The following is a 72,089-nucleotide window of genomic DNA, read 5'->3' as shown; positions in this document are numbered from 1 at the left end:
ACATGACAGCAGGAGGGAGAGTACTCCGTGGCTTTTTTTTTTATAAGGGCAGTAATCTCATTCCTGAGGGCTCTGCTCTCATCATCTATCTAATCACCCGCTAGAAGCCACACCTCCAGATACCATCACATTGGGGATTAGGTTTCAACATGAATTTTTTTGGAGGACACAAAAATATATAGTTAGTAATAGATAATATTCATAAATATACAAATCTAGCCTTAGTTGCCTGCCTGGAATTCATCATAATTGCTGAAAGGAGACCCATGAATGAGAACCCTACTACTAGACCTTCTGCAAGGGAACATTCCCTTTCTTACTACCATATTTCTCTAGGACTCAATGCGGTCTTGGTCTCATAAAGACCAAAGGAGACAGAGATGGAAATCGGTTTATTAAATATTATCTTTTATTTTATAAAATATATATACAGAAAAGTGCATAAAATAGAAGTGCAAAGTTAATGAATCATTAAAAAGCAAAAGCTGGGTTACAAACACTATGGTCAAAAAATAGAATACTACCAATTTTCCAGAATCCCTTCTAGATCGTAACCTCCTCTTTCCCCTAGAGATCGTCATTATCCTGACTTTCATGATAATTGATTCCTTTCTTTTTTCTTTAGTTTTATCACCTCTGTATGCATCTTTAATCAATGTGGGCTAGTTTAGCCTCTTTTTGAACCTTATATAAGTGTAATTACACACTATGAAGTCTTGCTTAAATGGAGCTTGCTATGTGTCTTAATTTCCCTAACATTAAATTTGTAATATTCATCCCTATTGTGTGTGTAGATGAACTTTATTCATAATTAGTATAATATAGTAATAATTTATTCATAATTAATATAATATTCCATTGCATTATATTCCATTTGTGCTGGGCAGTGGTATGCTGATTTGGATAAGCTTAATAAACTACATTCCAGAATTTGCTTCCTTGTGGGGTTATGAGTTAGAGTTGGCTGAAAGGAGAATGTGCATGATACTTTGAAGACAAAAATAAAGCAACCATTATTCTCTGAAATTTTGCTTAGTGATGATGATATGGTGACAGTAGAAGTGCCCAGAAGATTCCAGTTTGTCCACACTCTTCTCTTTGTCTTTCTCTTCTTGACCATTGGCCCTGTTCACAAACAGATCTCCCCATACCGTCTTGGTTATGGACCCATACAGGTGATAGCTACGTAGAGGCAGCAGCTGACTAGAGACATTTCCTGGACTTTCCCTTTCTACTTCAGCTTAGCTTTAAGATTGCTTAGTTAGCAACTCCTTCTCTGATCCTCCATCTCCCCCTTCTGGGCCATTATTTCCCTAGCTTCTCCCACAATCATATAAGGTTGAATTCCTATGATAAATCTCTTTTCCAGTTAGAGTTCCCTGACTGATACACCATTCAACAATTGATGGCTTTTGGGTTGTTTCTAGTTTGGGGCTATTAAGAACAATGTTTGTATCCTTATATTTGTATCCTGAATAATTTTATCGAGGTTGGGTGGATCCAGGACTTCTGGAGTCTTACACTCATACAACTTGGGGGACACATTTTAAAACACACACACACACGCACAAATTAGATACCAGGACTTGAAGGGAATTCATGCCTTGAAGTTTAAGTTTAATGAGCTTCATGGTTGAAGTGTTTAATTCTAAGATATGTAAATATTCACCATTATTAGTTAATGCCAAACAGTATTCCAAAGTGGTCACACCAGTTTGTACTCCTGTGAACAATATATGAGTTTCCATTTTTCCACAGTCTTGTTAATGCTTGGTACTGTCAGAATTTTAATTTTCACTAACCTGATGGATAGTTTTAGTATCTCATTGTGGTAGTTCACTGATTACAGATGAGACTGAGCCACTTTTTGTATTGTTTTAACTTGAGTTCTCCAGAAAACAGAGCTTGAGGTAAAGGCTTATGAGCTATTGCTTTCATAGAGGGCATAATCCATGGGAGCAGTATTGAGGGGCCAGGGAGTGAGGCAGAGGAGAAATTGCAACAGCAAGGATACATTTTAAACTAGCCATTTCTCTTATCAAATACAAGTGATTGGTCAAGCTCATGGACTAGCTTCTGAGAGGTTGTATAAAGGATTGTTTCTCATGACTATGTGTGGTTAATAGGTAGAAGGGAGGAAAGACAGGAGGAAGGGAGAGCTCATCCATTGGCTGCTATCTTCTAGTCAAACAAAGATTGATTGCATGAGACAGTGGATCTCATACATGTCTGGACTCTACGTATATGGGTGTTAAGTGGTCCTAACTATCAACCTAGAAGTCTTTAGAGAAAGAGGTGAGAGGTGGTGGGCATGGTTTGAAGTTAGATGCTATTGGCTTGTATCTGCATGAAGTTGGTCCCCTCATAGCTGGTAACCTTGGCACTGGGTGGGACTGGAACAAGTGTCTAGAGGGCATGGAGATAGGTTTAAGGCCAAGAAAGTCTGACATCATGTTTATGAGGCACACATGTTTATTGAGCACTTTGGATTTCTTCTTTCATGAAGTATCTGTTTACTGTTTCTGTTTTTGTTTGGCCTATTTTTCTGTTGAATTGTCTGTCTTGTTTATTTATAGAAATTCAAATACAAGATTTGAGATAGGTGCTTTGCAAATAACTTTTCCTAATCTCTGGATTGTCTTTAACTTTTTATTGTTTTTCATAAAGAGAAGATCTGAATTTTAATGTTTGATCAAATATATCAGTATTTTCTGTCAGGCTAGTATTTTTGGCATCTTATTTGAGAAATCCATCCCAAACTTTGAGGATACAAAGATACTCACTTATATTACTGTTTAAAAGTTGTTGAGTTTTAGTATTCACACTTAGGATTGATTTTTGTGCTCCCCCTGAGATATGGATCCCCATATAATTATACCATGTTATCAGCATCTTCTATTTGAAAAAGAAGATTGTTGACTAATGCTATGGAATACCATCTCTGTCATAAATCAAATCCCCATATATATGTAAAACTGTTTTTTGGTTCTACTTTGGGCAATTTGTTTATTTGAGAGTCAATAATATATTAATTACTGTATTTAAAAATAACTTCATATCTGGTAGAGTCTATCTTCTCGTCTTACACATCTTCCATAGTATTTTTGCAATTTTATCTGTGAATATCCATGTAAATATTAGAATCAGATTGTTAGTTTCTACAAGAAATGTGTTAGGATTTTGACTGTTTGGTTTGACTTTATTAGCTAATCTGGGAGAATTGACAAATTTATGCTATTAAGTCATCTAATGTATAAATATTGAATATCCCTCCATTTATTTAGGTCTTTTTAAATCTTTTTCAATATACTTTATTATTTTCATCTTTCCTAAAGGGCAATGGAAATTCTTGGAATCTTTTGTTACACACATTCCTAGGTATCTTATATATGTGATACTATTTTATTTATTTATTTATTTATTTATTTTTTAAAGATTTTATTTATTTATTTGACAGAGAGAGATCACAAGTAGGCAGAGAGGCAGGCAGAGAGAGAGGAAGAAGCAGGCTCCCCACTGAGCAGAGAGCCCGATGCAGGGCTCGATCCCAGGACCCTGAGATCATGACCTGAGCCGAAGGCAGCGGCCTAACCCGCTGAGCCACCCAGGTGCCCTGTGATACTATTTTAAATGGTATTTTAAATTTTAATTCATATTCTGTTTCTGATATGTGGAAATCACATTGATTTTTTTATATTGGTCCTATATCCTGGCAACTTGTTAAAGTTTCTAATTAGTGCTAAAAATGTATTGCATAGTTTTTTGGGTTTACATGGTTATATCATCTGCAAATAGTGCTTTCCCACCAGCACCCCCAAGGCCTTACCACCCCCTTATTATGCTACATGGGACCCCCAGACCAATGCTGGAAAGAAAAAATGTGGAATTTTATCAGATGTTTTTTCTGTATCTATTAAGATGGTCCTACCATTTTTTGCCTTTAATCTATTAATGTGGTAAATTACATTAATTGATTTTCTTTTTTTTCATTAATTGATTTTCTAATATTAAAGCAACCTTACGTTTCTTAGATGAACATAACTTAGTGATGATGTGTTATTCTTTTTGTATATGGCTGTATTCAGTTTGATTTTATTTTATTTTGGAATTTTTGAATCTAGTTTTATGACTGAGGTTGTCTTTTAATTTTCCGTTCTTGTACACTCTTTGACAGGTTTGGTATCAATGTTATATTATTCTCTTAAAATGGGTTAGAGTGGTTTTTTTCCTTTTCCTATTCTCTGGAGTTTAGAATTATATTAATTATTTTTTTTCCTTGAATGTTTGGCATATCTCAATAGTGAAGCCATTTAGATTTGTTTTATTTGCAGTAAAGTTTTTTGATTTAGTCATTTCATCAATACAGGTCAGTATGATATTTTATATCATTAACATTGGATAGGAAATAGGCATAGGCCAACCAGAGTAGACACCTGATTGATCAAATGGATGCCAGCCAAAAATAAATGATAGGGCTCATTTATGAATATCAGCCCTAATTATCAGACTGTTCAGAATATCTGTTTTTTTTGGGTACATTTTGGTAAATTATGTTTTTCTAGGTATCTGTATGTTTTGTTTAAATTTTCAAGTTGATTGGCCTAATGTTATCCATAGTTACTTTTCTTATTATGTCAATGATAGGACCAGGCAGATATGGAACATATTTCAGGAAGTATATGTTATCTTGGTAGTGCTGAAAAATAAAATACTATATAGCGAAAAGCCATGGCTTAAAGAACATGAAAATTTTTTGTACCATGTGTGAAATTGGAATATTCCCTAAAATAGCTCTGCTTTGTTTTTTTCATGTCTGTATTACATAAACGTCATTTTCTAAAATGTATGTGGTAAGTTTATGCCTGTTGTAAAAATAGAACTTTTGATTTCTAAACTACAATAGTCTTAGTGTTCTCAAAGTGTGGCCTGGACTCCCTTAGAGCTCCCTGAAGTTATTCCAGGGGATGTGGAAGGTCAAACAATTTTTAGCATTGTTTATCCTTTTCACTCCCATTCTTTCATGAATGTATAGTGAAGTTTTATCAGTGCTCTGTGATAACAGGGCACTGTGATAACCACAACAGACTGAATGCAGAAAAAAGAGAATTCAGCTGTCTGTTATTTATGTATTTATGTATCTGTTTATTTGAGATTTTATTTATTTATTTGACAGAGTGACAGAGAGTGCAAGCAAGCACAAGCAGGGAGCAGGAGAGGGAGAAGCAGGCTCCCCACTAAGCAGAGGATGGGCTCCATCCCAGGACATTGGGACGACCATGACCTGAGCCAAAGACACATGCTCAGCCAACTAAGCCGCCCAGGCACCCCTCAGCTGTCTTTTAATTAAGCAAGATATTAATGAGATTTGCAAAAACAGATAACTAAATTTTTGTCACTAAATTTTTTGAGAAATATGGCTATTTTTCTATAAAATATTTGTGTTATGCAATGGGTTTTTTTTTTACCATTTTATAAACATATATTTTTATCCCCAGGGGTACAGGTCTGCGAATCGCCAGGTTTACACACTTCACAGCACTCACCATAGCACATACCCTCCCCAATGTCCATAACCCCAACCCCCCTCTCCCAACCCCCCTCCCCCCATCAACCCTCAGTTTGTTTTGTGAGATTAAGAGTCACTTATGGTTTGTCTCCCTCCCAATCCCATCTTGTTACATTTATTCTTCTCCTACCCCCTTAACCCCCCATATTGCATCTCCTCTCCCTCATATCAGGGAGATCATATGATAGTTGTCTTTCTCCGATTGACTTATTTCGCTAAGCATGATACCCTCTAATTCCATCCACGTCGTCGCAAATGGCAAGATTTCATTTCTTTTGATGGCTGCATAGTATTCCATTGTGTATATATACCACATCTTCTTTATCCATTCGTCTGTTGATGGACATCTAGGTTCTTTCCATAGTTTGGCTATTGTAGACATTGCTGCTATAAACATTCGGGTGCACGTGCCCCTTCGGATCACTACGTTTGTATCTTTAGGGTAAATACCCAGCAGTGCAATTGCTGGGTCATAGGGTAGTTCTATTTTCAACATTTTGAGGAACCTCCATGCTGTTTTCCAGAGTGGTTGCACCAGCTTGCATTGCCACCAACAGTGTAGGAGGGTTCCCCTTTCTCCGCATCCTCGCCAGCATCTGTCATTTCCTGACTTGTTAATTTTAGCCATTCTGACTGGTGTGAGGTGATATCTCATGGTGGTTTTGATTTGTATTTCCCTGATGCCGAGTGATATGGAGCACTTTTTCATGTGTCTGTTGGCCATCTGGATGTCTTCTTTGCAAAAATGTCTGTTCATGTCCTCTGCCCATTTCTTGATTGGATTATTTGTTCTTTGGGTGTTGAGTTTGCTAAGTTCTTTATAGATTTTGGACACTAGCCCTTTATCTGATATGTCATTTGCAAATATCTTCTCCCATTCTGTCAGTTGTCTTTTGGTTTTGTTCACTGTTTCCTTTGCTGTGCAAAAGCTTTTGATCTTGATAAAATCCCAATAGTTCATTTTTGCCCTTGCTTCCCTTGCCTTTGGTGATGTTCCTAGGAAGATGTTGCTGTGGCTGAGGTCGAAGAGGTTGCTGCCTGTGTTCTCCTCAAGGATTTTGATGGATTCCTTTCTCACATTGAGATCCTTCATCCATTTTGAGTCTATTTTCGTGTGTGGTGTAAGGAAATGATTCAATTTCATTTTTCTGCATGTGGCTGTCCAATTTTCCCAACACCATTTATTGAAGAGGCTGTCTTTTTTCCATTGGACATTCTTTCCTGCTTTGTCGAAGATGAGTTGACCATAGAGTTGAGGGTCCATTTCTGGGCTCTCTATTCTGTTCCATTGATCTATGTGTCTGTTTTTGTGCCAGTACCATGCTGTCTTGATGATGACAGCTTTGTAATAGAGCTTGAAGTCCGGAATTGTGATGCCACCGACTTTGGCTTTCTTTTTCAATGTTGCTTTGGCTATTCGAGGTCTTTTCTGGTTCCATATAAATTTTAGGATTATTTGTTCCATTTCTTTGAAAAAAATGGATGGTACTTTGATAGGAATTGCATTAAATGTGTAGATTGCTTTAGGTAGCATAGACATTTTCACAATATTTATTCTTCCAATCCAGGAGCATGGAACATTTTTCCATTTCTTTGTGTCTTCCTCAATTTCTTTCATGAGTACTTTATAGTTTTCTGTGTATAGATTCTTAGTCTCTTTGGCTAGGTTTATTCCTAGGTATCTTATAGTTTTGGGTGCAATTGTAAATGGGATGGACTCCTTAATTTCTCTTTCTTCTGTCTTGTTGTTGGTGTAGAGAAATGCAACTGATTTCTGTGCATTGATTTTATATCCTGACACTTTACTGAATTCCGGTACAAGTTCTAGCAGTTTTGGAGTGGAGTCTTTTGGGTTTTCCACATATAGTATCATATCATCTGCGAAGAGTGATAGTTTGACTTCTTCTTTGCCGATTTGGATGCCTTTAATTTCCTTTTGTTGTCTGATTGCTGAGGCTAGGACTTCTACTACTATGTTGAATAGCAGTGGTGATAACGGACATCCCTGCCATGTTCCTGACCTTAGCGGAAAAGCTTTCAGTTTTTCTCCATTGAGAATGATATTTGCGGTGGGTTTTTCATAGATGGCTTTGATAATATTGAGGTATGTGCCGTCTATCCCTATACTTTGAAGAGTTTTGATCAGGAAGGGATGCTGTACTTTGTCAAATGCTTTTTCAGCATCTATGGAGAGTATCATATGGTTCTTGTTCTTTCTTTTATTAATGTGTTGTATCACATTGATTGATTTGCGGATGTTGAACCAACCTTGTAGCCCTGGAATAAATCCCACTTGGTCGTGGTGAATAATCCTTTTAATGTACTGTTGAATCCTATTGGCTAGTATTTTGGCGAGAATTTTTGCATCTGTGTTCATCAAGGATATTGGTCTGTAGTTCTCTTTTTTGATGGGATCTTTGTCTGGTTTTGGGATCAAGGTGATGCTGGCCTCATAAAATGAGTTTGGAAGTTTTCCTTCTATTTCTATTTTTTGGAACAGTTTCAGGAGAATAGGAATTAGTTCTTCTTTAAATGTTTGGTAGAATTCCCCCGGGAAGCCATCTGGCCCTGGGCTTTTGTTTGTTTGGAGATTTTTGATGACTGTTTCAATCTCCTTACTGGTTATGGGTCTGTTCAGGCTTTCCATTTCTTCCTGGTTCAGTTGTGGTAGTTTATATGTCTCTAGGAATGCATCCATTTCTTCCAGATTGTCAAATTTGTTGGCATAGAGTTGCTCATAGTATGTTCTTATAACTGTCTGTATTTCTTTGGTGTTCGTTGTGATCTCTCCTCTTTCATTCATGATTTTATTTATTTGGGTCCTTTCTCTTTTCTTTTTGATAAGTCTGGCCAGGGGTTTATCAATCTTCTTAATTCTTTCAAAGAACCAGCTCCTAGTTTCGTTGATTTGTTCTACTGTTTTTTTGGTTTCTATTTCATTGATTTCTGCTCTGATCTTTATGATTTCTCTTCTCCTGCTGGGTTTAGGGTTTCTTTCTTGTTCTTTCTCCAGCTCCTTTAGGTGTAGGGTTAGGTTGTGTACCTGAGACCTTTCTTGTTTCTTGAGAAAGGCTTGTACTGCTATATATTTTCCTCTCAGGACTGCCTTTGTTGTGTCCCACAGATTCTGAACCATTGTGTTTTCATTATCATTTGTTTCCATCAATTTTTTCAATTCTTCTTTAATTTCCTGGTTGACCCATTCATTCTTTAGAAGGATGCTGTTTAGTCTCCATGTATTTGGGTTCTTTCCAAATTTCCTCTTGTGATTGAGTTCTAGCTTCAGAGCATTGTGGTCTGAAAATATGCAGGGAATGATCCCAATCTTTTGATACCGTTTGAGACTTGATTTAGGACCAAGAATGTGATCTATTCTGGAGAATGTTCCATGTGCACTAGAGAAGAATGTGTATTCTGTTGCTTTGGGATGAAATGTTCTGAATATATCTGTGATGTCCATCTGGTCCAGTGTGTCATTTAAGGCGTTTATTTCCTTGTTGATCTTTTGCTTGGATGAGCTGTCCATTTCAGTGAGGAGAGTGTTAAAATCCCCTACTATTATTGTATTATTGTCGATGTGTTTCTTTGATTTTGTTATTAATTGGTTTATATAGTTGGCTGCTCCCACGTTAGGGGCATATATATTTAAAATTGTTAGATCTTCTTGTTGGACAGTTCCTTTGAGTATGATATAGTGTCCTTCCTCATCTCTTATTATAGTCTTTGGCTTAAAATCTAATTGATCTGATATAAGGATTGCCACTCCTGCTTTCTTCTGATGTCCATTAGCATGGTAAATTCTTTTCCACCCCCTCACTTTAAACCTGGAGGTGTCTTCGGGTTTAAGATGAGTTTCTTGTAGGCAACATATAGATGGGTTTTGTTTTTTTATCCATTCTGATACCCTGTGTCTTTTGATTGGGGCATTTAGCCCATTAACATTCAGGGTGAGTATTGAGAGATATGAATTTAGTGCCATTGTATTGCCTGTAAGGTGACTGTTTTTGTATATTGTCTCTGTTTCTTTCTGATCTACTACTTTTAGGGTCTCTCTTTGCTTAGAGGACCCCTTTCAATATTTCCCATAGAGCTGGTTTGGTATTTGCAAATTCTTTCAGTTTTTGTTTGTCCTGGAAGCTTTTAATCTCTCCTTCTATTTTCAATGATAGCCTAGCTGGATATAGTATTCTTGGCTGCATGTTTTTCTCATTTAGTACTCTGAATATATCATGCCAGCTCTTTCTGGCCTGCCAGGTCTCTGTGGATAAGTCTGCTGCCAATCTAATATTTTTACCATTGTACGTTACAGACTTCTTTTCCATGGCTGCTTTCAGGATCTTCTCTTTGTCACTAAGACTTGTAAATTTTACTATTAGGTGACAGGGTGTGGACCTATTCTTATTGATTTTGAGGGGGGTTCTCTGAACCTCCTGGATTTTGATGCTTGTTCCCTTTGCCATATTGGGGAAATTCTCTCCAATAATTCTCTCCAATATACCTTCTGCTCCCCTCTCCATTTCCTCTTCTTCTGGAATCCCAATTATTCTAATGTTGTTTCGTCTTATGGTGTCACTTCTCTTTCGAATTCTCCCCTCGTGGTCCAGTAGCTGTTTGTCCCTCTTTTGCTCAGCTTCTTTATTCTCTGTCATTTGGTCTTCTATATTGCTAATTCTTTCTTCTGCCTCATTTATCCTAGCAGTGAGAGCCTCCATTTTTGATTGCACCTCATTAATAGCTTTTTTGATTTCAACTTGGTTCGATTTTAGTTCTTTTATTTCTCCAGAAAGGGCTTTTTTATCTCCCGAGAGGGTTGCTTTAATATCTTCCATGCCTTTTTCAAGCCTGGCTGGAACCTTGAGAATCATCATTCTGAACTCTATATCTGACATATTACCATGTCTGTATTGATTAGGTCCCCAGCCTTTGGTACTGCTTCTTGTTCTTTTTTTTGTTGTGAATTTTTCCGCCTTGTCATTTTGTCCAGATAAGAGTATATGAAGGAGCAAGTAAAATACTAAAAGGGTGGCAACAACCCCGGGAAAATATGCTTTAGCCAAATCAGAAGAGATCCCAAATCGTGAGGGGGGAGAAAGGGGATAAAAAGGGGTTCAGAAGAAAAAAAAAAAGAAACTATTAAAAAAAGAAAGCCGATAAAAAATATAAAAAGGAAAAAAATATATATATATTAGATAAACTATTTAAAAAACGTTAAAAAAAGAAAACGGTAAAAGTTAAAAAAATTTAGCAGAAGAAGAGAAAAAAAATTGAAAAAGAAAAAAAAATTAACTGCAAGGCTAAAGAATCATGGGGAGAAAGCCATGAGTTCCATGCTTTGCTTTCTACTCTGGAATTCCACCGCCCTCCTTGGTATTGAAACTGCACTCCTTGGTAGGTGAACTTGGTCCTGGCTGGGTTTCTCGTTGATCTTCTGGGGGAGGGGCCTGTTGTAGTGATTCTCAAGCGTCTTTGCCCCAGGTGGAGTTGCACCGCCCTTACCCGGGGCCGGGCTGAGTAATCCGCTCGGGTTTGCTGGGTTGCTTTCGGTAGCTTTTGTTCCCTGAGCGCTTTCAGTAGAGTTCCGGAGGACGGGAGTGAAGATGGCGGCCTCCTGGTCTCCGGCCCGGAGGATCCAAGAGCTCGGGGCCCCACTCCTCAGTGAGCCCTCAGAGAACAGCGCCCAAATACTCCCACCACCCTGGCCTCCGGCCACGCTCCGAGCTGACCGAGCCTGCGACCGGTTCAAGGTAACCCCGAGTTTAGAGCTCACTCCTCGGCTCTGTCTCTGTAGCAGGCTTCCCTGTTCTAATACTGGTAAGCTCTGCGACACTCAGACACCCCCGATCCTTCTGTGACCCTGTGGGACCTGAGGCCGCGCTGACCCCGCCTGGGCTTCACCCCAGTTAAGCCTCTGGAGTGATGTCCCTCAGCGGAACAGACTTTTAAAAGTCCTGATTTTGTGCTCCGTTGCTCCGCCGCTCGCCGGGAGCCGGCCCCTCCCCCCGCGGTCTATCTTCCTGTCGCTTTGGATTCACTTCTCCGGCAGTCCTACCTTGCAGAAAGTGGTTGATTTTCTGTTTCTGGAATTGCTGTTCTTCTTCTCTTCAATCTCCCGTTGGATTGTAGGTGTTTGCAATCTTTAGATAAGCTATTTAGCTGATCTCCCGCTACCTGAAGTAGTCTCAGCCTGCTACTTCTCCGCCATCTTGACTCCTCCCCTTTTTTACCATTTTAAATCAATACATATTTTAAACATTTCTTAGTTTTAATTTTAATATGATAAATATAACTTTATCATCGAAAGCTTTTGGGGTCTTGAGTAAATTTTAGGAGTGGAAAGGGATTCTGAGACCAAAATGTTTGAGAACTAATGGGTTATAGGATAAGACAAGGCCCTGCCACATCTGGTTCTGTCACCCTCCAGCAGTATATCTTCCACTAGAACCTGTACAGAAATACCTGCAGGAATTCTGAGCATTTGCTTTTGCTGGTTCATTCAACCAGAATACCCCTCCTCCTGGTATTCCTGTAGACTCCTACCCATCTTTTCAAAAATTTCATTCTGAGTAATCTTTCATGAGCTGAACCCCTTGGCCCCCCCACCTTCCCCTCTTTCCTTGTTTCACTTGTACTTTGTCCATGTCTCTGCTGAGTACCACACCATACTGCAATTTTAGACACTTTTCTTATTATATGAGTTGGTTTTAAGTGAATTTGGAATAGCAAGACCTTTTTATTTAGACCTTTTGTTAATCTGCATGAGCTGCAGTTTGGAATAGAGTGATTGGCAATGATACTCATTATTCTTTTATCACCACATGACACTCATTTCCTAGAGCTTTGGATTCCCACTGTGTTTGTGTTTACCTTGTTGCAAGAATCTTGCATGGGTTATCTTAGCTGTTTGTGAGGTCAGGAAAGAACTATTCTTCTACTGGGGGAGCAGAGTAGGTAAGGTAGTAGGTGTTCAATAATTCTTAAATGAATGGGTAGAAGGACGAATATGTGAGTGAAAGAAGGAATGAATAAATAATGAGAGATTTAAACTTTTTTATGGAAACATCAGCTTTGGACATCATTTTTTTTTTTTTAAGATTTTATGTATTTATTTGACAGACAGAGATCACAAGTAGGCAGAGAAGCAAGCAGTGAGGGAGAAGCAGGCTCTCTGCTGAGCAGAGAGCCCGATGTGGGGCTTGATCCCAGGACCCTGAGATCATGACCCGAGCCAAAGGAAGAGGCTTAACCCACTGAGCCACCCAGGAGCCCCTGGACATCAATTTTTAAAATCCTGTTGCATACTTCAGATATACAGCAACTCAACAGGTAGTCACTGGGCAGTCAGAGGGAATTCCTAAGGTTTTCAACACAAAATATAGATTTTTTTCAAAAGGCTTGAGAGAATTTAGGAGCTCAAATTCCTGACTGGGGTCAGAATTTTTTTTACAAGTTTTTTTTAATTTATTTTTGTTTGCTTGTTTATTTATTTATTTAGTAGAATGGGTCATTTTTGAAAGTGGAATCTTTTTAAAAAAATATTTGAAAACATTTACATTGTGTTTTAGTCATACTCTGACATAATGTTGATTTAGGAAATTTTCCTTCAAGAAGCCCAGGGAGATTTTATGGATCTCATTGAATGAATGTTAGCCTCACAGATCCCAGTGCAGCAAAGATGGTCAGAATGTCCCTGAAACAATACTATTATCATTTTCTGAAAGGTCATTACACATGTGGATTGCTGAAATTTTAGAGGACAAAGATATATCTAACTTAGCCAACACCCCACCACCATTTAACCATTTCAAAATGGTCCCTTTTTAGTGGTAGTGGCTAAATTTCCCTGGTTTCCCTTCTATTCTGTCTGCTTGGAAGGCTTGGTTTATTCTGAAACTTATTAAATAAGTTCTCAATTCAAAATTGGGCACTGCCTTACTAAATTAAAGCTGGAACCCCCTGTGGTTACATAAACAAAAGATATGGGTAAGTGATAATTTTTCTTGATACGGAGACATCCCAATGATCTGCCTTGGTGGTTATTGCCAAGGAAGAAGGAGAGAGAAGGAAACCTGTTGGAAATTGCAGAGTGGGTTAAGATCCCCAGCAGCAGTATGTATATATATATATATATATATATATATATATATATATATATATATGGTTTCAGAATGAATTGCAGAATTCCAAACACAGACCTCCCTCTCTCCCAAAGTCCAGTTAACCACATAATCCTTTTTGAAAGTCTCCTTGACATATAAATTGAATGACATATTTGAATTCCACATAATTCTTTTTCTAAAACCTAATTAAAATCAATTCCCTGGCATTTTGCTGCTGTTAGAAAAGATGATGCTGTTAGATGTTTCAGTCATTAGCAATATGTTCACTGGATTAACAACAAATTTCTGAATAATATTGTAATGATTAGTGAATCTATGATAATCTAAGCAATTATTAAGGAACAATGCCTGCCCTGACTTGGTATCTTGATTATTTGTTGATGACATCTGAAAATGGAGATGTCAGGAGGCAATATTGTATTATTTAACTCTGTTAATTTATTTTATTTATGTAAATTTCATGCTTCTCAGTATTTCACAAACTTGAATACTGGTTAATTGTCTAACCAGGGAAGACAGAAAATTGGGTAAAAAAGTAAATGACAATCCAAACACACTAAAGACTTTCTTTAAAACCTCAGTTTTTAAGATTAGAAAGACTCTTGTAATTTTAATGAGACTTATTTTAATTTCTAAAATGAGAGCAGTTGTTAAATATAGCTAAAAGTTTGGCTGGATTTTGGGGTTATGATTGTTTATAATGAAAGGAACCTTCAAAAAAAAAGAATGAAAGGAACCTACAGGCTGATAAGTGTAAATTATGCTATCAAAAAAGAAAACAAGTATCTGTGGGACTCATACTTTTCACTCTAGAATATTGAAAATGTCTTAATGTTCAAACCTACTTTCTCTTTACATATGAGGATGTATTCTTTAGAATTTATTTCAAGTTATTTCTTTCATGTACTTGCTGTTCACCTGATTGTTGTATAGATTTTGCTTAATGATGGGGAAATGAATCTGTAAAATTCAATTATAAGAGAGTATACTTTAAAACCATGGATGGAGGGGCCCCTGGGTGGCTCAGTGGGTTAAGCCGCTGCCTTCGGCTCAGGTCATGATCCCAGGTCCTGGGTTCGAGCCCCACATCGGGCTTTATGCTCAGCAGGGAGCCTGCTTCCTCCTCTCTCTCTCTGCCTGCTTCTCTGCCTACTTGTGATTTCTCTCTGTCAAATAAATAAATAAAATCTTAAAAAAAAAATAAAACCATGGATGGAAATAGAAGTAACTTTGTTTATGTCTTCATCCACCATCTATATATCACTAAGCTGCGCGTGGTATAGCAAAGACTTGTATGATGTGAATTTAATAATTTAATAGATTCTGAAAGCTGAATCTTGGTCCCACAATGAGGCAACACTCAACCATCTGCTAGTTTACAAAGGTTTATGACACACTTGCATTAGCAAAATTGTCGCCCCATTATTTTGCAGAAACACCCACAGATACTTAGTGTTTTAAACAGACCTTCAGCAGAAAGCAACATGACTGTAAGTGTTCTGCCATGGGCTAGCTTCACTGAGAGCCCTGCCTCTGTGCGGGGGGGTCCGGAGTTGGGGACGTGGGATGGGGAATGCTGAGCATGGTTCTGGGCCCCTAATCTGTGGCAGGACCGTTCAAATTATAGTGTGGAGCCAGAAGTCCCAGTGTCAGTGTGTGGAGGGGCATCTGTTTCAGTCCTGGCTGGCTGATGCAGACAGGGCTGCAACAAAGTAATTAGTGTAGTGAAACAGGAAGAGGTTCCTGATAGAGGAGAAGATGAGAGAGGAGGCTGTCATCACTGCTATTCTGGGTGGTCCAGGCAGACCAGCCCAGGACCATGGTTTGTGTGTAGCTGGGGTTTTTAGAGACATAATCTGGCCTTTAGAGAAGGTGGAGGCAGGATGTCAAGTTCTTAGCTAAGTAAGCTGTGGTTCAGTGCTGTAATCCCAGTCAGGGACTCTCCGAGTCCTGAGTAGAAGTCTAGTCATGAGTGCTGGGGAAGCATGCTTAGGAAAGGAGAAAGTGGCTGCTGGACTGACATACCCCAGGTAGGATTCACACTGGCTTTGGGTTGCCAGGTTTATTCCAGATGCTGCCAACCAGTGGGATTGGCATTGCTGGAGGTTCCCAGAGCTTGAAGGTGACCAGGGCAGGGACTGAGAGACAGTTACTTCTGCTGTAGGACAGAATTTCAGATTTCCTCCTAGAAGTGTCAGACCTTGTAGCTTTTTTTTTTTTTTAAAAGATTTTATTTATTTATTTGACACAGAGATAGAGTACAAGTAGGCAGTGGCAGGCAGAGGGAATGGGAGAAGCAGGCTTTCCACTGAGCAGGGAGCCCTATGTGGGGTTCGATCCCAGGACCCTGGGATCATGACCTGAGCCAGCAGATGCTTAACGACCGAGCCACGCAGGCGCCCCAAGACCTTGTAGCTTTATTTATCTTGCTATTGTCTGATATTTGAACAGGACTGATTTATTTTTGGCCTTGTATTTTTCATTCATTCATTCACATAACAAATACTGATCAATTTACTGAGTGCCTTTTTAATTTTTATTTAAAAATTTTTAAAAGATTTTATTTATTTATTTGAGAGAGAACATGAGAAAAAGTGAGCATGAGCAGTGTGGAAGTGTAGAGGGAGAAGCAGACTCCCTACTGAGCAGGGAGCTGGGTGCAGGGCTCAATCCCAGGACCCAGGGATCATGACCTGAGCTAAAGGCAGACATTTAACTGACTGAGCCACCCAGGCCTCCCGAGTGCCTTTTTAATTAATTCCTATGGTAGGGCTTACAAGTACTTATAAGTGAACTTCTATAAGTTATAAATTATCAGTCTTTCTAGTTTTGGGGGGGAAGTACATTTGAGGTCAAAATATACCTTCCTCTACTTTTTTGTTCATCTTTGAAGTATCTTGATTTTCTCCTTTTTATTAGATAGATACATATTGCCTTCAGGGAGTCTCTACTATAGCTTAGGGGGAAGAAAAATGGTCCCATGTAATTAATTCTGAAATGGTGAGCTTTCACAAGGTACGTTGTGGCCAGGAGGAGAATGTGCTCACTTCAGCCCACAGGTATCTGGGTACTCGTTACGGTGTGTGGAGGGGCATACATTCACTTGCTCTTTCTCTGTTCTATATGAGATGTTCTCCAGCCTTGCCAAACCCTACTAATCTTCTAAGGCTGAGATCCAGGTTTCCTTCCTCGGTGACGCCTTCTCTGACTCCTGCCAATGGAAGCATTGCCAAGTCTGTGTAGGTGCTCACAGGGTGCTGCTGTCTCCATATGTGTCTGTCTCCTCCACTGGACTGGGAGGCGGTGAGGACAGATACTGTGACTTGCTAATTTTGGTGCTCCCAGGGCTGAGTACAGAGTCTGAACAGAATAACAGAGGTAGACCTGAGCAAGTAATAGTGCATTTCTGGATACTGTTCATCTGAAAAAAATCCATGTCATAGACTGTCTTGGGTTCCTGGTCAGAACAGAGGTTCTTCCCATTATTCAAATTGGTCAGTTGAGGAATCACAGTTTACTGGATCTCTATATAGCTGGAATGCCATTATTATTGAATCTATAATGATGCCTGCCTGTGAACAGGTAATTTAATCCTGGAATTGGCACCATGGAGTTGATATGACAAATGGACTCATGAAACAGAAAATGTGTTGCATTTGGAAACTCTTCTCTGTTTTTTGTTTGTTTGTTTTTTAAATCCTAGGAATCTGATGGAATGAACATAGATGAAAGGAGAAGTAAATTCACATTAGCACTGGGCTTCGTTTTATGGGATATATAGGATTAAATGGGAGAAATGTCCTCTCAAAAACTATAGCAGTGTAGCGTTGCAGATAAGATGAACCTGAAAAACAAGAATGTCAGCTTGCCAATTTACAGTGGCCTTTTCTTTGTTTTCTAGGGATGCCTTGGAAAGGGGAATGGGTACAAAGACTGATTTAGCATGTGCCAAGCACCAGGCTTTATGTGTATTGTCTTTCAGCTCACAGAATGCTGTGTACATTAAGTATTATACTTCCCATTTATAGTGCCTTAAAACTTACAGAGGTAATAGGCCCAATGTGTCAGGATTCAAACCTAGGTCTCCCTAACACCAAAATCCACTGTACCATGTGGCTTTTGATGTAAGGCTGAAAAATAGTAACCACCCCTCCCCATCTGCCTTTTCCCCTCCCTCTGCAAAATCACACTGATTGTAGATGGACTCAGACATCTTCAGATAAGAAAAGTAGTAAGATCACAGTTACTTGTTACGACTTATTTTGACTGAAATATGTAAATATCTGGATATAAATGGGAGGTATGTATGATTGTTAAGGTAAATAAAGATCGAGTTATACTACTCAATGATTATGCATGCCACACATATCCAGAACTATGTATGAGTAGTGGATTCACTATATTAAAAGTCCTCATTTCTATTCTTGGTCACCTCATTTGATTGTGTGTAGGGTGTCACATAGCAGTGTTCTATCATAAGCCAGGGAGATGCTTTGCTCATTGTTTCCTCTTTGCAGCGTTACAAAAGTTACTTAGGTTATAACTGTAAGATGGTGCACATGCTTTAGAAAAAATACCTGTATAAAATATCTGTAGGAGCACCTAGGCGACTCAGTGGGTTAAAGCCTCTGCCTTCGGCTCAGGTTATGATCCCAGTCTCCTGGGATTGAGCCCCGCATCGGGCTCTCTGCTCAGCGGGGAGCCTCCTTCCTCCTCTCTCTCTGCCTGCTTCTCTGCCTACTTGTGATTTCTGTCTGTCAAGTAAATAAATAAAATCTTAAAAAAGAAATATCTGTAACAGTCTATAAGATCCTGTGCTTTCCCTAGGCTAACAGTTGGCAAATTATAGCCAAAGGACCAAAGTCCACCTGCTGTTTTGTTTTTGTGTGACCTCCAAGACAAGAATGGTTTTAAACCATTTTAAGTGGTTGAAAATAGAATAGTTTTGGTGAAATATTAAAATTATACAAAATTCAATTTTCAGTGTCCCTAAATAAAATTTTATTGAAACACAGTTACATTGATTTACTTGTATATAGTTTATGCCCCTTTCATGCGAGGATGGCAGAGTTGAATCGTTGTGACAGAGAATATGTGGAAACTCAAGGCCTACACTATTGATTATCTGGTCCTTTCCAAAAAGATTGGCCACCTCTGGCCTAGGCAGTAAGAGGTACTTATTCAAAGGTGTGTGGCAACACATATGAAATCTGCCCACTAGGTATATATTTGAGCCCAAGTGTTGGGTATGTGAGAGGAATTGCTCTACAGATGTATATCTGAAAGTTGGGGAAGGGAGATTTTGCTGGGGGGAAAAGAAAAAAAGGTAAGATTTAAAGTGGCATCCTATACCCAGACAGTCTAGAGGAAAATCTGTTTTAGTCAGTCTGGCTTACATATGGACTCTACAGTCTTAGTATAAATAATGCAAAGCAAAGGTTAATTTTAATTGCTGTTGTTTGGTCATCCTTGCTCTTGTGTGAGGGCAGCTGATTATCTGTAAGTTTGCTTGGAAGGGCTTTTTCATTTCCCTCTTAATGTTCATTAGACTTACATGCGTGAGGAAATACCAGATCAACATCCCTTTCATTGCTCCTTTCTTTGTAATATCTATTTACCAGCAAAGCCTTCTAGCATAAGGGAAGGACTTGACTTCTAGGTCCAGGCAGCTCTGCCTTTCTCTGCCTCCTTGAAGAAACAGCCTCAGTGGGAAAGACGTTCTGGTCAAGAGTCTGCAACCCAGGATATTGCCAGTTTCCTGAGTGGCACTTCCCACCCACCCATCATTATTGAAATACACTTGGCTGCTAATTTCCTGGAAGATTCAAATGCTCCTACTTCAAGGTCATCTCAAAGGAGAGTTTAAAGAGCATTCCTCTACCCCCTCCCTTCCCTTGTAAAATATGTATATTTACAAGAGCATGCATAAATGGTCACCAGGGAAGATGAGCTATCAGAGAGTTGGGAGATGTCTTTCCTCATACAGTTCACACATCACTGAAGCAGATAAAATTGGTTTTGTACCTAGCCTCCGAATACACTGTTAAGGACTCTGTCCTGAAAATTGATCTATACCACTACAATAAAATTCAGAGCATCTCTTTCATAAATATCTAACCGTGGCTTTAGCGGCTGCTACTCCCGCCTGGCTCCCAGGGACCCTGCTTGGGCAGGCAGAGAATGACCTGCAGCTTGTAGCCTCTGTGTGCCCCATGGTTGTCGTTATCGGCCGCACTGGAACTTAATGAAAGCATTAGATTCAGTGCAGTACAATGTATGCCTCAGTTTACAGTTATAAAATCAGTTGCATGACTACCCATGGAATGTTAGATTAAATCTCTGCTTAGTTATAATAATGATAGTGATAATAATAATAATAATAATAATAGTAATAATGATGGCATTCAGCATCTGCGACTTCTCATTTTCCGAAGGCCACTATTTTCATGCCTGCTGCCATTGGCCCTGAGAGCTGCCTGTGTTACTGTCAGACTTTGTAATCCACTAAAAGCAGACTGGACTGCAGATTTCTTTGTTCTGTTTTATAGTCCTAATGCTATTTGAAAAGTCAATGCATCCTTGTATCTAGATTTTACACGAAGACCTCACTTGGAAGCCGTATGTGTACCATATGGGGCATCTATGAGAAACAGTGGTAATATGGTAGATAAAAATTAAGTAAGCATAAGGTCAGTTCATCAACACTATCTCTAACAGACCATCAGACAGAAACTGATTAGACAAATAGGGGAAGATTGTATACTAATGTAGGAAAAATGTGAAACCATTGCTAAGTGGTAATGGATAACCCCAGCTTGAATCAGAAGCCTGGTACAAAGTAGGTAACTTAGTAAATATCTATCAAATGGTGGAATGAAGGATAATGGGAAATGCCCTTGGAGACAGAAGATATGAGTATGAGACTCTGCTCTGTCACCCACAATCTCTGGTAGCTAAGGCAAGGAACTCAATCTCAATTTCTTCCTCTTGATAGCAGAAGAAAGAGCTGCTTCCCAAGAATTCTGGATAGGCTGGTTTGGATAAATAATATGGAAGTGCTTTGCAAACTTGTTTAAATATATGTAATGTATTGTTATTCTTTAATGAAATTGCTACTCACAGCTTACTGTTTAAATAAGTATAAGAGGGTCTGGTACAAAAGATAAATTATTACCAATTAAAAATTGGGTTTTTGAAAGGAAGTCGCCATGTAAATTCAAACAAAACTGATCCTTTAATGAAAGAATGAGTTTGGTGACATAAAAAAAAATGTTTGAGAATCGTGAGATCTAAAACTGAGTACTGGCTTTGCTACTCCTTAAGTATGTGATTTTTGGCAAGTCCCTCTCTTTTGCTCATTTGATCAGGGGACTGGACTAAGTGATTTTGAAAAGTCTTTTCCAGTTCTGTGATTCAGTGATGCAGATCTGAGCAGATTCAAAGCACATCAAGTTTTCTGTTCTTAAATCCATATGCATGTGTTTCTGTACACCTTGGAGTTTTATTTTGTTCCTCTGTGAAATACTAAGTCTCCTCTTAAAGGGGCCTCAAGAAATTACAGAGTGGGAGTCAGAGGAGAAGGGACATTGGGAAAGCACAGAATAGGTTATTTGGTTTTGTGTGACCCAACATTTTTCAGAATTGGATATTTTAAATGCAGCTGGAAGTCTCTGAGTGCAGGGCTTCTGAGATACTTTCCTGAACTTTCTTCCTTCCTTTCCTTTCTGTCTTGAGGGGACTCTCACAGAAAAGTAGTGGCATCTGAGGCTAGGAGCTGCTAGCATGCCTGGATATTGCCAGTGACTCTCTCTGGGCTCTGTTCGATTTGAGGCATGGGCAGAAAGCTCTCTGGTAGTCACACCTCAAGACTTTGTTTACCTTTCAATGACAGATGATTTGGGAAGAGCCAATAGAGGCAGCAATCCTGACCTGAGCAAAGAGAAGTTAGCCAAGCATTTTCTGCTGGAAAATGACCTAAGACTGATGTTGTGAGGAAGGGATTGTGGTCATGTCAGCAAACCTATCACTGTCATCCTTCTCACTGCTGCCTTAGAACTGCACTTGTAAAGTTTTGAACTCACCCAACAGAATTTGCATCTTGAAATTTTTCTGTTGCTTGAGATTCCTTACGTGATCTCCTTACTTGTCAAGAAGATAAATCCTGATATTTGGAGGAGGTGGATAAGGGACTGGTGGTTTGTTGCACAAAGTTAGAAAAATGCTACTAAAATAATTATATTTCTAAAAACTCCCATAACAAGAGCTTTCCTCTTATTTACTACTACTACCACTACTCTTATTTATTTAAAAAAGATTTGGAGATCAGAGACACCTGGGTGGCCTAGTTGTTTAAGCCTCTGACCCTTGGTTTTGGCTCAGGTCATGATCTCTGGGTTGTGAGATAAAGCCCTGTGTCAGACTCTGCTCTCAGCTCAGTGAGTCTGCTTTTCTTTCTCTCTTTCTCTCCCTCTCCCACCTTCCCTCTCCTTCCTTTACTCTTTGCCCCTCCCCCTGCTTTCTCTTTCTCACAAATAAATGAGTAAATTAAATTAAATAAAAAGAATTGGAGATCATGTTCATCGATGTAGACTCTACCCCATTTTTATTTATTGGGCCTCTTTCTGCTTAGCAATTTTAGTTCTTGACTATTTCTTGAGGGGGGCTAACACTGAAATAAACTATTATGCTTCTGGGAGGGAAGAAATAGAAACCCAAGTAAGACATAACTATCATATCTCATTTAGGGTTCCCTCTGAAGTCTTTTTCACCTAGAATTCACTTACGCTAACCCAAGGCTTGTGGTCTTATTTAATATCAGCTGGTAATAAAGAGCCCTTCAGCTAACTACAGCTACATTCCACTATTAACTGCAGCCCTTGAAGCAGACATAGAGGGAAGGGGAGTCGGAACCCTTCAATGTCAAGACGTTTAGAGGCACTCTAGCATCAATCAAGATGCACGTCGCTAAGTGCCTGCTTTCATTTACATGAAATATTCATACAGCATTCCGTTTTGCTTTTCTCTCTCCTAATCATCACTTTTCGGAAGAAGCTACAATCATCTCAGTTAGGGGAGGGTGTTATGGGATGTACTGTACCTTTCAAAGTCAGGCTTCCTGCAGATAGCTAGTTCTGTAATGAGGCAGCAGACTGCATAGACCACCAAAGGTCTCCCTCACAGAGGCTGGCCTTGTTATCATGTACTATTCATCTTCAAGTATACAACTTAGTGCAAATGAAAGTAATTAATTAACCATAACAAACCTGTCAAAAAGCTATTTAGGATTTTGACAGAAAAAAAAAGTTAACATTTGCTTTAAGTGGAAAACAAAAATCGTCTAGCTCAGAAAATTCAGAAGCGATTCTATTTACGCAAGCTTTCCTGTTACTGCTCTCTTTAATTACATGATAAGTAGCATTTAAATTAATTTCCAGTTCTTTTGACTTATATTAATTGTATGATGCTTTATAGTTGATACAGATTTTGAAAAAAAAAAAAAAAAGAAGAATCCCTGGATAAGCAAATTTGCTCCTAAATAAATAATTTCAAAAAGTAGGTATAGAATACATTGGTCATTTAAATAATAATTCTCAGTACATGGTATTTGTGGCAACTTGGATGGACCTTGAAGGCATTATGCTAAGTGAAATACGTGAGACAGGGAAAGACAAATACTGTATGATCTCACTTATATGTAGAATCTAAGACAAAATAAAACATAGAAAAAAAGATCAAAATGTGGATAACAGAGGAGGGGGATTGGAAGAAGGTGGTCAAATATTGCAACCTTAAAGTTATAAGACAAATATTAGGGATATAATGTGCAGTATGATGACTTTAGCTAAAACTGCTGTGTGATATACAGGAAAGCAATTAAGAGAGTAAATCTTGAATTCTCATCACAAGGAGAAAAGTATTCTTCCTTTAATCTTTTCTTCTTTTTATTATGTCTATATGAGAAGATGAACCTATTGTGGTGATCATTTCACACAATATATGTAAATGAAACCATCATGCCGTATGCCTTAAAGTTACACAGTGATGTATGTCAAATAATTCTCAATAAAGCTAGAGGAGAAAAAAAAAAGAGTACATGGTACCTGGAGAGTCCCTCCATTCTTATATTCTTTGTTCCTTCCTTCTAAAATAGTGATTTACTTGTGTATTGGATTTCCACTCCTTAAATATTAAGCTAGGTCCCTAGAATGGCATTCGTATGATACAGTCCTTTGGAATGATACACCAATGATGAAGTTGTTTCCTTATGAAAGGAGTATGTCATCTGCCTTTGTTTTCAATAGGTAAAGAAAAGGGGCAATGATCTACTGTGCCAGAATTCTGACCCATTATTCTAGAAATTAAAACTTATTTCCAAAGATTTTCCTGTAGTTTATTAATTCCTACTTGTCTGTCTAGGTATGGTCATGGCACGGGGAGATATAGGAATTGGTCTTTGCTTGTGGAAATAGCTTTTGCAAATGAATTTTTATGTTGAAAGAGAAATGTCAGATGAATCGTTTAAGTCTAATGGCAATGAATAACTGTGCAATGTTTTTACTTAGAGCACTGTATTTTTAACAGGAGGCATTTCATAATCTGTACACACTAGAAACGTACTCATTTTTAAAGTTAGAAATGTTAATGGCCCTGAAACAGTTCATTCTTATTGTCCATTTAACCCCTCATACAATATAGAGTAAAATAGCAACCTGAGTGAGCAGTGATGAGGTTGCTTTTCATTTAGGTAGACCCTTTTCTGCTTTAGAACAGAATGTCAAAATTGTAGCTGATTGCCCAGAAATGGAATATAAATGACAAATTGGTGAAACCTTTGGAAAAATTCTCAAATGCTAGTTGAATCTTTATGCATTTTATCACACAATTCTAAGCATATTTGTTTCCCTTTTTGACCCATTTTACATTGGAGTCATCTTTTTTTTTTTTTTAAAGATTTTATTTATTTATTTGACAGAGAGAGATCACAAGTAGACGGAGAGGCAGGCAGAGAGAGAGAGAGAGAGGGAAGCAGGCTTCTTGCTGAGCAGAGAGCCCGATGTGGGACTCGATCCCAGGACCCCGAGATCATGACCTGACCCGAAGGCAGCGGCTTAACCCACTGAGCCACCCAGGCGCCCCCTGGAGTCATCTTTTTAAAGTTATACTGTATTTCTCTGAATAACAAAGAATATACTAAAGATTATATTTTAAGGAAAAAAACCCTAAATTCCAATGATGTTTGCTCAGATGGATTAAGGTGGGTAATATAAACAATTTGGAATAATTCAGGTCAATGATCTTTAGTTACCTTAAATAAAGAAACAATCATACTTTGTCACATATAAAGTATAATTGCAATTTTTCAAAGTGAAAAAAATGCCATGTATAAAAATTTGGGAAAATTACTTCTACTTCTTTTTCATTGTCAAGATGGATAGGAGCTTTGTTCCAAACTGAAAACAAAACAAAACAAAAATAATGAGTTTTAATACATTCCTACTCTATGATCAATGTTTATCAATAAACAAATGGGGTAAAAAATTGAGACGGTTATCAAGAGTTTCATAGTAATATTATTTTAAATGTTATTTTGTGGCTATATTTTTTTTATTTACTCTGACAGTTTTTTCCCTTCTCTTTGCTATTTAAACTCGCTAACAATTTGAAGAAGTTTAATCTTTGTTTTTCCTTTACAAGTACTTTTCTAGGGAAAAAAAAAAAACCCGAGAGTAATAGAAATTGATATTTCAAACTACAACAAAAGTTGCCACAAGAATTGTAAACAGAACACAATTTGCAGGTAATTTTAAAAGATGCTGGAACTTGGAATAAAAAGAAAATACCATGGGGTTTAAGATCCAGTATATTAAGCACTCAAATGCAAATAATGATTCTAGAACAAGCACCTTCTTAACATTAACAAGTTGCTGAGCATGTTAACACCCACGGTTCCACCCATCTTGAATAAATTTAAAGCCATTTAGAGCAGTGCAATTGCATTATTTTGTAAAACTGAGTCATAAGTGGCAAAATCCATTACCTACCCCCTCCTTTGTTTGTGACTTTTAAAGTTGATGTGCTTCTACTTTATGACCTGACACTATGGTGCACATATTTAAATATTTGAAGTAAGGGGGGCGCCTGGGTGGCTCAGTGGGTTAAGCCTCTGCCTTCGGCTCAGGTCATGATCCCAGGGTCCTGGGATCGAGCCCTGCATCAGGCTCTCTGCTCAGCAGGCAGCCTGCTTCCTCCTCTCTCTCTCTGCCTGCCTCTGTGCCTGCTTGTGATCTCTGTCTGTCAAATAAATAAATAAAATCTTTAAAAAAAAAAATTTGAAGTAACGAACATAAAACAGGTCATTTCCCTTTCCTCTTCCCACCATAACATATGGGTTGGCTCAAATTCCAGGTTTGCTGAAACCTGCTGAAATTTGAGGGGCTTGAATCAGATGTAACCCATCATACCTGTGGGGGATCATTAATCCCTGGAAGTAGCGGGAACTTTTGTGTACTTGTTAAGCTTTTGATTTTATGACAGTGGTTTTGACTGTAACTCACTCACTAGGCAGATCTACAAGAATTGGTTCTCCCTGTTCTGTTTTTTATTGGGTTCTCAAAATAGGATATACTATGAAATCTGAAGTTAGGGGTGGGTTTTGTGGAGGTAAATTTTCATGGATTAAAGGAGGAGTAAATGGGTGTTAATGACTCCTGGGGTTTTATGGGAAGATGAACAGGCTGATGAACAGGCAAAGAAAAATTATCTATGCTTTTCTTTTCCAACTAAGCTATCTGATTGTTAACTTTATTTGAAAATTGTTCAGTTGCTTTGCTTGGGTCGAGACCTCATTTCAAGGCAATAGTAACCATTAGTAAACCATTTAAGGCAATAGTAACCATCCATATGGCAACACAAAGTCTCATAAAAAAGGTAATGATTGCTATTTTAAATTAATATCATTCCTATCAGCAGTCACCTTAGGAAGTGTTAGTAATGCTAGTTTCTCAAAGGCCCTCTTTATAATTTGCCTTCCTATTCTGTTCTAAATTGTTCTTGCCTTTAAAAAAATAATATCTCATTTAATTTTTTTCTTTTTCTTTTTAAAAGAGCTTTATAGGGGTATAACTTACATACCATAAAATTCAGCCGTTGTAAGTGTAGAACTCAAATGAGTGTTAGTAAATTTACAGAGTTGTGCAGCCAGCAGCACAATCTAATTTTAAAATATTTCTATTACCTCAAAAGGAAACCTTATACTCATTTGGAATCAATTCCTCTTCCCACCCCTCTCCCCAGGCAACCTCTAATTTGTTATCTGTTACTATAGATGTTCCCTTCTGGACATTTCATATAAATAGAATTATACAATATTTGTGTGTATGTGTATATCTTGCCTTTTTTTTTTTTTTACTTAGTATGTTTTATAATGTTTTTGAGATTTATGCACATTGTAGCATTTATCAGTAGCTGATTCCTTTTTATTGTTGAGTGGTATTCCATTGTATGGATGGGTATACGAAGTTTGGTTTATATGTTCACCAGCTGATAGACATTTGAATTATGTCTATTTTTTGGCTATTATGAATAATGGTATTATTTAAATTCACTAAAGAATATTAGTGATGGTAAATCTTTAACAACTTAAGATAGCCTTGGGTTTGGAGAACAGAACAAACTCATTTGAAGGCTAGTTAATAAGGCAGATAAAGAGTGAAAGTATTTATTATTATTGAAAGTAAAGTGTGATTATAGGAAAGATGGATGTGATTTGCCAGTTCTGGGGGCATAACCAAAGAGCAGCTACCAACGTATTTTTAGTAATGCCAGTGTCTTTATCATTTAATTATTCTCTCCATAGATTAACCTAGTATATTTATTTTAAGAAATGAGTCTGACTACTATGTAGTCATGTCCTAAACTATGTATTCATTTTTTCCAAGTTACATTTCAGAGAATAAAGTTTAGTCAGTGTATACTTTTTCTTGACTAATACCTCTGTTAGATAACTCCACAAAGTAATACTTAGTGTCCAGATTTTTTAAAATCAAGAGTTATAATCAGATTATTAATACGTTGATAATACTGTCATTATTCTTTAAGTGCTTTGTAACCATGGAATAATTGCAGATTTTGAAAGATGAAGCACTCTGTATTTGCTATTTTTGCTGTATATTTGTACATAGATACCTCATAACAGGTATCATTTCTGTACAATGCAGAATATATATGTAGGTCTGTGTTGGAATGTTTCATTAACATAATCACATATAGTTTTAGAACTTGCGAAAAATCATCTCGCTTTAGCTGTTCATTAAAACTCTTTATTTGAAAACTCTAAGGTCTCTGGTTAATAATTGTTAATTCATGTAATTGTTTGTTAGTCACAAACAGTTGCTTGATGCCATTTATTTAGCCATTCCAAATTAAGGAACCTATAATTAATTTAGAAATTGTACATTTGTATTTCTGGCTTCTGCAGAGATGAAGCATAAATCCATCAGGCCACCTTAGAACTTTTATACTTCCCTTCCTTTACATCTGTAGTTCTCATTATCCAGAAGTTATTCTGTCCCCTGTGTTAAATTACTTTATGCTGCAGCTTAAACGAACATGTCTTGCTTTCATCTAACATTTCAAATAGGGCAAAGACTGCTGTACAATTTCCAAACACAACTGTGCTAACAGAGATGAATTACTAGAGTTTATATAATTTATATTAGGAATTCATAGACCTAGCAAAAGGGATTAGTACATTTTATTTCAGGGCAGGAGATGATCCTGTCATTAATGGTCGATACTTTCATCATCTTTTAAACCTGAGGAATTTCCTGGGTGACAAGACTGTAAGGACATATCAGAGATTCACAGCTGTGAGCTTTATCTGGACATGCACTGCTTTACTCACAGTATGTGGACTACGTCCCATCAAAACTGGATTAGGCTGTCAATCACATCTTCCCATGTATATTGTATTATGATTTTTTGAAAATGTCACTGAGATCAGAGTAATTTCTTGGCTAATTGCATCTTGTCTCTTCTTAATACCGTGCATTTAATGGTTTCATTACCTGACGTGACAATCACAGTTTCTGGTCCAGTCTTAGGGGCAGTTTTATTTCTCTTCTTTTTTTGCACGCACATGCACACACTTACACACATCAAAGGCACTTCTTTAATAATAAGAAAAAAATATATTTAAGGCACTTCTGTGTTTTGTGAACTAAAAGATACGTGTAGGATTCCTTGTTTTCCCTATGGTTTAACATGTACATAATACTTGAAATTGTTTCTGTAATCCCCTAAGCATACCCAGTGTTTAATACAGTATTTTCCTTCTCTGTTATGGAAATAGATTAAGGAAGATATTAACCTTTAAGAAACTGTCACTCATTACTCACATTGCCTGTTCCTTTCTCTAGAGAATCTGCTCCAAATACAAAAATATTTGTGTTTCAGTATTACCCATTTAGCCATGAGAGATTCATTTGGGTGAACATTAGGTTTCATTAAATCCTACTTTGGTGCATGTGGCTCTTGTTCTACCTGTTACCAGTAGAAAAATGGGCAACAAGAGATATTAAAATCCCTATTATAATGAGTTGCTCTGAAAAGGTAATTATTAAGTCTTCCTGATTAAAATAGATACAGGAGGTACATGGATGAATAATGTCATGTGCTAATCTCTCGCTAGTAAGGACAAATAGCTTGATTTCTGGGTGGGAAGGAAAACAGGACTTAGGTTTTTGTTTAATTTTGTAGCTCTTAAAGAACATCTTCTGTACCATCATGTGATATCATGATCTTGGGGGTTTAGCTATAGGCCTATTGGGGAGAGTGTTTCAAACAAAGGCTTATGAGACCTTGTTCCAGTCAACAAAATGAAGTAACTTCCAGTGGGCTCTGTTGATTATATATCACGAAGTAAAATGATGGTGGTGGTGGTGATGGTTGGGAAAACGAGTGCTAGCTGGAGAGGGGTGCAGAAGCATCTTAAGGGTGGATTTTGTTTAGCTGGTGCTTCTGATAGCTCTCATGTCCATCCATGGTGGGGAAGGGGTTGTACTTCTGGTGTCCTTTGATTTTCCCGTGCCATTGAAAATACTAATTGTGACCTACAGGGTAGGAGATAGGGATGAAAGATAGGCAGATTTTGCCTGGCTTTCATGGTAGGGGGCGTCAGCTGAAGGATGCACTCGTGTTTGGATCTGACAGCAGCTGTGGTATCCAATTCAAATTCACTGTGGCAGGAAGAAAGAGTGTGAATGCTAAAGTATCCAAGGTGTTTGTAAATACTCTGCTTTCCTAACCATTCAGATCTGGTTTGCATAGATTGCTGCAGTTGCCGGTATAAATGTAGAATGACATTTATAAAAAAATAATGTGCAACCGGTGATGAGTTTTCCTTCTAAATGTTTTTTAAAACAGTACTGCACGATTCATTGGTATTCATATAAAATAGAGGAAGAGTGATGATTAAGAAGCAGCTTCTGACTATGGTGTATTTCAGGAGAAAATTAATTGTGATTTCAAAAAGCTTTCTGCACATGGGTTCAAGGATCACCTTTTTTTTTTTTTTTTTTTTTTTTAGTTGCGGGTAGATTTTCAGTTAACTATGCACTTGTCTTGCAAAAAGGACTTGCTAAACTGGTTGAGAATTAATTAATCCGTTCATTCACTCTTCCCTCTTCCTTCCTTTCTTTTCTTTTCTTTTCTTTTTTTTTTTTCATTGAATGGGTAGTGCAATGTCCAAGAGCTTTAGGCTTTGGAAAGTCACATAACAGTCATCAGGTACCCACTCTTAAGAAGATGACTTTATTAGTACACTGACCTCAGTGCATCTCTAAATGGACTTTTAAGTGCTTCATTCAATTTGGTTCTGAGTACCGGAATGTGGAATTTATTCATATGAAGCACCTTCCCAGGTGACAAACGTCTCTCTGTGTATCCTCCCATGTCTTTTTTCTCAGAGCCTTTTGGTGGTCTCATCATTATAGATAAAGTTACTAAGAAAACAGGTAAGGATAAAGGTAACTTGGAATCCCATTACCTGTTTTGTTTTATGGTTGCAAAGAATAGATTTGGCAGAAGTTGCTGGGGACTTAAAAAGGGGAAGAGAGGACAAATACAGACTTTATTTTAGTTTTCACATGAAGAGGACATTCACAGCTGCATTTTAGAGCCGTATTTACATTGGATAGTGTCATTTTTTAGCACACTCAGACAGATGTGGGCTTAGGTTTCAGTTGTCATAGGGTACTTCTTTTACTTCACTTGGATTTCTGTGGCCCTGTGCAGAAAGTCTCCTGGCCTGTGGCAATGCAGAACATCAGATCTCACCGTTGAATAGCTTGGATTTTCAATTTTTAACCTGTCCACTGGGGATCAGCCTTGTTGCCCTAGCTTATAAATGAGACAGCAGGACCATTTTGGCCCGAGGAGTCCAAGGTGATAGATGGTTGGGTGACCCTTAACTGTTTTTCATACTGTCTCCTGAATGGATAAATGTGTCAGAATTAAAAGATAGTTTATGCCTTGACATCAGAGGGGAAAGATGAAATAAAGCTGTGTTGTCACCTGCCTGGTAATGAATAAACACCAGAGATCGATGTGTGTGCTCCTTTGGAAAAGATCACCAGTGACATTGGGGCTTTACTCAGGAGAGGGCAGAAATGCCTTGATTGAGAAGAATTTCTTAGGCAATATTTTGCTGTTATGCTTGGAATTATAGTTGACAACTCCAAGTCTGTTATCAATAGAGTCTTGGGCCATGGATATAACTAAGGACAGCTTCCTTTAAGTTAAAGGACCCTCAGTGAGAACTTCAGCAGGCTCAAAACCCTTGTGGAATGGTGTGCAAACTCTGTGCAAAATGTGCATTTGCCTGTGTCTATGGGTGGGGAGACTCTCATTGAGTCTGTGATTGAAAAATAGACTAAGAACAACTCTGATAATGAAATGTCAGGATCATTAATAGGGGAATATACCATCAACACTGAATTTTTATCAGACTTTGTGGTTGTGACCAAAGTCATTGAATGAGGCAAAAATCCCAAGAAGTCCATATTATCCATAAAATTTTGCTAAGAAAGCACATAATAAGACTGATACACTTTGTTTTAAAAAGGCCAAGCAGTTGGTTTTCCTTCTTTCCAGCTGAGCCCCAGATTTCTGTACCTGTTTCATAGTCCTCATAGGATACAAAAGATGAAAACACAAGCACAATTTAAATTGTTCTGTCTCTGAAGTTTGGCTGAGCATATTTAGTTGAATTCAAGCAGGATAAAAATGCATTTATTATATTATGTGGCTTCTACTGTATTTGATCATCCTGGTAATTTTTTTTAAAGATTTTATTTATTTATTCAACAGAGGAGATCACAAGTAGGCGGAGAGGCAGGCAGAGAGAGGGAGAAGCAGGCTCCCTGCTGAACAGAAAGCCCGATGCGGGGCTCGATCCCAGGATCCTGAGACCATGACCTGAGCTGAAGGCGGAGGTTTAACCCTCTGAGCCACCCAAGCGCCCCCATCCTGGTAATTTTTGAGGATGGCCAGGCAGGTGTAGAGTTATTCCCATTTTATAGATCAGGAAATTGAGGACTGAAAAGGTGACTGAACTAAATGTCTTACTTTTTAGATGGAAACTCTTATTTATTACCTCAACTCAGAGATGAATTATATTATTTCCTATAGTTGCTTATAATAAATGGCAGAACAGGGGCACCTGGGTGGCTCAGTGGGTTAAAGCCTCTGCCTTCGGCTCAGGTCATGATCCCAGGGTCCTGGGATCGAGCCCCGCATCAGACTCTCTGCTCAGCAGGAAGCCTGCTGCCTCCTCTCTCTCTCTGCCTGCCTCTCTGCCTACTTGTAATCTCTGTCTGTCAAATAAAATAAATAAAATCTTTAAAAAATAAATAAATAAATAAATAAATGGCAGAACAAAGACTAGAATTTATTTCTCAACCTCTAATTCAAAGATATTTTCACTGGAAGGAGAAAGTCAGTAATGCTAACCAGCAAAAATTGCTAATAGTGATAGAAGTAACAAAAATTTAACTGTAACATGATAATATTTGAAGTCCTTTAGAAAAAACTTCTACCTTAAATTTTTTTTCAGTAATCTGATTTGCCATTTCCTCATAATTCTGTGCATTATGCGTTCACTTTCCCATGAAAATACTAAATATTAACCATCATGTTAATCCTGCTATTGGAGTTTTTGTAGGTGTCTTGTGAGATGATATACATGAAGGTCTTTTGACAGACCTATAAATATGAACATGATTATAAGGTCAAATGTTATGAACAACATTATTGTTATGTTTATTCCTACTATTACATATCAGCTCAGTTACTGTATATACTTGTGCTTCTCAACAGTAATAAGGGGTGAGGATAACAGAATATATTTGAATTATCCAGGAAGAGTTTTCAAAATACACATTATGCCCTTATAATCCTAGCTCTTCTCCAACCTTCCTCCACTCCTCAGGATGTATGAGAATCTCAGAGAGACCTGTGTGCATATTGTAAATAATCAAACAACAAAAATATACTCCCACATGATTCTGGCTTGTATCTCTTGGTTGGTAACTACTAACCAATACTCTTGGGAGTAAATTTATTCATTTACTCACTTGCTCAGCCATCACATACTTTTGAGAATGTACCATATGCTAGGCACTGAGCATGATGGGTAATTCATGTACTAACTTAAAAGACAGAGTTTCCAGGTCTATAGTTTTCCACTTTTATTTGCTAATAGAAGCATATTGTGGAAACGTTGATACTTCATCCTGGTAGTCAGTATTTCGTATTAGTTAGGAATTGATAGACAAAGAGACACATTTAAGAGCTACTATCCATATTAGAAACAGTGGACCTTGACAACTGCCAGTTTTGTCTCCAGTCACCCACATCTATCTCATTTGAGAGAACAAATGTAGAAAGGAAGAGGTCAGAGAAGTGTTCAGTGGGCCAAGGATACTATGGCTTTTTTTTTTTTTTTTTAAATAGCCCTTGTTATGATATGTGGTGACTATCAAAAGCATTGACTTACTATTGCTATGTGTACTTTTTATGGTTGGACTTAAAGATAGATTTTTTTTTTTAAAGATTTTATTTATTTATTTGACAGAGAGATCACAAGTAGGCAGAGAGGCAGGCAGAGAGAGAGGAGGAAGCAGGCTCCCTGCTGAGCAGAGAGCCCGATGTGGGACTCGATCCCAGGACCCTGAGATCGTGACCTGAGCTGAAGGCAGCGGCTTAACCCACTGAGCCACCCAGGCGCCCCTACACTGATTTCTATTTTACTTAAAATCTCCTCTTTTGCTTTTTCCTGTGGCCCACCTTGCATGGTTCCTTTGACTTATTGCACCTGTCCCTGCGACAAAGCATCAAATAACATGGGTGCTCCCGACTGCACAGACCTAGCACTGAATCTCCTGATTTATCCAGTTCTTGCACTGATTCTCTCCTACTTCAGAACAGCTTATACGCTGAGATCTTGTTTTTTTTTTATTTTTATCATACTTTAAAATCACTCTATACTTTTGTTCTGCCTATTAAAAAATTTAACTCCCCTCAGTGTGACTGTACTACTTTAGACTACTTTGAGAAAATACCCCTTTCCTCTGGATCTGGCCACACAATTCTAACACCCTATTTCCAACTGCCTTTCCCATTTCTTCCAGTTCTGTTTATGCGTCACCACCACATCTTTCTATGATTCTCAAATCTGACTCTACTCTGGAACTACCCAAGGAGCTTCTAAAAGATATAGATTCTAAGGCCGAATGCTAGACCTCTAATTGAACTTTCCAAGGTATCATTTTCTGGAATAATGAAAATGATCTGTATCTGTGCTGTCCCATATGGTAGCTACTAGCTTCATGTGGACATTTAAATTTAAAGTTAAGAAAATTTTAAAAGGCAGTTCCTTGGCTGTTTCAGCCATATTCAAGTGTGGGTCCCAAGAAACTAACGAAATAGCCTTGCTTTGGTCTTCACAAGTTTGAGAACCACGGTGTTGGGTGACCAGTAACTTCCCATTTGATTTTAAACTAATTTATTTACTTAACTTTTTAAGACAAGAATGTGTGTTTGTTTGTTTGTTTTGGTTTAAAAATAATCTTGTTCACTCTAGGACAAGTAGTTGTACAAATGTCTGCTGAGTCTGGTCCAGGGCTTAAGGAAGGAAAGGTCTTAAAAGGTGAGGGGATTGGAAGGTTTAAAGCTGACTCCTTTCCTAAGACAGGAACTTGAGTAGTCTAGAAAAATGCTGGTATGAACCCAATGAGTGTGTGATAGCGTCTATCTATGACTCAGTATTTTAAACATGGGGAATAAAAACAAACATAAGAGTGTCCCTGTCACATAAGTGAGAAGAAAATAGTTTGGTAATCCTCAGATACATAACTAATTAATATGTCAGAAAATGCTGACAGAATATTTTGCCAAACAGTATATATACAAACATATATATACCCACATATATGAAGATGCTCCAAGATGTTGTGTTTAACAATTTAAAAAAGGGTACAAATTTTGTGTATATTCAGTAGGAGTAACATGAACCATAGCAGGTCAGCTGGGCTATATTTCAGTCAGGTTAGATGCTGTCATTGAGTGGAAGAATTATACATTGAAATTGCTGAGATATGTAATATCTATTTTGATCAGCAGCCAAAGGTGGTAGCCAGAGTAGGTGACACACAAGAATGAAACAGTGAAAGTTAAACTGGAAATCACTGTTCCCGTGAACCTCCTGACTTTTATAGGATAGACTCAGTGTTAAATGTAATGATGTTGATATGTATGAAATCCCTTTTTAAGGCATAAGATTTAGGGCTACTTATTTATTCTTTGGAACACAGACCCACATTTACAAAATGGATTTCATACTTAACACAATGTCTGATGTGCTACATGGGACCACTGCCTGTACCACCTTCCTTCCAGCCAGCTAACTGTGACCCAACCAATGTTTGGGATTATCATGGGGAAAGATTTATACAGATAAGAAAAAAATGGGATTTCTACTGATAGAGAGGATCCCAGGAACCAATCAACTCCTGTGAGAGAGTCTCCAGGGTAAAAAAAAATTCCTGATAAAAAATGGAACCCATTTGCCATATGGATTATTTCCATCTTAGGCATGATATTTAGGTAATGTCTACTCTTTTTCACTTGGTTCTGATGAGATCAACATAACTACTAGTTCTGCAAATTGTAAACCTCACTAGGGGATAAAATTATCCACATCACTTGTCAAGCAACATGGCAAGGAAACAGTTTTCAGATGTAAATGTTAACTTTCCTTTTCATCTGAGACATTTTCTCTCTATATCCTCTACCACATTGCATGGCAATCTCTTAAAAATATAGAAGATGTGCCTATTTGAAAAGTGTTCCTGGCTACCATTTTGTTTATAAAAATTAACTGAATCACTAAACTTACTAAAGGTATTTTATTGCTCAAATTCAGTAGAATACTCTAAGACCTGTCATAGAATAAAAAGAATGACAAGTTAAAAAAAAAAAAAAGACTATACTTAGTTTGGTAAAATTGTTGAATCGTAGTATAAGCTAAATATCGTAAGTAGCACTTGTTAATTTAATCAGCAATTTTTGATAAGGGGTCTTATTTCACCAACATTGTAATCATCATCTGAAATATTTAAATCTATTTATGTGGTATACAATCCTTACCCTACGTAAAGACACAGTTTAAGATGATAGTAATTCTGGTGACAGAATTACAGGTCACAGTTTATACCAGTACCTAAAATGAATCAATCATTGTCACCAGTATAGATGCAGATTAGCCAGTAGGCAAGACTGTATCTCCATTATGTTTGGAAGCAGTTAAGTTGTGGTTAAAGAATGTTCTTTGGAAACACATGCACCAGGATAGAATTCAGGCTCTGCATTTGAGTCTGGACAAATTATTTATTGCCTCATGTCTCAGTTGCTCTATCTACAGAATGTACCCACTTTAGAGTGTTGTGAGGAATAAAGGAGATTATGTCTGTAAAGCAATTGGCATGGTGCCTGGCACGTATATGTTCAATGAATACTGAAATACTGTTGTTTTAAAATTTATTTCAATTGATTTGTATTCTTAACTCCTGTTACATAAATTTTACTTTTCTTGAGGATATATTTACCAATTTTAAAGATTTTGTGTTTTCTATTTCAGATAGATTAGTTGAAAAGTATTTAAATAGTGTGGAATTATAAATGGTAAAAAGTAAAGAAAAAGGTGAAAGAGTTATGGACAGTATTTCAAAGTATCTCTTTAGATGCATGTAGAATGATTTTTACTTAGTTCTATATTGTGCATATAATTCTGCAACTTACTTTTACAAGTACACTGAATTTACTTTAAAAAAAATGTTATTTATTTCTTTGACACAGAGAAAGATGATAAGTAGGCAGAGAGGCAGGCAGAGAGAGAGGGGGAAAACAGGCTCCTTGCCAAAGAGCGAGCCTGATGGGGGGCTCGATCCCAGGACCCCGAGACCACGACCCGAGCTGAAGGCAGAGGCTTTAACCCACTGAGCCACTCAGCCACTTTTTTTTTTTTTAACCACTGCATAGTATCCTGTGGTAGCTGTCAGTTCCATACTTTAATCATTCTCTTTAGTGAAAGGAAACTAGGATACCTTCAGATTTTCAGGATAGGCTTTTTATTTCCCAAACAGAATTTGTTTTTCAGAATCTGTGGGCCTTTGGGAGGTGCTTAGGTCAGTGAAGCCCTGTTGAATAGGATTAGTGTTCTTATAAAAGAGCCCACAGAGCTCCCTCACCCTTTCTACCATTTAAGAAAGATGCCCTATGAACCATAAGAGGGCCCTTATTAGACTATGTTCATACTGGTGGCTTGATCTTAAACTTCCTAGCTTCCAGAATTATAAGAAACACATTTCTATTGTTCATAAGCTAACTAGACTGTGGTATTTTGTTATAGCATCCTGAATGGACTAAGACAACCTAGTTAGAAAATTTCCAGAAACTTCTATTGACCCTATAGGACAATATTCATTAATAGGACAGAATTCATTAATAAGGAATATGTTTTAAAAAGTTCTTTTTTCCTTCTGGATTTCTTTCACCTTAAAAAAAGTGCACTAACAACCATTTCTTGAGTATCTACTATGTACCAAATGCCTTTTGTTCCCATTTCTGATAGTTAAGAAACATGCCTAAGGTTAAAAATTTCAGAATTGGCAGAGCTCATATTTGAAGTCAGGACTCAGAAACCTTCTGTTCTTTCAGTAAGCTAACTAAAAATGGTCAGACAAGAAACTAATCAGATCAAATCACAAGGATTTTTTATAGCATGATTAGATATATTTTAAATCTTAATTATATATCATTGCAGTTCAGGAGCAGACTCTAAACCTCTGTCTTCTAATTACATCATTCTACTCCTCTGCTCAAAATTCTCCAGTGGCTCCCAGTGCACTCGGAATAAAATTCAAGCTTTAATGATACCATCCACTGCCTGTTTGATTTGGTTACTCATCAGCTATCATGTACTCAGCATACTTTTCCATAGCTATTCTGGCTTTCATGGAAGTTCCAACAACCTGAAAGGCATCCAAACCTGTGCATTTGCTTCCCTGTGCCTAGAGACTTTCCAGCAGACCTGTTCAGGGCTTGCTCCCTTACTTCATTCAGGTCTCTTGTCAAACTTCACCTCTTGGGAGGCCTTAGGCCTCATCTGATCATCCTAACCCACCACTTCACTCAGCTTCCTCCCCCTGCCTTACTTTCTTTTCCCAGTGCTTGTCCCTCCTTCATGTCCTAGTGTGGATTTAGGTTTTACTTGGGTATCACCTGGTTGCTGGCCTCCCACAGTGGAATGTAAGCTACCAAAGGCAGGGACTTATTTCTCTGTACTCACAGAGCCTAGAACAGAGCCAGGTGCAGGGTGTATATGCAGGAAGCTTTTGCTAAAAGGACTGTATGATTGCCTGAGCCTATTACCTTACCTGTGTCCATGTGTTATTGTGGGTATTTCTTGGAAGTCCAGTATTTCACAGAGGCTGATTTGAATGCTAAAATAGGGTTAAGTTTATTTTATCTAGGGGTGCCTGGGTGGCTCAGTGGGTTAAGCCTCTGTCTTCGGCTCAGGTCATGATCTCAGGGTCCTGGGATTGAGCCCCACATCAGGCTCTCTGCTCAGTGGGGAGCCTGCTTTTCCCTCTCTCTCTGCCTGCTTCTCTGCCTATTTGTGATCTCTCTCTGTCAAATAAAATCTTCAAAAAAAGTTTATCTATGTATCTATCAGTTATCTGTCTGTCTATCTATCTATCTATCTATCATCTATCTATCTAAAGTAGGCTCCGTGCCCAGCATGGAGCCCAACATAGGGCCTAAACTCACGACCCCGAGATCAAGACATGAGCTGAGATCAACATGAGTTGGATGCTTAACTGACTGAGCAACCCAGGTGCCTCTGTTTTTTTATTATTTTAAACTGTTACTATATTTAACTTTTACTAAAGGTCATTAACTATTTCTGTTGAATATTGAAATTTTATTGAAACATTATATTTCAGAAAAATGCACAAAGTAGAAGTGCTGAATTTCACAAACCGCACAACTATGTGGCTACCACCCAGATTAAGAAAAAAACAAAACAAAACAAAACAAACATTACCAGCACCCAAGAAGCCCACTCTTGTTCCCTTCCAGTTACTACTCACCCCTTCATCAAGGGGACCATGACCTTAGCTTCTAATAGCATAGATTAATTTTACCTACTTTTTCACAAATTTTTATTTTATTTTATTTTTTTTAAGACTTTATTTATTTATTTGACAGAGAGAGAGAGAGATCACAAGTAAGCAGAGCAGCAGGCAGAGAGAGAAGGGGAAGCTAGCTCCCTGCTGAGCAGAGAGCCTGATGCAGGGCTTAATCCCAGGACCCTGAGATCATGACCTGAGCCAAAGGCAGAGGCTTAACCTACTGAGCCACCCTGGCACTCCACAAATTTTTATTTTAATATTCACTTAAATTCTCTGTTCACAATGTTTGTCCCTTGTTTGGTGCCCATTCTCCAAGGTCCTAGAATCCTTTTACCAAGAAAAAAATTAATTAAGTCCTTTAACATCTTTTATCCTTTTAACAGTTTTGTAGGAGCAAAACTACAAAGCCATAATAATTCTCAATAGACAAGGGAAATTCAAGCAAGAGTTTGACTGCTTTTGATCTGTGAAATGATTTGGGCTCAAAATACGTTGGGGAATAGCAACTTTTTGTGTGTGTTATTTTACAGATAAACAATATTTAGTGGGATATTGAGCAAAATAATGAACTATATCAGGAATGGTACTATGTTTAGAAAAACATATACAGCCCAACAATGCACTTTAAAGAGATGAAAATTATCTGAAAAACATGATTCGTGATTTTACTATCTTCCAGGAAAGAGGAGGGAAAAACATAGGAGGAAACTATAATGAATTAATGTATTTAAAATACGATAGTAAATTTCAAGAGCATTTTCATGGAAATTACAGTGTTGCTCAGAAGCATCCATTATAGGATTTAAAAAAAAATGAACAAAAGTGTGTTGCTGATTCACTTATGATGGCTATTGCACAGATGGCATTAATATCATTATATCCTTGAATCCTTTCTGTGAACATCTTAATATTTTTTTTTTGCCAAGATCAATTATTTTAAGCCCGACATATGTTTTTAAAATGTATCACTTACCATGTAAATTTATATCATTTGTATCTTTAGTCATTGGGAGCTTCTGTGTTTGAATACACAGTTGTACTGTTTGGATACCATGCATGGTGTGGCGGTGAGAGGAAAACCTGTCTTCCTAACAACAACCTGTGTGTTTATCATGTGGGGGTGGCAGCAGGGGCAGATGGTCTCAATTTTGGTCATTTTCTTTTTTTAGGTTCCCTTTTCAAGGTAGTTCATTTCCACGTTTTATTCAAGCACCTGTAATACTCAGTTAAAGCCAATAGACCATGTGGAATAGGCAGTGTATTTCCCTGAAATGATCTGAATGAAGAATCAAGCCTGAGGAGTGTTTCTTTCAGGTGGTGGCAGACAGGCCAGAGAGATCTTACATCTAGAATAAAGACCGTACTGTGTTAAAACACTGGTGGCTGGGCCCACCCCCCAGTTTCTGAGTCAGGAGGCCTGAGGTGGTGCTTGAGAGTTTGTCTTTCTAGTTCTAACAAGCTTCCAGGTGTTGTTAGTGCTCCCTGTTCCAGGGACTACACTCTCAGAATCACTGAGCTAAAAGAGAGATGAATATGACTCAGAGAACAGTGGTCTGGCCTTAGATACCTTGATCCATTTTGGGGAAGCCTATGAGCAGCTGTAGGAATGCTTTTGGTGGGCGGGGGTGGGGCGGGGTGGGGGGAATGCTTCCTTAACACTAGTCAGCCAGTTGGGTCCTGATCCTTTTGTATTTCTATCCCTTTGAACCTCTCCAAACACTTTTTTGAAATGGATTTACTTGGTTGGGGTGGGGGAGAGTGAGGGAGAAGTTCTGGGGAAAAAAGTTAGTTTGGGGAAAACAAAAAACTTACCAAATGATTCTTACCTCTTCCTGTTTTAGAATTACTAGATGTACCTTACCTGTCCTATTGCCTTAGGGGTTTATGTCAGAGAACAGCTTAATAATGGAGGGCATTTCTTTCTGTCAGCAACTTTTAAGCAAAAACTCAGCTTTTTTCTTTCCTTTTTTTTTTTCTTTTTTCTCCTATGCAGGATAAAACCCAGTTTGTGATTCTTCCCTGTGAGTCTCCTTTATTACTCCCACAAACACTTTACTTCTGATCACCAAATATGTGGAAGTCTTTCCCCTCGCCAAGCAATTCTCTGGAATACCAAGTGGATGTCCTACAAATTCAGTTCAATTCTCAGTCTATGTACCCAGAGGTAGCACCAGATTCCACAGGTTAAGGGTTCAGTCCTACAAGACTGCCTCCCATCTCTTCACTCCCTCTGCATTTCAGATGCCAGTTGCAAGTCCAGGTTGTTGCCTGTTCTGAAAAATTGGCTATAAATCAATCCCCTCTTCAGGTTTGATTAATTTATTGGAAGAGCTCACAGAACTCAGAAACCTTTTGCTTGCTAGATTACCAGTATATTGTGAGAGGATGAAACTCAAGAACAGCCAGACAGAGGAGATGCACAGGGCAAAGGATGGGGTAATGATGGTGAGCTATCATGCCCTCTCCGGGCCTGCCACTCTCCCCACACTTCTACTTGTTACCCAGTGTGGGAGCTCTCCAAACCCTGTCCTCCTGGTTTTTTATGGGGGCTTTATTACACAGGGATGAGTGATTAACTCCTTGGTCATTAGTGATTGATTCAAACTCCAGACCCTGGTTCTTCCCTGTGGGTCAGGGAAGTTCCAACCCTCTAATCACATGGTTGGCTCCTCTCTGGTGATCAGCCTCCATCCTTAGGCACTTTACAAAATCTACCTCATTAACATAACAAAAGATACCTTTATAGTACTCTTTCCACTTAGGAAATTCCAAGGGTTTTAGGAGCTCTGTGCCAGAATCAGGGATGAAGACTATATTTCCTATAATATATCTCAACATCACAACAACCATTAACATCTTTAGACTGGGCCAGCTACTCAGTCATCCAACATTTCCCAAGCACTCTTTTCATTACTGTTCATAAACTCTCAGTTCCAGGAGACTTCAGTCTATTGTGAGAGGGAGGTGTGTGACCCAGTAGAGAGTCAAGTGCTATGGGGGAGGAGCCCCAAGCATAGGGTGCTTTATGGCAGCTGGGGAACTATAGAATGTGCTGTCAAGGAATGCTTCCCCAAAGGGGAGAGAGGAGATCTCTGAGTAGTCTCAAGAATCTGCAGGGAATTTCATACTGGGAATTCCTGTCTTTAGAGGAGAACGGTTTCTGTGGAGAATTCCTACCCACATCAAAGTCTTTCTCAGTACAAAAGAAAACATGTCCTGGATCCAGTGCTAGTGCAGTTGATCTGTGGAAATATTGTTTATACATATGAGTTGAGGTAAGATTATGGATTGTTTGATAATGCAAAGACCTGGAATCAGAGTAGGTAGCAAATAAATATAAATTCACCTTTGTAAGCCATTAAGGTGGCAATGAAGAGAGTTGTTAAACTAAACGTTGACTCTTAAGGTTTACCACTGTACAGGTAAAGCCTTATGGTGATCCCTTGAGTCTTCCTGGTCTCATCAGCAATCCTACAGATCAAGTACAATAGCTAGGCCTGGGTACCTAAGCAGCTAGCTGGTCTTTAGAAAGTCCATCACTTTATCTCAAGAGAAAACACCAGTGACAGTAAACTGGAAATAATTCATTTGTCAATGAATTAGCTATGTGAAATAGACCTGAGCAGATGCCTGATTTTCCAAAGCATAATAAGGCCTGCTTCTGCTATTACTGGCACTGGTTCAGAAGCCCAGTACGGTATGAACATACTGCGGAGATATAAACGTCCCACTCAGATCTTCAAAAGGACTGTATATACTGTGCCCTACTATGTGTTCTTTCTTGGGCTGTGGGCTTCCCCTTACTGTTGGGAGGGTGGGGGCTGGAGATTGTTGGGGGATGGCACTAAATACCTGATCCCTTAATACTGGTCATCTCCACTTGCAGGAACTCAGCTCCATATTCGGGACTAGAACAAGTGCTAAAGGCATTCAAAATGAGGACCTAACTTTCTCCATCTCTAAAGCACTTTAAGTGCACAAGCTCAGAGATGAGAGACAGCATGATACTTTCTTCTAAGGAATTTGAATTTTCTCCCAGAGGAAATGGGAATCTATTGAAGGATTTTAAACAAGAGAATTTGCATAATAATATCTGCATTTGGAAAATTCACTCCACTGATGGTATTGAAAATGCATATGGAGGGGGTAGAAGCTAAGTACAGAATCCCTTTATACTAAATTTTGTTTCATAATGAATAGTAGATGACAAGGATTCCAGTGAATCCATAAAATAAACTTTGATCTATTGAAAATATGAATTTAATTCCCATATTTAAAACTCCATATGTGAGTTAACTCCCATATTTAAAACTCTTCATAAGCTCCATATTGCCTAGAAAACAGTCTTCAATCTATTTGACCATATTCTTATCAGTGAAGAAAAAAAACTCAAGAATTTCCCATGCCAGTATATCTATATTTATGTAGTTATAAATACACGAAAAGTACTAGTGTATTAAGTGCTTTAAAAAACATACAGAAATTTAAAAACACAAATAAAACTAAATATAATCAGAAATTCTATTTTCTTTCTAATCTCCAAAAGATCATTGCATACACCTCTTTGGAGACCCAGCCCTAGAGCATGGAGAAGCTGCTCTTCAGCATGACATAGAAGCTTCTTCCTGAAGTGATACACAGCCACATCTCCAGGATTGCTTTCTCCAATGCCTCTAAAACAGTTCCCCTGCTTTGGTCCAGTGGTTTTTCCCCTCTCTGTCTTTGTTCATCTTATTTATTTATTTATTAATTATATGGACTGTTATTCTCTTATCACTGTCTCCTCTTTGTTCTTTATCTCTGAAGTATCTCTTCCCATTGGATGCAGACATTTTCTGCATGTGAGTCTCTTTTCCTCCCCTTATCATCAGGTCCTTGAAGGCAAGGACTGTATCTGAGGCTTGGCTGTATTTACAACAGAGCTGAGCAGACAAGCCTGACACATCCCCAGCTTTCATGGATGCAAATAGAAGATTTATTTGGAAACATGGAAAGGACCAAGTGTAGGATGAGGGTAATTATGTGACTGTATTATTTTTTTCTCTTCAACTATGTTTTTCTGCTAACTGTGGAATTTTGTAGTTTATAAAGAGTATTTCTAGTAGTAATCATAATAAATGCTAATAATAATTCTTCATGAATAGGATTTCCTGATTCTTGCTGGACATTAGTTTAATTACTGGTTAATCATACTTGGACCTTCCTCTCAAGGAATAATAATAATCCCATATGTTTATACTTTGCTTTATAATAAGTGATTTAATCTAGAATAATTATTTCCAAATATATTTTCTTTAAGGACCTGACAGAAGGGGTAAAATTCTTCTCAGTTGAAGCAGGATTTCCAGAAACATTATCTAAGTATTTTGCAAGAGAACAATTATTTGGGAAACACTGGGTTAAATACTTAAAAATGCCTCCTACTATAGGACTGTGAAATACTCATCCTGTAGGGATCTATTTAGGCATGCTATATTTTTCCAAACATTCTTGAACATGGAGAACCCCATTATTCAAGAAACATCTCATTGAGCTACCTGGGTTCTGCAAAACTTTGAGAAACTCTGAATCAAAGTTTTGAAGACCTCTCTTAGAAGGCACAACTAGTTTGGTACTGACTATTCCAAATTAGTAGCACCTGTTAATATTGTACCACTATTACAGCTTGGCCACTGGCTTTCTTTTCTCTCCTTCTTCCTTTTTTTTTTTTTCTTTTTTTTCAACTTCCAGAGTGTATGGTCTTTAAGGAGAGAAAAATTTTGGTTTATAAATGCAATATATTTTTACCTAGTAGGTTTTCAATAAATATTTGTTGATTAAGGTTAGTTCCTTTTTTTTTTTTTTAAGATTTTATTTATTTATTTGACAGAGAGAAAGAGAGAGCACAAGCTGGGGAAGCAGCAAGCAGAGGAAGGGAAAAGCATGATCCCTGCTGAGTAGGGAGCCTGACACGGGCTCAATCCCAGGACCTGGGGTTCATGACCTGAGCCTAAGGCAGATGCCTAACCGACTGAGCCACCCAGGTGCCCCGATTAAAGTTGGTTTCAAGGAATAAGTAGTTTAGGAAGGACAAAACAAAGCAACAGAGACTAGGTGCATTGCCGTTGAGGGCACGCTGTGGAGGCACTGATGGGAGAATGTAGGGATGGGATGCAAAGAGGGCAGTGGAGGAGCTTGGAAGATTTAAAGATGCATGCTACACCATCAGTCTGGCTGTTGAGATCAGTACTGGGTTTGCAAAGTTGTCATATTCCTAGTACTACTGCCTAGAAACTTTCTCCAAGAAACTCAATTAGCTTTTTTAGATTATCCTCCTGACTGCTATTTCTGATTTGCTTGCAGTTGTTTTGTGAATAAGTAATGGATACATGAAGAGAACTGTCTTTATGCATAACCCTTTTTGTTACCATTTGTATATGACTTATGTCCCCAAATGGACTGAATTCTTAGAGAGCATAGGTCATGTCAAATGCATTCAGACATTTCCCTTATTGACAACCATGACTCCTTGCTAAGTAGGTGCTATATAAATTCATTAATGAGTGAATAAATAAACTGTCTTATACTAAAGAATTTGGCCTTTATCCTTGGTTCCTGGAAAGGAGACCAAATCTTTAGAATTTCTTGGTATCTGAAGTGAAGTAGTTTTATGGAGGACTGAGCCCTAAATTTATGGGGTTTGTGCTAACTCCAGGTAGTTATTGCTAGAATTGAATTGCAGTAAACCAGTTGGTGTCAGAACATGAACCAACAAAAGAACACTGGTGTTCTGACTCCCAGAGGAGTGCCCTAGCTTCTAGTATGTTCTATATTCCCTAAGAGTGGGTATATGCTTATTCCTGTTGCTATCATCCAACCCTGGCATCTTGCACAGTGCATTACTTACTCGTGGTGGTTGCTTAATGGAGTTAGATTTGTTCAACTGTGATCTCATGATTAAGGACTTACACACTCAAGTGAGTACACATACTTAAGCCAATATAGAAAGCTGACGTTGTTAACAGGTTTTACACACCTGGGTTTGGAGTCGTTGGAAACCAGTTATACCACACCTGTTGTGTTTCAGTATTGATATCATGTGCATTTCTGATTAGCAGTTTTGTTGCTATGGTGTGTACTCTGCAAAATGGTGCAGAAAAAACACACCTGATTAAGAGTTAGGGTTGATATTCACTTCAGGTTTTCTAGTCTGAGGAATGATCATTTAAAATTTTCAGGATTGGGGTTGTATGTTGAGTTCTGCACTAGATCTTTTAGCTAGTGAGATTATGCTGAAATGAAGTGAATGTTCCCAGAAGTCAGGCCCCAGAGAACAGCTCCTAAGAAGCCATCAAGTCCAGCACCATACTTCAAGTATAAGATTCAGAGGATGTCCTTCCTCTTTTAGCAGCCTCCAGGGAGATTCCGCAAAATACCAAAATTCCTTTTGATTTGCCTGTTTTCCAGAGGTGAATCATCCTTTTAAAGAACTCTTGTTTGTATCTTAATAATCTCCTTTTGGCTTTCCCCCGTTTTGTGTGTGTGTGTGTGTGTTTCTTTTTTTTGGCTTTCCCCTTTTTCTTCTCTTTGTTCGTTTCCCCTCTTACACTTTTGCTCCCTCCTCCTCTCTCTTTTAAACTTCTTATCATATGCACTTTTCTTGCTTCCATTTTCCTTTTCATCTTGTCTTTTTTTTTCACATGTGTACTCAAGACTGCCACACTTAGGTTCTCTTCACATGCAGATTCTTTTTTTGTTTAACAATAGGAAATACTCTCTCCAGGTGTTGGAACAACTGTTAGGACTCATCCTAGAATACTCATTTTCATATTTGTGTCTTAACAGGTATGAAGGAATATTATTCACCTTTAAAATTGTCGTGTGTTTCATTGGCAAAGAACCAAAACCCGACCAAGGTCAGTACCAGGCTCTTTATCTTATGACCTCCTTAAATGCATGGAAAAACCTCAAGCTGTCTCCAGTTGAATTGCTTTGTTAGTGGAGGGGTGGAAAAATTTTCCTTCTACTCTCTAGGTTCTTTGGCTCATCTAACAATTAAATAGACATAAGACAAATTAACAGGAGAAAGACAAATTTAATTTTGTATGTATGGGAACCCCAAAGATACGACTTGAGGGCAAGAGGGCAGTGAGGCTTATATGCCATCCTAAGCTAAGGAATGGTATAGGGGCCTGGGGCTTCAAAGGGAAGGTGGGTAATTCATAGCACATAAGAAGAGCAGATGTTTGGTAATTAAATATTTGCCCTGCCATACAGATAGGTCTTTTAAAAGTTATCTCTGGTAATAGCTCTCTTTCTGGGCCAGGCCCCCCATCTAAATTCTTTTAGGTACTTAAGAGAGAAGTAAAACGTTTTGGGTTGTATTGTTTTGTTTTTGTTTGTCTCGAGTCTGCTGCATCTTGATGGCCTTCATTCAGCTCAATGAACTCACTTACCAAAGTGGCATATTTTGGGGTTGTGTCTTCTCCCCTTCAGTAGATAAATTATCCACATTAAATTTACATATAGCCTGATGAAAATATATAGAAAAAAGTGCTTAATCACCACACCTTTAAAGCCAATTAGAACTTAATAAATTGTTCACTGAAGGAGGGTGTGCTTTTAAAATCATGAATTCTGTCTCTGTAGGTATCATGAGAGGGAGTTTCACTGGGCACATAGCATTTACAAATTCTGATTGGCATTTCCTTCTTTGTTGAAAAGAGAACCTAGCTCAGTTTGCAGCAAATATGACAGTAGGCTGTGCAAATGTATGTCTAAAATGCAGCTCTGTGGGGGTTAAACATTCAAGCTTATATGAGACAGCATCAGTTTCAGGTCAAAGTGCTGTTCTTAAATGATCAGTATAGAACAGAAAAAAGGCATTGAAGTGACCTTGCTGAGGGTCTAAAACTGCACCGAAGCCTTTTCTGCATGATTAAGTGAGCAGAATCTTAGATTAGCTAAAAGCAGTGCAGAAACATAATGAGTTCACTTATTTTGGAGCATTTAATAACAGTTATAGACAGTTATGTGATCAGGCGGAGTTATGACTTATTCATTCTTTCATTGCTATTAAAATTACTGCATTTGAGGTTTTTAAAGTCATTGAAATAAAAAAAGTCTGATTTATGTTAGGAGAATTTAGCTTGCCCTTTGGTCTCTCAGTTTTTAAATGATATAATTAGACTTTTTAAAGACCATTCTAAAAGCATTATTAGCATTTTGTATAGCAGAAAGTAAATGCATGTTTTGTGGATAGTTTAATTTTAAAAGGGATAATAGTACTTGATTCAGACAGTGATATTCATAGATTATTAAGGAAAGATTTTTTTTGTATGAAATTTCTCAAAAGGCAATTGTATAATTTTAGTAATAGACTATACAGAATGCGTGTGGATTTTGCTGTGTGTACACACAGATACTCTTTGTAATGCACTCTCTAATTTCATTTTGAATGGACATTACAAAGACATGGAAATAATACAACACAGCTTTCCTCCCATTTGGGGAAGCAAGAATGGGAAGAGAAAGTACCAGAGGATGTATTAACTCATGACCTTTAGCATATTTCCTCCGAAATTACAGAGCCATCTATCAGCCTGGGGGAAAAAAGCTCACTTTAATCATAACAAAGAGATTTGCAGGTGGTTTGAATTAGCAGTAAACAACAATCATTAATAAATCATTTTGGAGGAATATGGAAATGTCATGGATGCATCGACATTTTAATACAATTCTACTCTTAAACTTTTCTTACATGGCTTATTGTATGCAAATGCCATCCTCTGTCCAAATGGTTCCAAATTAGACATTGCTTCCACTTTCAAGTGGGTTATTGCACAATGCATAAAAGCGCGGAGAAAACATATCTCACCATAAAACTGTGAGATAAACTGCTGATTTTAGTTGGACACTACAGGAGGATTATTTGATATACACGTCCTTGCTCATAAAATTGAGCTGACTGCAGTCTCCTTAAATAACAGCTATTTGTGCCTCGTGTGTGTTCTGTAAACAGTTTGGATATCTCTTTGGAAGGCGTAAAATGCAGTGTACTATGCTATTGAAGGATGGAAACTGAAAAACACATTACTAAGGGGTGAACACAAAGAAGCCCTTCAAATAGCTGGCAATGGAGGATTATCCATGTGGACAAACGGATGGTCCAAGTTGTAGCTGTTCAAGCATGACCACACACACTTTTAGGAATACACATGTTTGTATATGAGTACATACACATGTGGAGTTATGCCTTCCCGTTTTATTCCAACGTATTTGAATTTAATTATTGAAGTGTGCCTCCTGCATGAGTAGCCATCCTCTGGTGAGTCCTTAGCTAGTGTGAAATAGCCAAGCGATCAGTTCTGTTTGTTCTAGTTCGTTAATTAATAGGAAAAGGTGTCGCTCAGTTTTTAGGAGGGGAAGGCCGGGTTATTCGGGTGGTCGTAGAGGGGTCAGGATGGTGAAGCAGCAACCTGTAGTGCTATTTGAGGAGGCTGCTTTGGAAATAGGTTCCTGAGAGTGATGTTAGTATCTGCCTGGACTGTTTCCAAAGGGACAAGATGGCCAGGAAACACAAAGCACATCTGTCCCACTGACGGGGGACAGTGGTGTCTGGGGCGAGAGTTATTATGGCAGCCTCCAACTCATGCAGTGCAGAATTTTGTCCACTAGAGACTGATCTCTGCCCAGTAAACATGTGGCTTAAGTCTTCATAGTTTAGACTTGAACTATGGTCTCAGAGGTGAGAGGCTAGCGTTTCATCCGCTAAGCCATTTAGCCTTTTCCTTTGAAGGAAGATTGATTTTAAAAAAGCTATTAACCTTCAGTGATTTATCTCATCAGATCATCTTCATTTTCTTCTGCTTATAATAAGACTATATTATATAGTTTTATTCTTCAGTTAATTCAATGAGACGATCTGAAAGGGAAATGCATGAGAAACATAAAGAAGGCAGAGATAATAGAAAATTATCAGCAACACTGAAATGAAAACGTTAACAGGAAAAACAAAAGAAACTGAGCAAATGTTATCGCATATCTGAGAGATACAATCACGTAAGACATAATGGTTCTACGTAACCCAGTTTTACAGACAACTTTCCATGTGTCACATTGATTCTAGGGCCATACACCATGTTAATGACATAGGCACTACTTTCCTTCTTCTAGAGAAAAGACAAAGGGGACACGTTTTATTTTTTTGCAGTGACTAAAATATAAGCTAAGGAACCAGTGGTAATTAATTCACGTTGAGTATATTTTCAGAGGTGCACAAGAAACAGCGATTTTCAAGGAAATTGCATTAAAACACATTCTGTTCTGAGCCTGAAATTAGACATTTTATCTATTTTTAGTGAAAAATGTGAAAAATGTGTTAAACAGTAACCTGTTCTGCTGCCTTATCCCGAATCCCTTTAAAGTGAACTAGAAATCGGTCGCTTCCTGTACTGAATCATGTTTGATTTATTGCATTATATTGATTGAGTTTCTACTTTGGAAAAAGTGTTACATTTTGTGAATAATGTGTTAGCATTAATGACTTTAATTCATTCTCCATAACTTTATGACAGACACTAATTTACATTTCTTCTGGAGTACCTGATAGCAAAAGAAGTTCTGGCATTTTAATTTTTTTTCATGTATACCACCAGGCTGAACATGAGTGGAGAATGTAAGAACACAACATTAGGAGAGTATCTGCTACCCTCACCCCACTCTGTCCCACCCCTGACAGGTATGTACACTGACAGTCAAACTGAAGGCTAGGATAACATTTCAATGTTTGATGAGACCAAGCAACAATAGGCATTGGTCTCTGCCATTTTAGGGGCTTACTTAATACTCAAAGTTGAAATTTCTTTTGTTTCAGGAACTGTTAGTTTATTTAAGTTGGTGTTTGGGCAGGTGAGGCTCACTCAGTCCTGGCAAGTTCTGACAACTTGATTCTAAAGAAATCAAAGAAGCTGAGCCTGTCAAGCTCTTGTTCTGTGTTTGCTGAACTGGTCAGAAAGGATACCAAGTAAGAAGATTTGAAATTGGAGAAATAAAGGCTAAAAAAATATTTGTGTTAATAATGTCACTTTTGTCTGTGTTTTTTTGAGCAAATGACAGTGATGATGAGATAATTCTTTGGTAGAGGGTTATAAATGCCCCTCTTAACTATTTCATGACTAGAGTTTATAATATCTTTTCTCTAATTTTTCAGTACAGTTCTAATTTCTTCACTCCACTTGCATTAAATACAAAGACATCTCTTAATTGCTTTTTCTTATCTGGATTAACTCTGGGATTGATATTTGCAAAATGAATTTTGATGGGATTTTGAAAAGCAGGGTTGGATTAAAGATGAAGGAAATAACAAGGAGATAAAAGCAGTGATTCATGAAACTTGTGTGATTCAGCTTCATGACAAGGAAAATGACTTTAAGAAAGGGGGAAGAATAAGGAGGTGACTGCTACCCTTTATTGTCAGCTTTGATTCAATAAGTTTGAGGACAGAGTCTTGGGTTGCAATCTGTTGTTCCTCAGCCTCTTGATTCCTTGGTGTGCAGAATTCTGTCAGTTCTGCCACTCTCCTCTCCCAACCCCAAGCCTACTGAAATATCCATTCCTACTGGACTTCCTCCATATAATACTTTTCATGATGGTGTCAAAACCACAGTGTTCTAGTGCCTTTTGGGTTATTTCCTTTACCTCACTGATCAGAAGAAAGGAGGAGAAAGGTGATAAGGAAAAATGAGAACTGACCAATTGCTTCAGATCTGTGAACTTTAGGAAACTCTGGAATAATATTTGGCATAGTGAGCTCTTTTAGATTTGGCTGTTTATGATAAAATCTATAAGTTGCCTTTTTCTACAAAATTCATATTTTCTTCTATGTTCAAATTGCTCCCTAATACAAAAAATGCAATAATGAAAATAGGAATAAAAAATAAAATAATAATTAGCTGTACTTTATTGACACATCCTAACATGATCTCCTATTCCAGATATGAAATGACATGTCATAAACAAAATCTTATCTTAGAAGATACTGAAAAAGTACAGAATAGAACCAAAAAGATATGCAGATTTCCCTTTTTGCCATGTTGAGCAAAGTCGTATTTCTTACTCCTCTCTACTTATATTCATCAAAATATTGCAGTAGATTTAAAAAAAGATGGTGGTCTCCGTTGATGAGAGATTCTACTCATTTTAAACTCAAACAGAACCTGCAATAAAGAGAGAAAATTAAGATCTGAGGGTTACAGTGGCTTAAATCAAACATACTGCACACCTGCCATAGTACTCTACTTGGTGAAGTGGTATAGGATTTTGATGGGCATAGGTTCTAATGGCTTAGAGTCTTTGTGCTACTCTACTTGGTTTTTGCACTATTCCATGCATAAAAGGAAACTTTAGTTCCTCATAGGATTCTCAATTTTTGGCTTTAGGTCTGACCCTTTTGCCCTCCTCATTCCCCCTTCTGCATAGCTACCTGGTCTCCATTTCCACAGCTTCTAATAGCATTGCTTGTTTTCTGCCTTGGATCTCTCTTCAGCTGTCTTCATGGCTCTGATCACCGTTCTTCACAGGTAGTCATTCAGGTCTTCCTACCACCCTCCAGCATTCTTGCAACCTGCCTCAGACCACTTGGTTATGTATTATCTCCCCCGAGTTTACCCAGCTCCAAATGCATTCTAGTCCCTGTTGCTCAGCAGGCTGCGTTGTAGTATGATTTGCCCCAGTACTGAAAGGACAATACCTATAGCAAATGTCTGTGATTGTGTAGCATCAGTCATTTAGAAGGGATGGATTCCACCAAATAGAAGGTACTGAAAATATTTGTAAACTGAATTTTAATAATTCTTTAATTAAGCTGTTAGGTTAGATGTTAAGAGGTGCTTACATTTGCCAAAAACTGTGGCAGGATTATTTTTGGAATCTCTGAGCACAATATGCTACAGTAGTGTTTCCATAGAATTCAGCTTCTTCCCCCTGCCCCCATCTGGTGCCGCATACATCTTAGAGGAGCCTCTACTATTTAACTGCCATGTGAAAATTCATGTAACTGTTCTTGGCAGAGTCATGATCCCACTGGTTAAACCCACTACGTATGCTAAACAGCGTTGAACCAAACTCATTTGAGCAAAAAATGGAAGACAGAACCTGTTTCTAGTCATTTTTCATTTCTCTTCTGAAAGCCAGCATGTGATTTTGAGAATGCAAAATGATTAATTTGGGACCACAAAGAATGGAAAGTAACGTAGTTGCATTTAATTGTTTTTTTCTCTTAAAGGGGAGTAATAAATGTATCATGCTTACCGTAAACTGGAGAGGTGAAAACAATAAACCAAAAAACTTCATTTACCTTATCACGTGTTTTTTTTCTTATGATTGTGTCTTGGATCTTTCAGACTGCTTTTATAAAATACCAAGAATAAATGGCTTTTAAACAGCAGAAGTTTTCTGCTCACAGTTCTTGAGGCTGGAACCCCAAGATCAGGGTGCCAGGATGGTTGAAGGAGGGCCCTTTTTCTGTTGCAAACTTCTCACTGCATCCTCACATGGTGGAAGGGGCAAGGGAGCACTGTGGGATCTCGTTTATTAGAGAACTTAATCTCATGCATGAGCGTTCTGCCTCTAGAACTAGAGATCACTCTAGATTAAGTGATCTAATCACTTCCTAAATGTCCCACCTCTTAAAACACCCACCTTTGAGGGTTAGGATTTCAACATGGGAATTTGAGGAAGTTACAAACATTCGGACCATGGCATAGTGAAAGTTAATATTGACTCATTTTTAATCACATGACTTCCACAGAACACTCTTCTATTTCCTACGAGTAATTGGTGCTAACTGGTATATTTTCCATGTTGAGTCATAATTTTTTACCTTTGTTTCTAGCCAGAGTTCTGAAGGGCAACATTTCTAATGCCCGATTCAATCAGTAAGGTAGGCATTCAGTCATTTAAAAAGTATGTATTGAACACTGACCATGTTCTAAGCAGTACTCGGTCTAGGTGATACCCATTTTTTAAAGTTACAGACACATTGTTCAGTATTATCTCTAGATCCAATTAAACACAATTTCTGGGTCAGTCCTCTCTGCCTCCGTCCAACCTGAGTTTCTTCTAGCCTCTTGCAAGAATTTCAGAACTAATATTTTCTTCCAAATTCCTCGACCACTTCGTATCTTATTTGGAATTGTAGCAGTTTGGAAGCCGGGAATGAATCTTCCACAGAAGGCAGCAGAGTAATTTCTGTAGTTTTATTAAGCACTTAATAGGCATTTCTCAGGAGGTGGGGGTCTAGTTAATTCTAGGTGGGTAAACAACAGCATGAATGAAACCTATACAATGTAATAAAGGGCAAAAGCTACTCCAGTAGCCAGGGTATATTCTTGTAAATTTTGCCATTTACATCCTTGTAAATGGTCTAAATGTAACAGTCCAGTTAGACTTGAAAGCTCTTCTCCCCAGTAAGGTGAACCAAACTGACCCAATTTATAGATTGGACCCTACTTGGACTGTGATAGTTGAGTTTAGCTTAATCTTTAAGTTATGTTCCTGTGCTCAATTCCAGCTTCCAAAAAGGACAATTCTCAGCTCTCACACTTGCAATGCAAACTGGCCATGCTTGAAATGAAAGGTTATTGATGGAAATTAAGAATTGCTTATGGCAGCACAAAAACCCATGCTTAAAGACAGGTGCAAATAAATGATGATATAAGAGCCTGGTGAGTTTGACTGTTTACCAGAAACAGCTCTGTAAATATTGCCAATGGGAGTTTATTTTTCACCTGGCCTTTACCTGTTCCTCTTTTAGGGGCATGGAAAGTGAACATTAGGTTAAGAGAAGTAATAAAAAAAGAAAACAGAATTGTAAACCCAATTAATTAAAGGCTTGTCTTCGACTGTAAGTGACAGATGTGTTTGTGCAGGATGATTTTGTCCCTGTTACAAAGACATCAGTGCAATATTCTGCCTAGGCTTTCAGCGGTCTCTCAGGTAGAGTGAATTTGTAAGTGCTCAGCACACAAATGAGATGTACAGTTTTCAGTGTAGTTTCCAGTCAGATGTTTAAACTCAGTATGGAAAAATAACCTGGTCAGAGTAATTTTTTCCCCTCAACAAAATAAAGTAGGAGAACTTAATTATGAAATAATGGTTAGTTCATAATAGAGAATTATGCATCATTGCTTTTGATGAGTTTCTAGCCTCTTTACAAATGGAGAATCAAATGTCTTCGAGTATCAAGTATTATATTTCCCCTTTAACTGATTCTTACTCACTTAGAAATCTAGAATTCAGGTGTTTTTTTCTTCTTGCTTTTCTATTTTCTATTCTTTAAATCCCTTTACACCTCCCTTCCAGAATTTTCCACATTCCCCTTGCTTGGCTGAGCCTGGACTTTCTAATTGGTGGTCTTAATCTTCCTGTAATCACCTCTCATAGAACACGATCACCATCCACACACTGACACACACCTCCCCATCAGCTGCTCTTTGGCTTCTATGGCTCTGGCCACTATTTATCTTGGCTTCACTCTATCCCTGTTTTACCCTCTTCAAGTTTGACCTTTTTTTTCACTTTCTACCCTCAGCACCTCCAAGATACAGCCTTCTTCTCAGACTGGCTCGATTATACTTATTTCCTTCATTGTCTTCCTTTCCTTCCTAGCTTCTTATTCGCTATCCATCCCACTATTTTCTGGTTCTACCCAACTTCTCTACAGAAACTGTTTTTTAAAAAGTCACTAATGACCCTTTTGTCAAATCCACTGACACCTACACTGCTTCTGACAATTTTGGCCATTTATCCTTCTCATTCTTTTCCTTTTCTTGACCTTCTGACTCCACAATACTTTTCTTTGTTTTCTTCCTACTCTAATTCTAAACTGTTGATAGTGATTTGACAATAACAGTCTAATAACCAAAACTCTAATGTGTAGTGTTTTCTGATGTCCATGGTATAGAAGTTCTCATCATGGTCCTGTTCAGGCTACTAATGTGACATCAATGAATTCTAAACTGAGAAGAGTTGTGAACAATTGCTTGTCTTCAAGTGGTGCAAGCTGACTCCAGCATAACACTGACTCTTGGTAGCTTGTCCCTCCAAATAGGAGTTCTCCAAAGGCGTGGTTTCCAGGTTGGAGTAAATATATTCCATGGGTTCTACAAGATAACCTATTGGGGTCTGGAAAGATTATATTAGAAATTCTATTTGCATCAGTTTTAGTGTATCTTTTCCAAATTTTTATTTTCTGTGGGCTTTATTGTGTACATACTACATTAGTACAGTATATGTATGATTTATTAGGTATGCATGTGAGTGTGTGTAAATAGCATTTATCAGAGTCTTACTATGTACTAGTCCTATGTTAGGTTATTTAAATCTTACTACCGTCTTACAAGATAATCACTAAAGTTCACAAAAGTTAATTAACTTAAGATGAAGTATGATTTAAAAGTAAGTAAATGTATTGGTGGTGCATCCTCATTTATAAAAAAAAAACTGATGAGTTAAGCAATAAAAAATTTTGGAGGTTGTGATCTGAAGCTTGACTTGCTTTTCACTCTATTTACTCTTATCAGATTACTTCACATGCACTGATGGTTTCAACAACCATTCATAAGCATTTGATTTCAATTTTTTTTCTCCAGCCCTGTAGTTTCAGACCTAAATTTTAAAGCCTTCTGGTAGCCCAATATGTTGAAGACATAATGAGAAGACTTCAGGGCTCATGTATTGAGTTTTTGCTAGTATAATTGATTCTAATTAAAAAGAAAGTTAAATTTCCAGAAAAATGTCAAAAACATAACATTAAAAGATATCACTTGTTGTAATATATATTTATGAAAAACTATTTTGCAGAGATCTCAAAAGTTAAATCAAATACATTTTGGACATCAGTTTCCTCACCTATAAAGCAAAAAAAACTGAACTTGGGTGATTTCCTTGAAACACTTTTTGTCCTGGATTCCAGCCATACCCCACTCTATTAGTGTTTTCAGTGTAAAATGATGCTTCTACCTACCTTACCAATCAATAGCAATTTACTGGTTTGTGGACTTATGTACTTAATAAATGGAATTTTGATTTTTCTTAACATTAAACTAACTCCTTTAAAAACGGATACATGTGTCTGTTCCAGACATGACCTCTGACTTTCTGACTTGGAAATGACTCTTAATTTCAAGGTAATAGGTCTCAAATGAGAGATTATTTAAATATATCTCGGCAAATATCCAGATTGACAGGTCTCCAAGACAATTTATAGTAAGCTATTTAGGAAAGAATGCAATATGCCCTTTGCACTTACTATAGGCTTAAGGGAAGTCTGGGCCTGTAAAACATTTGGTGATGGCTGAGCTTTTGACACTTACCTGCAAACCTTATTGTATGATTAGTATAGCCTTAAAAAGACAAAAAAAAAATTATTAAAATCTAAAGGGCCAGGAGGAACATAATATTGAGTGTTTATTTCACAATCTCTCTTCAGAGTTCTAACTGGTTCTAATATACTACAGTTTTCCTGGTGATAGCACTTTTTTCCTTTCCTCTTCTTTACTCTGGCTTCCTAGTTTCAAAATAAATTAGAACAAGAACATTTATGACTCCACCAAAGATGATTTTGGAAATAGAGAGAAAGTAGGGTTTTTATTTTTATCTTAATGTGTACTAATTTATAAGCTTTTGAAAAAACCCAGTTCTATAATTTCTTAATTTTCATTTCATAATGTGAAAAACAGTAAAAGTGGTGACTCTTCTAGATAATGTTTAATCCTTGCAGGTTTTCTCTCTTCCAAATGAATCAAACTTTTTCTTAATTGATAAATCTGAACTTTATCAAACTACCATATGAATTAATTTCTCATTCCCTATAGGAGAAGCCTATTCTATTTCCTAGGTTATTTTTTAGTCAACAGTTTAGGGAAATTCAGTTGGCTCTGAAATTGAGAGAATCCTTTTAGCTTTTGGTATGTGTTGGTATACACAGAAGATGAAGATGAAGAAAATGTTTGCTTTAAAACATGATATTCTCATGATAACATGCATTACTATACTGGGTGATTTCTGAACATATGTTTGCAATCACCCATGCTTACTGTCCACCTCCTACAGAAGTTACTATTTGTTCCCCATTCCCAGTTTATCCATTTATAAAAGGAGAGTATGAGCTGGTAGAGAGTTATAAAGGGATATCCAACCAACTTAAGGAAGATCTTAAAATTCTGTTGCCTTTGTTTGCCACTAGAGCTGTGTGAAAGTTAATATTTTTAGTCCACAGAGATTTACGCAAATTATTTTTAAGTCTTAGTCATGGAGGTCATATCCCTTGAGTGTCATCAGAAATTCTGGTTTGTGTTAGCTGGAATTCCCAGAGCAAATATAATTTAAAAAATGGCTGAAAGGTATCATGGAGATTTTGTGTTCAGGAGATCTCTTTGTTAGAGGCAGGAAGTTTGATTTGATAGATGTCTTTTGTTTGTTTTTAAATTATAAGAATAGTATTTTCTCATTTTAAAATATCAAACAAGATACATGTTTATAAAGTAAAAACCAGTAGTTCCATACATCAAACACTAGTTAACCAATATTAGTAACTTTTTTTTTTTAACAAAATGGGATTAATCTATACTTGTTGCGTAACTTATTTACTTAAGAGATCATTGACATCTTTTCAGGCCTATGCATATAGATCATACCTAATATATATTTAGGTACTTCTCTATAAAAGGATGTTTAGATTATTTCTAATTTGGGACCTCTACTAACTATAATAAACATTCTTGTATCTTAATGCTTTCATGAAGGGCTGGGTACCAGAAATAGAGTTGTTTGGCTCATTGAACATCTTACAGGTTGTGTTATGAAAGCACTTTATAAAACCTTCTGATTATAAGATTCGATCTTCTGTACAAGTAGAAAAAATCCTGGATTGGAGACCACCTGGAGCTAAGCTAGACTTGGTCTTCAAAACAAGGAGTGTTCATGTTTTTGTTCATTGGGTTTAATTGTGTGACAATCAACAGCTAACTTTGTGAACTAAGGCAGTACATAGCTGTGAAAATGAAAACCACTGAATCACTTAAGCAAGTTTAATTTGGCTTTATGAATATTTTTTAACATCACTCAAAAGGAAACTATAAATAATCTTCCTTGAGTATAATCTTTCTCTTAAGGAAAATAATACACACCTCACAGATTGGGTATGTTATTGCCTGCTGCCATTCCTGATTTATATCAGTGCTGTTCTGCATTTTTATACTCTGTAGAATACTTTGTGAGTTCATAAATTTGCATTGGCACATCCATACGTTTATCACAGGTAGTGGACATACTGCCCCTAGGCAACTGGGCACAAATAAACCATAGAGAAATTAGTATAAGGTTTGGGGTGATACAATATCACTGAGAACAAAACCTCTTCTATTTTACTTCGCACTGTTTTCTGGCTGATTCAGTTGCCTCTGGTCTATTCAGGAGCACAAATACTACTTTTTACCTTTTTTCCTGTATGCCTTAGGCCAAAATGGCTATTTACTCTATTGCTTCATCTGTGGTTTAATATAAGAAGAGTTGAGCAATTTCAGGGACAAGAGAATTTGTTTAATACCAACAGGAGCTGTGATTTTGCTGCTCAGGTCCTGAAAGCTAGAAGGTTCTTGGCCAGAAACAAATGCTGGTGACTCTTCATCTCCTTTTCCAGAGAATCATTCCATTACACAGGTGCTGTGATGTCCTTCTAAACTTCCAAGGATGCTAGCAACAGACACTCTTGTGGCCTGGGCACACCCAGAGAAATGTTTGGATGAACGCAATATCCATTTTTAATGTAATTTAGTTGTTCATTTTAGACTTTTCAAAAAACTCCCTTTCAACACTTGCAAACTTACAACTTTGAATTTCTGTGAGGGAGAGCCATGAGCAAATTGTTTCCAGGGCTCCCTCTTACTACTTCCTATGATGAGCCCAAGTTAATAGCTGGTCAGGTCCCAGCTGGTGCAGTCAAGACCCCAAATTTCATTACTGTGTTCAAATGTAGAAAATGTACCAAGTGATCTAAGTGTAGCTCTTTGCTGATATAGTATTTCTCATCTTGCCCTATGTTCTACTTTCAGAGGGAATTAAGACATTTCATTAATAATAACCATTTTATTCCCACCACACCCTAAATATAGGGAGCCAAATCTTTTGTCAAGACTATTGTGATGGTTTCAAACTACTTTCTCTGCCTTTACCCAGTCTCCATGGTTACTGAATGCTCTTTATACAGAATTAGTTGGTCAAATTTCTCTCTTGCTTCTTCTCTTGATTCCCTTTTGCCCATGCAATAAAGCTCAAATTCTGGTTGTGACAGGTAAGACCTGCCATGAGCTCAATTCCTTCCCAGATTTTCCATTCAAAAATACCCCTTTGCCTTGTAAGCTTCGATCATGAGAGATTGCTCTGTTTTTACTATAATACACTAAGATGGCAACTTCTTCCCCAAGGCCTTTCCTATACACTTCTCATCTGGATTCCCTTTCTTCATCCTAATATTCCCCTAGGGAATTGGTTACTCAGTCTTTTGTGCCCACCCTGTGTCTATGAGTATTTTAATTGTAACAACCGTAGTATATTATTAAGTATATTTGTTTAGAAGCCTGTTTTATATTTCAGGGCTGTCAGTGCTACATTGACAGAGGTCAGATTCTTCATTTGTGTATCATTCATGTCTAGCACAGAGTAGACAATGACTAATTGGCTAAATAATTAATGAATAAATATTAACATCTCCATTGCAACCAAAGGGAAATCAGACCTAGTTATCAGGGTCATAAATAGGATTCTCTGTATGTGTGCATGCCTTTTGCCTGTCTTATTCCAAAAAGGGTTTAAGACAATTAAAAAAAATTATGCGCTTTCTAACAAGATAATAAATGTGGACATTAGAACAAAAGAAATGGAATTGTACAGTTATGTTTAGAACTTTCAGCCCACTTTGGTTTTATTTAATTAATTAATTTTTATTATGTTCAGTTAGCCACTGTATAGTACCTCATTAGTTTCTGATGTAGTGTTCAGTGATTCATTATTTGCATATAACATCCAGTGCTCATCACAACACGTGCCTTCCTTAATACCCATCACCCTATTACTCCATCCCCCCCACCCCACTCCCCTCTGAAACCCTCAGTTTGTTTCCTGGAGTCCAGAGTCAATCATGGTTTGTCTCCCTCTCTGATTTCTTCCCATTCAGTTTTCCCTCCATTCACCTATGGTCCTCCATGCTATTGCTATGTTCCACATATGAGTGAAACCATATAATTGCCTTTCTCTGCTTGACTTACTTCACTTAACATAAACCCCTCTAGTTCCATCTGTGTCCTTGCAAATGGTTGCTATCCATCCTTTCTGATGGCTGAGTGATATTCTATTGTAATATGTACCAAATAGTTAGGAAGAGGAAGAGATAGATTAGAAATTCCTCAAGGAGCAATCTTGGATTTCCTAAAAGGAGCTGTGGGTTGTTTTGTTTTGTTTTTAAAGATGGACATAGAAATTGGAATATTTTAAAGGGGAATGTCAGTCAGTGAAGTCAAGTATATTACACCCATGTAGTTATATATATATAGTGTTAAATTTATCTTTTTCAGAGTCCATACATCTTAGAATTATGGCATCCCATTGTAATTACTGAAGGCCTAAGAATATACATGTATTATTATTGGATATTAAACCATGGTTCTTACTATGTACGGGATTCTCGGGAATGTTTAGTTTAAAATTTTGAAACTTTTATTCTGGAGGCTTGTCATCAAGTGGAGTATGAAAGACAAGCTTAACATCTATTAATTCAAGGAAATAAATGTTTTCTTTGCACAGGGGAAATAATATAAAAATTTTATTTGCTTTTCTTTGAAACTGTTTTAGCTAGTTACTTATACTGTTGGATTGTTGTATTTATAAGACTTTTAGGACCTTGGAAACTGGAAAGTCTTGAGAAGCTTAGAGATGAAGAAACTGTGGAATCTGAAGGGACACTTAAGAATGAAAGCTAATGGATTATTATAAAACACAGAGTTTTTTGTACTTTACATATACAAAAATAGTTATAATGACAACTCCAAATGATCTGGATTTAATGCATATATTTATTTAGGTATAAACTTTAATCACATTCGACACACTAAGCTAAGTTGCAGTAAGTTCAAGGGTAGTTAAAATTTATCATGATCAGTGATGATCTGATTTGCATATACCTTTTTAAAGATACTATTAATCTGATTGACTCTCAGGTAGGAGAAAGATATCATGGAGGTATGATAGCTGCTTTCAGAACAGATGATCAGCCTACATTTATCCAGTTCATGCTTTTCAGAGTTGGGGATACATTAAGTGACACTGCTATAAAAAGAAAAATAACCTCTAAATTTAAGGTAAATATCTAGTATTTTAACAATTCATGTTCCCTTAGAAGTATCACTGAACTTATTTCTTGGTTGGGAGTTAAGGATGATGTTTAAATACATATTCCAATTTCACCTTAAAAAGTGATATTCTGATGAGATCTGCTTATTTGGCAATCATCGGAGTTTCCATCTTTCAAGAAAAATGTGTTTTCTCTTTCTACGTTTTGAATTATAGAACTTTAATATTCACTCAGCTGTGGGAAAGGAAAAGGAGAAACATATGACTAATTTATTTCCAATTAATTTTAACAGGGTGAGCATAGAAATTTTTTAATTAGGAGTCTTCAAGGAAATTCCACCCACAAAATTCTTCAGTGGGTTACAAAGCTGAGATTTCCTCCAGTGAACTCTAGCAGGGCTGTTAGGTGCCGGGTGGAGATAATCACCTACCTTCTTTCTTCTAGTATCTTATTCTATATCTCTTTTCTTCGTCTAGAGATGAGGAGGAGAGATGAGTTTGGTGGAGGCAGAGACCTGGAGATGGAAAGTAGTAAGTCAATCCCACATTGAGTTCTTATAGAGGAAGTATGTGTGTTGGATAAGATTTGTTTAGGTATAAAGTATAGTGCTGTTGGCCATGAATTCAATGTTAATGTGTCAACAACATATATTAAATATAAAACCATGTTATGTATTGAGGGTTGTAAAACTGTGATTAGAGGCTTGGAGGAACTTAACTCTCTGTATCTCCTAGTAGCAATTGTTCAGTATTTGCTAATTCAGCATTTGCAGTGACTTTATAGAACATCACTACCATGAATAATGAAAATCAGTTATACACATATATATATGTATATACAGTATACCCACATCCATTCCAAGTAATAAAACATCAATGCCTTTGAAGCTCCTTATATGCTACTTCTAGAGGACACTGTCCTGAGTTCTTTCTCTCTCCTATGTTAATCACTATCTTGAATTTTATGAGTAGCTTGTACTATTTTTCTTTTTTGCTTTATGTTATGTGTAAATAACCCTAAATAAATAGTGTATAGTCATGTTTTTGAACTCCATATATATCATATCAAGGAGTATATATCTTCTGCATCTTCCTTCCTCCTGTCCTCCAGCTTCGTTAAGATTATTGATAAATAACATTGTGCAAGTTTAAGGTGTACAATGTGATAATTTGATACACATATGCATTGTGAAGTAATCACTACAATAAGGTTAGTTAACACCTCTGTCACCTCACATAATTACCATTTTGTGTGTGTTTTGTGGTGAGAATATTTAAGGTTTACTTTTTTAGTAACTTTCAAGTATATAATATGGTATTATAACTGTGATCACAAGCCTGTACACTACATCCCTAGGATTTATTCATCTTATAACTTGAAGTTTGTATCCATTGATCAACATCTCATTTCTCTACCCCACCTCCTGGCTCCCACCAGCAACCACCATTCTACTCTTTGTTTCCGTGAGTTCACCTTTCTTAGATTCCACCTAAGTGAGATCACACAATATTTGTCTTCCTTTGGCTGATTTCACTTAGCATAATGCCTTCAGGGTCCATCCATGTTGTTGCAAATGGCAGGATAATATTCCGTTTTATGTGTGTATTACATTTTCTTTGTCCATTTATCCATTGATAGATATTTAGGTTGTTTCCATGTCTTGGCTATCATGAATACTGTGCAGCTTTTTTTTTTTTTTTTACTTGAAAGTACTTCTGTAAGATTTCATAGTATATAACTAGAGTTTACTGACTTTCACTGCTAAAAGGAATTCTGTTGTATAAGGAAGATGTAACATTTATACATTTTCCTAGTATGCTAGTTAATTTTATGTACACTTGACTGGGCCACAGAATATCTGGACATTGGGTCAAAAACTATGCTGGGTATGTTTGTGAGGGTCTTTGTGGATGATATTAGCATTTGAATTGGATTTTCCTCTCTAATGTGGGTGGGTCTCATCCAGCCAATTAAATACCTGAATAGAACAAAAAGTCTTGAGTAAGAGGGAACTTCTGCCTGTCTACTGAGCTGAACTTGAACTGAAAAATTGGCTCTTAGATTTCAAGACTATCACCTTAAGACTGGAACTCCCAATATCAGCTCTCCTGGGTCTCTAGCTTGCCAACTATAGATCATGGGACTTCCCAGCCTCCATAATTACACCAGTGAATTCCTTATGAATGGATTTCTTATAATAAATCATCTCTAGTTCTTGCTCTATCTTTACATGTATAGCTATCTATATAGGGTCTGTTTCTCTGTTTGTCCTAACATACTTGGTGAATATGAGCATTTAGGCAATTTTAGTGTTTTTTAATATTACAAACAGTACCAATAAATATTTTTATACAGGTCTCTGAGTACATGCTCAAGCGTTTTCTAAGGTAAATATACTGTTATGAATATACCCATCTTAAACTTTATAAGATAATGAAATATTTCCTCCAGTAGTTGAATCAATTTCCAGTCTCAGTTTACATAAGATTTTTTTTTCTTGCAAATAGTTGGTATTGTTCAGTTTTTTTTTTTTCCTCAGTATGGTAACCATGAAATTTTAGTTTTACTTTTTATTTACCTGATTTCTAAAAAGCTGAGCAAGTTTTCCTATGCTTTTTTATACCATTTGATTTCTTAGTGAATTCTTTTTTTCCTAATTTTGTTTGGACTCTTGTTTTTTTCTTATGTATTTTTAGGAATTACTTTTATATTTTAAATACTGATAATTTGTTCATTATATGATTTGTAAACATCTACTCCAGTTATGGGCCTCATCTTTTGACTTTGGTATAGTCTTTTGAGAAACAGAAGTTCTCAATTTGGTTTAATTTGGTCATTCATTGTAATTAAATTCATCTATATTCTCTTTTATATTTGTCCTTTTCATGTCTTATTTAATAATTCTTCCATACTTTGGAGTTTTAGAGGTAAATGCCTATGTTATATGCTAAAGTCTCTCTTTTTTATTTCACATATGTCTGTCCTCCACCTGAGATTGAGTATTGATAAGTAGCATAACACAGTGACTTACTTTCACTTTTCTAGGTGGAGTACTAATTGTCAGGATATTTTATTTCATAGATAGTTCCCCTCACTGATCTGCACTGCCTATCATATATATTTTTTCCACATCCAAGTAGATCTGTTTCTGTGCATTCTATTTTGTATCATTGGTTCATCTTTCTCAGAACTGTATTAGTTATTATATCTGATTGGACTAGGTTATGCTAGGTGTGGAACAACTCTGAAAACTCAGTGAATTAGCACAAGAGAAAATATGTTTTTCTTTTTGGACACTCTATTGCAGGTTTGGAAAACTGACCAGAGCAGTTTTCCTTCGTGGAATGACCCAACATTGTATATTTATATAAACTCATGATTCCATGTAAATATGGCAAAAGACAGTTTTGGTGTATCTAAGACAACAATTAAGTATTTCTGCCTAGAAATGTCACATCTTGTCTCTAGTAACCTTTCATTAGTCAAAGCGGGATTTATAGCCAACTGTAACAGTAAGAAGTCATAGTGAATTTGCATAATTACATGTTACAACAACCATTCATTACTTGCATAAATCCATATTGGTCATGATGTTTTGTTTTTCATAATCACAATTTTGTTTAGTTGCTTTTGTATCCATGTTATATTTGAACTGGCTTGTGATTTTCCTTTTATGCTATTCATATTATCTTTATCTGGTTTTGATATACAAGATATACTGGCAGAATAAAATAATTTGAGAATTGTGCCTGCTTTTTCTTTTTTTTTAAAATAAATATTTTTAATTTATTTATTTGAGAGAGAGAGAGAGTACAAGCAGGGAGGGGGCAGAGGGACAAGCAGATTCCCCAGTGAGCGAGGAGCCTGACATGGGACTCAATCCCAGGACCCTGAGACCATGACCTGAGCCAAGGTCAGACACTTAACTGACTGAGCCACCACAGTGCCCATGCTTTTTCTCTTTTATGTAAGAGTCGGTTTAAGATTAAGATGATCTATTCCTTGAATATGTTGTGGAGCATTCCCATAAAATAATCTAGGCCTAAGTTTTTTTTTAGATCTTTCTATTTCTTTGTTTATTTGATTATTGAGTTTCTATTTCTTCTAGAGTCAGTTTCTTTGAATTATATTTTTATAGGCATGTTTATGTTTAATTTTTTATATTTAAGGCACAAGCTAGCCTATAATATTCTATTATTTCTCTCATGTCTGTTGAATCTCTAACTATGTCTCCCTGTTTCACTCATACTATTGATTATCTATTCTTCTCTCCTTATGATTTCTCTCATTATAGGATTGTCAATATTTGTCTTTCAAAGAGTCAGTGGTTGATTTTTTGATCTTCTCTAATATGTCTTTACTTTTCATAAATTTCTGTTCTTAAAGTATTCTAAAGTTATTGGATGCATAAATGTCTAGAACTTTAGTATCTTCTTGGTAAAGGGACCCTTACTTTTATATAGAGACTCTATGCCAGCAAGTCTTTTTGCCTTAAAATATATTTCTTATAATAATACAGCTACAAAATTGCCATTTGGTCAGTATTTTCTTGGAATGTCTTTTTCATTATCTACCTTTCAGTATTTCTGTATCTGTATGTTTCAGTCATAACTCTTAAAAGTTTTGTAGCCATACCCTGATAATCTTATTCTTTCAACTGAAGGACATAGTTCACTTATATTTACTTTGATTAATGATTTATAGAGATAATTTTTTTACCATCTTATTTTGTATTTTTATCACTTTTTCTGTAATTCTTCTGTGGTCTCCTTTCCTATATTATTTGGATTGATTTTTTTCCTGACTTCTTTTTACCTTTCTATAAGTTTGGAGTTATAGAGTCTATAGTCTTTTAGGTATTATTCTAGAAATTGAAATAGGCATATTTTGTATAATCTAAAGTTAGCTAACATGCTTTGTCCTTGTATCATTAAATACAGACCAGTGTAGCAGCCTAGAAAACTTTATCCTAAACTTTATCCTAATCTTAAATACAGTGTAGCAGCCTAGAAAACTTTATCCTAATCACCCTTCTGACTTATATGCTATTTTATTTTTGTTTCAGTTTTCTCTTTGTTAAAAAAAAGTAGAACATTATTAGTATTTTATTCAGGTCTTTGTTAATCTCTATTGACATGTTTATAATTTTCTTTGCTATCATTATTTCTTGTATTCTATACTATTTTTTTCTGAGACCCTAGTGCTTATTGAAGAACTTTTAGAAATGTCCTTGTTGAGAACCTATGAGTGCTAAACCCTTTAGTTTTTGTTTGAAAGGAATAGTCCCATTTATCTCTAATTTTTCAAAAGAAGATTCACTGAGTATAGAATTCTGGGTTATTTGTTTTTTTCTGTAAGCCCTTTAAAGATGTTTTTCCATTTTATTTTGTCCTTTTCTCTTTTTTAAGAAATCAGCTATCCATCTTATTCATTTATTTATAAACTCTGTTTTCTAATTTCTTTTAAGACTTTATCTTTGGCTTTTTAGTTTTAAAAAGATGAGTCTAGGTGTAATTCCTTTTAATATGTGCTGTTTGTTATTCGCAAAACTACTTCAAACTGAGGATTCTTTGTAATTCATCAGCTTTGCGGAATTCTTATGACATTTCCACTATATGCTGTACTTTCCCCATTTAAAAAAATCTTAACATAAATTAGATATATGTTAGACCTTCTCATTTTATCTTATAGAACTTCTTTTTCATTTCCTTTTGTTTTTCTTTTCTTCCCTGTGCAGTGGAAAATGTAGTTTCTTCATTTTTATATTCCAGTTCTCTTATTCTCTCTTCAGCTATATCGAAACTGATTAGCTTATACATAGAGCTTTTAAAATTTTTTGGTCAGCTTAGTTTTCTTTCTTTCTTTTTTTAAGATTTTATTTATTTATTTGACAGACAGAGATCACAAGTAGGCAGATAGGCAGGCAAAGAGGGGGGTGGGGAAGCAGGCTCCCTGCTCAGCAGAGAGCCCAATGTGGTGCTCGATCCCAGGACCCTGAGATCATGACCTGAGCCGAAGGCAAGAGGCTCAACCCACTGAACCACCCAGGTGCCCCTGGTCAGCTTAGTTTTCTTTTCTGGATGTTCTGTTTCATTCTTTCATTCTTTTTAAAATATCATAATCATTTCTGATAGTTTCTGTTTCATTTTTCATTTTTCACACTGTATTCCATTTACCAAAGTTTAACTTAATCATGAATGCAGTTATGCAAATCAAAAGTAATCTACATCACAGTTAATATATCAACCACTGATGCTCTTTTTTAAAGCACAAGTGAAATGCTTAACAGAGTGGGCATAAAGAAAATGTCTCCATTCTGGTATTTATTTCTGTTTTTGTTGTCCTGAATTCTTTCTCTGTATATGATTCTATTTTTTTCCCTACTGTATTCAATAAAAGTAATTGTTTCTTTGAATCATGGCTTCTAATCCTAGTTAAGAAATTTCTTAATTTTATAGTTGGAAATTTCTCAAAGGTCAGACTTTATTAAATATGTTTTATGTTTTAGACTAATTAGAATAACTAATGTTCTAAAGTTCTCTTTCCTTCCAATACATTTTGCAAAATGCTTACCACCAATTTATTAATGCACTGGGAATGGCTTCTCTGTGTTTATGAGTTTTTTGAATACTGTTTTGTATCTATAATTTAATGCTTAGTGCTCTGTGTCTAGTGTTTTTCTCTATTGACCTGCACTACTCTGTTCTAACTTATTTGGAAAACTAGTCTATTAAATAATCTACTGAAAAGGAATTTCCCTATCTAAAGATGTAGACTTTCTGATACATACTGTTTAATACTATTAAATATTTTCCATGGCTCAGACACATGAAGTTTTATAATTCCGTTTCAGATCCACTATCAGGTAAGCTACATAAGGTCTATGGTATAGATGCCTTGCCAGTTCTTCAATGAGGTCAGTTTTATTCTAGAAAGAAGCCCTTGAAATTAAAAAAAAACTGTCTGGTTCTTTGAGGGAGGTGGCCCCTGATCTGTCTTTTTTCCTGTCACTGCTACAAGCATTAGGTCAGATCATTCCAGCTAACATGGGCACAAATCTTTATCAGGGTATAATGCCAGATGGAAACATTTATAGACTGACTTCAGGCAAGGTACTAATACCTGCCCACCATTGTGGATGGTGAAAAACTGATGGTGATAGTTAATTATGTGTGTTAAATTGACTGATCACAGGGTACCCAGATATTTGGCAAAATGTTATTTCTGGATATGCCTGTGTGGGTTTCTCGATGAGATTAGCATCTGAAGCAGTAGACTGAGTAAAGCAGATTGCTCTTCCCAGTGTGGGTGTGTCTCATTCAGTCCTTTGAAAGGCTGAATGGAGCAAAAAGGCTGAGGAAGGGAGAATTTGCTCTGTTTGATTGTTTGAGATGGAACATCAGTCTTCTCAGGTCCTCAGATTGGGACTTGAACCATTGGCCCTCCCACTTTCAGAATTACACTACTGGTTTTCCTGGATGTCCAGCTTTCAGATGGTAGACTGTGGGACTTGTCAGCTTCCATAATTACATGAGCCAATTCCTTATAATCTCTTTATATCCATATCTATATATTGTATGTATGTATATATATATGTATACACACACACACACATAGTACATATATACAGTATATTCATATATCATCTATATGTATACAATATATAGATAGTTATAAAGATATATATATCTCTCTATATATAATAGAGAGATATATATAAATAGATTTTATTATATTATTATAATACATCCTACTGGTTCTGTTTCTCTGAAAAACCCTGGCTAATACACTGACCTAATCAGATTTCCTGTCTCGGGTAGAATGGAAGCCAGATATATAAGAACATGTGGGCCACCAGAGCTGATAATTGTAAAGCAATGTCCCCACTGTGTCAGGGTTACCTATCCTAGTTATGGACCACCATTCAAATATTGGGAAAATCAAATGTAAGCCCTCAAAAACTAGAGTAAAAACAAAACAAAACTACAAATGGATGGATTCTAATGCCAGTGCTATTACTGACTTGCTGTGGGTTTGAGCAGAAGTGGTGTGAAGAAAAAATTAGTAGGTCAACAATAGTAGGACAAATGTTAGTTATAACCTGCAAAGGTACCGAAGTCTCTAGTTTTTAAATTGTAGAATGTCACTGTTTTATAATGACTGATTTGTGAAAATAACATAAACTCCCTAATTCTCTTCATATAAATGGGTAGATAGAGAATAGCAGTCTCCATTTCTTACAATTGTTTGGTGATCTATAACCACTGGTTGATAGGCTACCCTATCACACAATGGTGATATTACTGGGCACATGATCCTTCCAAACTCACTTCTGTTTCATCCTTTCCATCTTCTTCTCCATACTTACTTCCTTTTATAATGTTTTACCACTTGTCTTTTCATTTTCTTCTCTTTTTAGAATGTTTATTGCCTCTGCTTTTGGCCTATTGGTGAAACACTTAGACATTGTGGTGACTCTCTAAGCCAAGAGAACATGACTCATGACTATAAGGCATTTTGACACAAATCATGGAAACGTGAGGCATTTTCATCAACAAAGAATTTTTAACAATTTATTTTATTTTTTTTTCAGCACTGATAGGAATAACAAAAGACCAGAACATAAGCTAATTTCACCCTAATATGTTAGTGTATTTTTTTTTGAAGTTCATATTTGGAGGTCAGTGTGGGTGGAAAGAACATAGAAGATAAAGGTAAACATTCCATTACATAGGATAGGAAAAAGTACCTGAGAACACTTGAATTATTTTCCACAGGCTTTCTCGTATTTTTATCACATCATGTTTATTTTAGGGCACAAATCTTCCTTCAGCACCAGGAGAAGATATATATAGGTTGCTTGGGATCTGCTCCAGTCAGTCATGTCATGTAGCTGTCGCAAAAAGGCATTTTTTGCTAAGTCATAACAGACCCATAGGACCATATTTTTAGTCCATATCTCTTTAAATGTACACAAGTACTTACTACTACCAACACTGCCTTAGCATCCTGAGAAGAGAAACCTTTCAGTCAGGGTGGGAGTAAGGGTGGTACTCCCTGTTGTCAAATTTAGAAGTCCAAAAATGGTGTTTACAGACACTTTTTGGAAAACCGGGCATCTTTAGAGTCTGTGATGATGATGATGTGAAAGACTATAACAATAAGTAATGTCTGTAAGGTCAGTCTGTGTCTTCAGAATGCCCTGGATAACCGAAGTCATAATTCTGTGGTTGGCAAATGTAACACAACCATTCAGTCATTAAAAGCCT

Source organism: Lutra lutra, chromosome 7 (genome assembly GCF_902655055.1).
Source record: "Lutra lutra chromosome 7, mLutLut1.2, whole genome shotgun sequence".
Classification (NCBI taxonomy): domain Eukaryota; kingdom Metazoa; phylum Chordata; class Mammalia; order Carnivora; family Mustelidae; genus Lutra; species Lutra lutra.
The sequence above is the reverse complement of the archived record's forward strand: the minus strand, read 5'-3'. Positions refer to the sequence as shown.